Source organism: Camellia sinensis, chromosome 14 (genome assembly GCF_055761805.1).
Source record: "Camellia sinensis isolate YWXY chromosome 14, ASM5576180v1, whole genome shotgun sequence".
Lineage (NCBI taxonomy): Eukaryota > Viridiplantae > Streptophyta > Magnoliopsida > Ericales > Theaceae > Camellia > Camellia sinensis.
Window position 1 is genome coordinate 123134140 of NC_138974.1, and position 72089 is coordinate 123206228.

The window sequence follows — 72089 nt, forward strand, 5'->3', positions numbered from 1 at the left end:
CTATACGGATTCTTCTGCACAGTGGCAGATATGTAAATACGGGGTTTACATACCATTTCTTGCGCATTACGGTTCGAACACTCGAACACCTATACGGATTCTCCCGCACAGTGGCAGATATGTAAATACGGGGTTTACTTACCATTTCTTGCGCATTACGGTTCGAACACTGGAACACCTATACGGATTCTCCTGCACAGTGGCAGATATGTAAATACGGGGTTTACATACCATTTCTTGCGCATTACGGTTCGAACACTTGAACACCTATACGGATTCTCCTGCACAGTGGCAGATATGTAAATACGGGGTTTACATACCATTTCTTGCGCATTACGGTTCGAACACTCGAACACCTATACGGATTCTCCTGCACAGTGGCAGATGTGTAAATACGGGGTTTACATACCATTTCTTGCGCATTACGGTTTGAACACTCGAACACCTATACGGATTCTCCTGCACAGTGGCAGATATGCAAATACGGGGTTTACATACCATTTCTTGCGCATTACGGTTCGAAAACTTGAACACCTATACGGATTCTCCTGCACAGTGGCAGATATGTAAATACGGGGTTTACATACCATTTCTTGCGCATTACGGATCGAACACTCGAACACCTATACGGATTCCCCTGCACAGTGGCAGATATGTAAATACGGGGTTTACATACCATTTATAGCGCATTACGGTTCGAACACCCGAAAACCTATACGGATTCTCCTGCACAGTGGCAGATATGTAAATACGGGGTTTACATACCATTTCTTGCGCATTACGGTTCGAACACTCGAACACCTATACGGATTCTCTTGCACAGTGGCAGATATGTAAATACGGGGTTTACATACCATTTCTTGCGCATTACGGTTCGAACACTCGAACACCTATACGGATTCTCCTGCACAGTGGCAGATATGTAAATACGGCGTTTGCTTACCATTTCTCACGCATTAGGGTTCGAACACTCGAACACCTATACGGATTCTTCTGCACAGTGGCAGATATGTAAATACGGGGTTTACATATCATTTCTTGCGCATTACGGTTCGAACACTCGAACACCTATACGGATTCTCCCGCACAGTGGCAGATATGTAAATACGGGGTTTACAAACCATTTCATGCGCATTACGGTTCGAACACACGAACACCTATACGGATTCTCCCGCACAGTGGCAGATATGTAAATACGGGGTTTACTTACCATTTCTTGCGCATTACGGTTCGAACACTGGAACACCTATACGGATTCTCCTGCACAGTGGCAGATTTGTAAATACGGGGTTTACATACCATTTCTTGCGCATTACGGTTCGAACACTCGAACACCTATACGGATTCTCCTGCACAGTGGCAGATATGTAAATACGGGGTTTACATATCATTTCTTGCGCATTACGGATCGAACACTCGAACATCTATACGGATTCTCCTGCACAGTGGCAGATATGTAAATACGGGGTTTACATACCATTTCTTGCGCATTACGGTTCGAACACTCGAACACCTATACGGATTCTCCTGCACAGTGGCAGATATGTAAATACGGGGTTTACATACCATTTCTTGCGCGTTACGGTTCGAACACTCGAACACCTATACGGATTCTCCTGCACAGTGGCAGATATGTAAATACGGCGTTTACTTACCATTTCTCACGCATTAGGGTTCGAACACTCGAACACCTATACGGATTCTCCTGCACAGTGGCAGATATGTAAATACGGGGTTTACATACCATTTCTTGCGCATTACGGTTCGAACACTCGTACACCTATACGGATTCTCCCGTACAGTGGCAGATATATAAATACGGGGTTTACTTACCATTTCTCACGCATTAGGGTTTGAACACTCGAACACCTATACGGATTCTTCTGCACAGTGGCAGATATGTAAATACGGGGTTTACATACCATTTCTTGCGCATTACGGTTCGAACACTCGAACACCTATACGGATTCTCCCGCACAGTGGCAGATATGTAAATACGGGGTTTACTTACCATTTCTTGCGCATTACGGTTCGAACACTGGAACACCTATACGGATTCTCCTGCACAGTGGCAGATATGTAAATACGGGGTTTACATACCATTTCTTGCGCATTACGGTTCGAACACTTTAACACCTATACGGATTCTCCTGCACAGTGGCAGATATGTAAATACGGGGTTTACATACCATTTCTTGCGCATTACGGTTCGAACACTCGAACACCTATACGGATTCTCCTGCACAGTGGCAGATGTGTAAATACGGGGTTTACATACCATTTCTTGCGCATTACGGTTTGAACACTCGAACACCTATACGGATTCTCCTGCACAGTGGCAGATATGTAAATACGGGGTTTACATACCATTTCTTGCGCATTACGGTTCGAAAACTTGAACACCTATACGGATTCTCCTGCACAGTGGCAGATATGTAAATACGGGGTTTACATACCATTTCTTGCGCATTACGGATCGAACACTCGAACACCTATACGGATTCCCCTGCACAGTGGCAGATATGTAAATACGGGGTTTACATACCATTTATTGCGCATTACGGTTCGAACACCCGAAAACCTATACGGATTCTCCTGCACAGTGGCAGATATGTAAATACGGGGTTTACATACCATTTCTTGCGCATTACGGTTCGAACACTCGAACACCTATACGGATTCTCCTGCACAGTGGCAGATATGTAAATACGGCGTTTGCTTACCATTTCTCACGCATTAGGGTTCGAACACTCGAACACCTATACGGATTCTTCTGCACAGTGGCAGATATGTAAATACGGGGTTTACATATCATTTCTTGTGCATTACGGTTCGAACACTCGAACACCTATACGGATTCTCCCGCACAGTGGCAGATATGTAAATACGGGGTTTACAAACCATTTCTTGCGCATTACGGTTCGAACACTCGAACACCTATACGGATTCTCCCGCACAGTGGCAGATATGTAAATACGGGGTTTACTTACCATTTCTTGCGCATTACGGTTCGAACTCTTGAACACCTATACGGATTCTCCTGCACAGTGGCAGATATGTAAATACGGGGTTTACATACCATTTCTTGCGCATTACGGTTCGAACACTCGAACACCTATACGGATTCTCCTGCACAGTGGCAGATATGTAAGTACGGGGTTTACATACCATTTCTTGCGCATTACGGTTCGAACACTCGAACACCTATACGGATTCTCCTGCACAGTGGCAGATATGTAAATACGGGGTTTACATACCATTTCTTGCGCATTACGGTTCGAAAACTTTAACACCTATACGGATTCTCCTGCACAGTGGCAGATATGTAAATACGGGGTTTACATACCATTTCTTGCGCATTACGGATCGAACACTCGAACACCTAAACGGATTCCCCTGCACAGTGGCAGATATGTAAATACGGGGTTTACATACCATTTATTGCGCATTACGGTTCGAACACCCGAAAACCTATACGGATTCTCCTACACAGTGGCAGATATGTAAATACGGGGTTTACATACCATTTCTTGCGCATTACGGTTCGAACACTCGAACACCTATACGGATTCTCCTGCACAGTGGCAGATATGTAAATACGGGGTTTACATACCATTTCTTGCGCATTACGGTTCGAACACTCGAACACCTATACGGATTCTCCTGCACAGTGGCAGATATGTAAATACGGCGTTTGCTTACCATTTCTCACGCATTAGGGTTCGAACACTCGAACACCTATACGGATTCTCCCGCACAGTGGCAGATATGTAAATACGGGGTTTACATATCATTTCTTGCGCATTACGGTTCGAACACTCGAATCCGTAATGCGGTTCGAACACTCGAACACCTATACGGATTCTCCTGCACAGTGGCAGATATGTAAATACGGGGTTTACATACCATTTCTTGCGCATTACGGTTCGAACACTCGAACACCTATACGGATTCTCCTGCACAGTGGCAGATATGTAAATACGGGATTTACATACCATTTCTTGCGCATTACGGTTCGAACACTCGAACACCTATACGGATTCTCCTGCACAGTGGCAGATATGTAAATACGGGGTTTACATACCATTTCTTGCGCATTACGGTTCGAACACTCGAACACCTATACGGATTCTCCTGCACAGTGGCAGATATGTAAATACGGGGTTTACATGCCATTTCTTGCGCATTACGGTTCGAACACTCGAACACCTATACGGATTCTCCAGCTCAGTGGCAGATATGTAAATACGGCGTTTACTTACCATTTCTCACGCATTAGGGTTCGAACACTCGAACACCTATACGGATTCTTCTGCACAGTGGCAGATATGTAAATACGGGGTTTACATACCATTTCTTGCGCATTACGGTTCGAATACTCGAACACCTATACGGATTCTCCCGCACAGGGGCAGATATGTAAATATGGGGTTTACAAACCATTTCTTGCGCATTACGGTTCGAACACTCGAACACCTATACGGATTCTCCCGCACAGTGGTAGATATGTAAATACGGGGTTTACATACCATTTCTTGCGCATTACGGTTCGAACACTTGAACACCTATACGGATTCACCTGCACAGTGGCAGATATGTAAATACGGGGTTTACATACCATTTCTTGCGCATTACGGTTCGAACACTCGAACACCTATACGGATTCTCCCGCACAGTGGCAGATATGCAAATACGGGGTTTACTTACCATTTCTCACGCATTATGGTTTGAACACTCGAACACCTATACGGATTCTTCTGCACAGTGGCAGATATGTAAATACGGGGTTTACATACCATTTCTTGCGCATTACGGTTCGAACACTCGAACACCTATACGGATTCTCCTGCACAGTGGCAGATATGTAAATACGGGGTTTACATACCATTTCTTGCGCATTACGGATCGAACACTCGAACACCTATACGGATTCTCCAGCACAGTGGCAGATATGTAAATACGGGGTTTACATACCATTTCTTGCGCATTACGGTTCGAACACTCGAACACCTATACGGATTCTCCAGCACAGTGGCAGATATGTAAATACGGGGTTTACATACCATTTTTTGCGCATTATGGTTTGAACACACGAACACCTATGCAGATTCTCCTGCACAGTGGCAGATATGTAAATACGGGGTTTACATACCATTTCTTGCGCGTTACGGTTCGAACACTCGAACACCTATACGGATTCTCCTGCACAGTGGCAGATATGTAAATACGGCGTTTACTTACCATTTCTCACGCATTAGGGTTCGAACACTCGAACACCTATACGGATTCTTCCTCACAGTGGCTGATATGTAAATACGGGGTTTACATACCATTTCTTGCGCTTTACGGTTCGAACACTCGAACACCTATACGGATTCTCCCGCACAGTGGCAGATATGTAAATACGGGGTTTACAAACCATTTCTTGCGCATTACGGTTCGAACACTCGAACACCTATACGGATTCTCCCGCACAGTGGCTGATATGTAAATACGGGGTTTACTTACCATTTCTCACGCATTAGGGTTTGAACACTCGAACACATATACGGATTCTTCTGCACAGTGGCAGATATGTAAATACGGGGTTTACATACCATTTCTTGCGCATTACGGTTCGAACACTCGAACACCTATACGGATTCTCCCGCACAGTGGCAGATATGTAAATACGGGGTTTACTTACCATTTCTTGCGCATTACGGTTCAAACACTGGAACACCTATACGGATTCTCCTGCACAGTGGCAGATATGTAAATACGGGGTTTACATACCATTTCTTGCGCATTACGGTTCGAACACTCGAACACCTATACGGATTCTCCTGCACAGTGGCAGATATGTAAATACGGCGTTTGCTTACCATTTCTCACGCATTAGGGTTCGAACACTCGAACACCTATACGGATTCTTCTGCACAGTGGCAGATATGTAAATACGGGGTTTACATATCATTTCTTGCGCATTACGGTTCGAACACTCGAACACCTATACGGATTCTCCCGCACAGGGGCAGATATGTAAATACGGGGTTTACATACCATTTCTTGCGCATTACGGTTCGAACACTCGAACACCTATACGGATTCTCCCGCACAGTGGCAGATATGTAAATACGGGGTTTACTTACCATTTCTCACGCATTAGGGTTTGAACACTCGAACACCTATACGGATTCTTCTGCACAGTGGCAGATATGTAAATACGGGGTTTACATACCATTTCTTGCGCATTACGGTTCGAACACTTGAACACCTATACGGATTCTCCTGCACAGTGGCAGATATGTAAATACGGGGTTTACATACCATTTCTTGCGGATTACGGTTCGAACACTCGAACACCTATACGGATTCTCCCGCACAGTGGCAGATATGTAAATACGGGGTTTACTTACCATTTCTCACGCATTAGGGTTTGAACACTCGAACACCTATACGGATTCTTCCGCACAGTGGCAGATATGTAAATACGGGGTTTACATACCATTTCTTGCGCATTATGGTTCGAACACTCGAACACCTATACGGATTCTCCTGCACAGTGGCAGATATGTAAATACGGGGTTTACATACCATTTCTTGCGCATTACGGATCGAACACTCGAACACCTATACGGATTCTCCAGCACAGTGGCAGATATGTAAATACGGGGTTTACATACCATTTCTTGCGCATTACGGTTCGAACACTCGAACACCTATACGGATTCTCCAGCACAGTGGCAGATATGTAAATACGGGGTTTACATACCATTTTTTGCGCATTATGGTTCGAACACACGAACACCTTTGCAGATTCTCCTGCACAGTGGCAGATATGTAAATACGGGGTTTACATACCATTTCTTGCGCGTTACGGTTCGAACACTCGAACACCTATACGGATTCTCCTGCACAGTGGCAGATATGTAAATACGGCGTTTACTTACCATTTCTCACGCATTAGGGTTCGAACACTCGAACACCTATACGGATTCTTCCTCACAGTGGCTGATATGTAAATACGGGATTTACATACCATTTCTTGCGCTTTACGGGTCGAACACTCGAACACCTATACGGATTCTCCCGCACAGTGGCAGATATGTAAATACGGGGTTTACAAGCCATTTCTTGCGCATTACGGTTCGAACACTCGAACACCTATACAGATTCTCCCGCACAGTGGCAGATATGTAAATACGGGGTTTACTTACCATTTCTCACGCATTAGGGTTTGAACACTCGAACACATATACGGATTCTTCTGCACAGTGGCAGATATGTAAATACGGGGTTTACATACCATTTCTTGCGCATTACGGTTCGAACACTCGAACACCTATACGGATTCTCCCGCACAGTGGCAGATATGTAAATACGGGGTTTACTTACCATTTCATGCGCATTACGGTTCGAACACAGGAACACCTATACGGATTCTCCTGCACAGTGGCAGATTTGTAAATACGGGGTTTACATACCATTTCTTGCGCATTACGGTTCGAACACTCAAACACCTATACGGATTCTCCTGCACAGTGGCAGATATGTAAATACGGGGTTTACATACCATTTCTTGCGCATTACGGTTCGAACACTCGAACACCTATACGGATTCTCCTAGACAGTGGCAGATATGTAAATACGGGGTTTACAGACCATTTCTTGCGCATTACGGTTCGAACACTCGAACACCTATACGGATTCTCCTGCACAGTGGCAGATATGTAAATACGGGGTTTACATACCATTTCTTGCGCATTACGGTTCGAACACTCGAACACCTATACGGATTCTCCAGCTCAGTGGCAGATATGTAAATACGGCGTTTACTTACCATTTCTCACGCATTAGGGTTCGAACACTCGAACACCTATACGGATTCTTCTGCACAGTGGCAGATATGTAAATACGGGGTTTACATACCATTTCTTGCGCATTACGGTTCGAACACTCGAACACCTATACGGATTCTCCCGCACAGGGGCAGATATGTAAATATGGGGTTTACAAACCATTTCTTGCGCATTACGGTTCGAACACTCGAACACCTATACGGATTCTTCCGCACAGTGGTAGATATGTAAATACGGGGTTTACATACCATTTCTTGCGCATTACGGTTCGAACACTTGAACACCTATACGGATTCTCCTGCACAGTGGCAGATATGTAAATACGGGGTTTACATACCATTTCTTGCGCATTACGGTTCGAACACTCGAACACCTATACGGATTCTCCCGCACAGGGGCAGATATGTAAATACGGGGTTTACTTACCATTTCTCACGCATTAGGGTTTGAACACTCGAACACCTATACGGATTCTCCTGCACAGTGGCAGATATGTAAATACGGGGTTTACATACCATTTCTTGCGCATTACGGATCGAACACTCGAACACCTATACGGATTCTCCAGCACAGTGGCAGATATGTAAATACGGGGTTTACATACCATTTCTTGCGCATTACGGTTCGAACACTCGAACACCTATACGGATTCTCCAGCACAGTGGCAGATATGTAAATACGGGTTTACATACCATTTTTTGCGCATTATGGTTCGAACACACGAACACCTTTGCAGATTCTCCTGCACAGTGGCAGATATGTAAATACGGGGTTTACATACCATTTCTTGCGCGTTACGGTTCGAACACTCGAACACCTATACGGATTCTCCTGCACAGTGGCAGATATGTAAATACGGCGTTTACTTACCATTTCTCACGCATTAGGGTTCGAACACTCGAACACCTATACGGATTCTTCCTCACAGTGGCTGATATGTAAATACGGGATTTACATACCATTTCTTGCGCTTTACGGTTCGAACACTCGAACACCTATACGGATTCTCCCGCACAGTGGCAGATATGTAAATACGGGGTTTACAAGCCATTTCTTGCGCATTACGGTTCGAACACTCGAACACCTATACGGATTCTCCCGCACAGTGGCAGATATGTAAATACGGGGTTTACTTACCATTTCTCACGCATTAGGGTTTGAACACTCGAACACATATACGGATTCTTCTGCACAGTGGCAGATATGTAAATACGGGGTTTACATACCATTTCTTGCGCATTACGGTTCGAACACTCGAACACCTATACGGATTCTCCCGCACAGTGGCAGATATGTAAATACGGGGTTTACTTACCATTTCATGCGCATTACGGTTCGAACACAGGAACACCTATACGGATTCTCCTGCACAGTGGCAGATATGTAAATACGGGGTTTACATACCATTTCTTGCGCATTACGGTTCGAACACTCGAACACCTATACGGATTCTCCTGCACAGTGGCAGATATGTAAATACGGGGTTTACATACCATTTCTTGCGCATTACGGTTCGAACACTCGAACACCTACACGGATTCTCCTGCACAGTGGCAGATATGTAAATACGGGGTTTACATACCATTTCTTGCGCATTACGGTTCGAACACTCGAACACCAATACGGATTCTCCTGCACAGTGGCAGATATGTAAATACGGGGTTTACATACCATTTCTTGCGCATTACGGATCGAACACTCGAACACCTATACGGATTCTCCTGCACAGTGGCAGATATGTAAATACGGGGTTTACATACCATTTCTTGCGCATTACGGTTCGAACACTCGAACACCTATACGGATTCTCCTGCACAGTGGCAGATATGTAAATACGGGGTTTACATACCATTTCTTGCGCATTACGGTTCAAACACTCGAGCACCTATACGGATTCTCCAGCTCAGTGGCAGATATGTAAATACGGCGTTTACTTACCATTTCTCACGCATTAGAGTTCGAACACTCAAACACCTATACGGATTCTTCTGCACAGTGGCAGATATGTAAATACGGGGTTTACATATCATTTCTTGCGCATTACGGTTCGAACACTCGAACACCTATACGGATTCTCCCGCACAGGGGCAGATATGTAAATATGGGGTTTACAAACCATTTCTTGCGCATTACGGTTCGAACACTCGAACACCTATACGGATTCTCCCGCACAGTGGTAGATATGTAAATACGGGGTTTACATACCATTTCTTGCGCATTACGGTTCGAACACTTGAACACCTATACAGATTCTCCTGCACAGTGGCAGATATGTAAATACGGGGTTTACATACCATTTCTTGCGCATTGCGGTTCGAACACTCGAACACCTATACGGATTCTCCCGCACAGTGGCAGATATGTAAATACGGGGTTTACTTACCATTTCTCACGCATTAGGGTTTGAACACTCGAACACCTATACGGATTCTTCTGCACAGTGGCAGATATGTAAATACGGGGTTTACATACCATTTCTTGCGCATTACGGTTCGAACACTCGAACACCTATACGGATTCTCCTGCACAGTGGCAGATATGTAAATACGGGGTTTACATACCATTTCTTGCACATTACGGATCGAACACTCGAACACCTATACGGATTCTCCAGCACAGTGGCAGATATGTAAATACGGGGTTTACATACCATTTCTTGCGCATTACGGTTCGAACACTCGAACACCTATACGGATTCTCCAGCACAGTGGCAGATATGTAAATACGGGGTTTACATACCATTTTTTGCGCATTATGGTTCGAACACACGAACACCTATGCAGATTCTCCTGCACAGTGGCAGATATGTAAATACGGGGTTTACATACCATTTCTTGCGCGTTACGGTTCGAACACTCGAACACCTATACGGATTCTCCTGCACAGTGGCAGATATGTAAATACGGCATTTACTTACCATTTCTCACGCATTAGGGTTCGAACACTCGAACACCTATACGGATTCTTCCTCACAGTGGCTGATATGTAAATACGGGGTTTACATACCATTTGTTGCGCATTACGGTTCGAACACTCGAACACCTATACGGATTCTCCCGCACAGTGGCAGATATGTAAATACGGGGTTTACAAACCATTTCTTGTGCATTACGGTTCGAACACTCGAACACCTATACGGATTCTCCCGCACAGTGGCAGATATGTAAATACGGGGTTTACTTACCATTTCTCACGCATTAGGGTTTGAACACTCGAACACCTATACGGATTCTTCTGCACAGTGGCAGATATGTAAATACGGGGTTTAAATACCATTTCTTGCGCATTACGGTTCGAACACTCGAACACCTCTACGGATTCTTCTGCACAGTGGCAGATATGTAAATACGGGGTTTACATACCATTTCTTGCGCATTACGGTTCGAACACTCGAACACCTATACGGATTCTCCCGCACTGTGGCAGATATGTAAATACGGGGTTTACTTACCATTTCTTGCGCATTACGGTTCGAACACTGGAACACCTATACGGATTCTCCTGCACAGTGGCAGATATGTAAATACGGGGTTTACATACCATTTCTTGCGCATTACGGTTCGAACACTCGAACACCTATACGGATTCTCCTGCACAGTGGCAGATATGTAAATACGGGGTTTACATACCATTTCTTGCGCATTACGGTTCGAACACTCGAACACCTACACGGATTCTCCTGCACAGTGGCAGATATGTAAATACGGGGTTTACATACCATTTCTTGCGCATTACGGTTCGAACACTCGAACACCTATACGGATTCTCCTGCACAGTGGCAGATATGTAAATACGGGGTTTACATACCATTTCTTGCGCATTACGGATCGAACACTCGAACACCTATACGGATTCTCCAGCACAGTGGCAGATATGTAAATACGGGGTTTACATACCATTTCTTGCGCATTACGGTTCGAACACTCGAACACCTATACGGATTCTCCAGCACAGTGGCAGATATGTAAATACGGGGTTTACATACCATTTTTTGCGCATTATGGTTCGAACACACGAACACCTATGCAGATTCTCCTGCACAGTGGCAGATATGTAAATACGGGGTTTACATACCATTTCTTGCGCGTTACGGTTCGAACACTCGAACACCTATACGGATTCTCCTGCACAGTGGCAGATATGTAAATACGGCATTTACTTACCATTTCTCACGCATTAGGGTTCGAACACTCGAACACCTATACGGATTCTTCCTCACAGTGGCTGATATGTAAATACGGGGTTTACATACCATTTCTTGCGCATTACGGTTCGAACACTCGAACACCTATACGGATTCTCCCGCACAGTGGCAGATATGTAAATACGGGGTTTACAAACCATTTCTTGTGCATTACGGTTCGAACACTCGAACACCTATACGGATTCTCCCGCACAGTGGCAGATATGTAAATACGGGGTTTACTTACCATTTCTCACGCATTAGGGTTTGAACACTCGAACACCTATACGGATTCTTCTGCACAGTGGCAGATATGTAAATACGGGGTTTAAATACCATTTCTTGCGCATTACGGTTCGAACACTCGAACACCTCTACGGATTCTTCTGCACAGTGGCAGATATGTAAATACGGGGTTTACATACCATTTCTTGCGCATTACGGTTCGAACACTCGAACACCTATACGGATTCTCCCGCACTGTGGCAGATATGTAAATACGGGGTTTACTTACCATTTCTTGCGCATTACGGTTCGAACACTGGAACACCTATACGGATTCTCCTGCACAGTGGCAGATATGTAAATACGGGGTTTACATACCATTTCTTGCGCATTACGGTTCGAACACTCGAACACCTATACGGATTCTCCTGCACAGTGGCAGATATGTAAATTCGGGGTTTACATACCATTTCTTGCGCATTACGGTTCGAACACTCGAACACCTACACGGATTCTCCTGCACAGTGGCAGATATGTAAATACGGGGTTTACATACCATTTCTTGCGCATTACGGTTCGAACACTCGAACACCAATACGGATTCTCCTGCACAGTGGCAGATATGTAAATACGGGGTTTACATACCATTTCTTGCGCATTACGGATCGAACACTCGAACACCTATACGGATTCTCCTGCACAGTGGCAGATATGTAAATACGGGGTTTACATACCATTTCTTGCGCATTACGGTTCGAACACTCGAACACCTATACGGATTCTCCTGCACAGTGGCAGATATGTAAATACGGGGTTTACATACCATTTCTTGCGCATTACGGTTCAAACACTCGAGCACCTATACGGATTCTCCAGCTCAGTGGCAGATATGTAAATACGGCGTTTACTTACCATTTCTCACGCATTAGAGTTCGAACACTCAAACACCTATACGGATTCTTCTGCACAGTGGCAGATATGTAAATACGGGGTTTACATATCATTTCTTGCGCATTACGGTTCGAACACTCGAACACCTATACGGATTCTCCCGCACAGGGGCAGATATGTAAATACGGGGTTTACAAACCATTTCTTGCGCATTACGGTTCGAACACTCGAACACCTATACGGATTCTTCTGCACAGTGGCAGATATGTAAATACGGGGTTTACATATCATTTCTTGCGCATTACGGTTCGAACACTCGAACACCTATACGGATTCTCCCGCACAGTGGTAGATATGTAAATACGGGGTTTACATACCATTTCTTGCGCATTACGGTTCGAACACTTGAACACCTATACAGATTCTCCTGCACAGTGGCAGATATGTAAATACGGGGTTTACATACCATTTCTTGCGCATTACGGTTCGAACACTCGAACACCTATACGGATTCTCCCGCACAGTGGCAGATATGTAAATACGGGGTTTACTTACCATTTCTCACGCATTAGGGTTTGAACACTCGAACACCTATACGGATTCTTCTGCACAGTGGCAGATATGTAAATACGGGGTTTACATACCATTTCTTGCGCATTACGGTTCGAACACTCGAACACCTATACGGATTCTCCTGCACAGTGGCAGATATGTAAATACGGGGTTTACATACCATTTCTTGCACATTACGGATCGAACACTCGAACACCTATACGGATTCTCCAGCACAGTGGCAGATATGTAAATACGGGGTTTACATACCATTTCTTGCGCATTACGGTTCGAACACTCGAACACCTATACGGATTCTCCAGCACAGTGGCAGATATGTAAATACGGGGTTTACATACCATTTTTTGCGCGTTACGGTTCGAACACTCGAACACCTATGCAGATTCTCCTGCACAGTGGCAGATATGTAAATACGGGGTTTACATACCATTTCTTGCGCGTTACGGTTCGAACACTCGAACACCTATACGGATTCTCCTGCACAGTGGCAGATATGTAAATACGGCATTTACTTACCATTTCTTGCGCATTACGGTTCGAACACTCGAACACCTATACGGATTCTTCCTCACAGTGGCTGATATGTAAATACGGGGTTTACATACCATTTCTTGCGCATTACGGTTCGAACACTCGAACACCTATACGGATTCTCCCGCACAGTGGCAGATATGTAAATACGGGGTTTACAAACCATTTCTTGTGCATTACGGTTCGAACACTCGAACACCTATACGGATTCTCCCGCACAGTGGCAGATATGTAAATACGGGGTTTACTTACCATTTCTTGCGCATTACGGTTCGAACACTCGAACACCTATACGGATTCTTCTGCACAGTGGCAGATATGTAAATACGGGGTTTACATACCATTTCTTGCGCATTACGGTTCGAACACTCGAACACCTATACGGATTCTCCTGCACAGTGGCAGATATGTAAATACGGGGTTTACATACCATTTCTTGCGCATTACGGTTCGAACACTCGAACACCTATACGGATTCTCCCGCACTGTGGCAGATATGTAAATACGGGGTTTACTTACCATTTCTTGCGCATTACGGTTCGAACACTCGAACACCTATACGGATTCTCCAGCACAGTGGCAGATATGTAAATACAGGGTTTACATACCATTTCTTGCGCATTACGGTTCGAACACACGAACACCTATACGGATTCTCCTGCACAGTGGCAGATATGTAAATACGGGGTTTACATACCATTTCTTGCGCGTTACGGTTCGAACACTCGAACACCTATACGGATTCTCCGGCACAGTGGCAGATATGTATATACGGGGTTTACATACCATTTCTTGCGCATTACGGTTCGAACACTCGAACACCAATACGGATTCTCCTGCACAGTGGCAGATATGTAAATACGGGGTTTACATACAATTTCTTGCGCATTACGGATCGAACACTCGAACACCTATACGGATTCTCCTGCACAGTGGCAGATATGTAAATACGGGGTTTACATACCATTTCTTGCGCATTACGGTTCGAACACTCGAACACCTATACGGATTCTCCTGCACAGTGGCAGATATGTAAATACGGGGTTTACTTACCATTTCTCACGCATTAGGGTCTGAACACTCGAACACCTATACGGATTCTTCTGCACAGTGGCAGATATGTAAATACGGGGTTTACATACCATTTCTTGCGCATTACGGTTCGAACACTCGAACACCTATACGGATTCTCCTGCACAGTGGCAGATATGTAAATACGGGGTTTACATACCATTTCTTGCGCATTACGGATCGAACACTCGAACACCTATACGGATTCTCCAGCACTGTGGCAGATATGTAAATACGGGGTTTACATACCATTTCTTGCGCATTACGGTTCGAACACTCGAACACCTATACGGATTCTCCAGCACAGTGGCAGATATGTAAATACAGGGTTTACATACCATTTTTTGCGCATTATGGTTCGAACACACGAACACCTATGCAGATTCTCCTGCACAGTGGCAGATATGTAAATACGGGGTTTACATACCATTTCTTGCGCGTTACGGTTCGAACACTCGAACACCTATACGGATTCTCCGGCACAGTGGCAGATATGTAAATACGGCGTTTACTTACCATTTCTCACGCATTAGGGTTCGAACACTCGAACACCTATGCGGATTCTTCTGCACAGTGGCTGATATGTAAATACGGGGTTTACATACCATTTCTTGCGCATTACGGTTCGAACACTCGAACACCTATACGGATTCTCCCGCACAGTGGCAGATATGTAAATACGGGGTTTACAAACCATTTCTTGCGCATTACGGTTCGAACACTCGAACACCTATACGGATTCTCCCGCACAGTGGCAGATATGTAAATACGGGGTTTACATATCATTTCTTGCGCATTACGGTTCGAACACTCGAACACCTATACGGATTCTCCCGCACAGTGGCAGATATGTAAATACAGGGTTTACATACCATTTTTTGCGCATTATGGTTCGAACACACGAACACCTATGCAGATTCTCCTGCACAGTGGCAGATATGTAAATACGGGGTTTACATACCATTTCTTGCGCGTTACGGTTCGAACACTCGAACACCTATACGGATTCTCCGGCACAGTGGCAGATATGTAAATACGGGGTTTACATACCATTTCTTGCGCATTACGGTTCGAACACTCGAACACCAATACGGATTCTCCTGCACAGTGGCAGATATGTAAATACGGGGTTTACATACCATTTCTTGCGCATTACGGATCGAACACTCGAACACCTATACGGATTCTCCTGCACAGTGGCAGATATGTAAATACGGGGTTTACATACCATTTCTTGCGCATTACGGTTCGAACACTCGAACACCTATACGGATTCTCCTGCACAGTGGCAGATATGTAAATACGGGGTTTACATACCATTTCTTGCGCATTACGGTTCAAACACTCGAGCACCTATACGGATTCTCCAGCTCAGTGGCAGATATGTAAATACGGCGTTTACTTACCATTTCTCACGCATTAGAGTTCGAACACTCAAACACCTATACGGATTCTTCTGCACAGTGGCAGATATGTAAATACGGGGTTTACATATCATTTCTTGCGCATTACGGTTCGAACACTCGAACACCTATACGGATTCTCCCGCACAGGGGCAGATATGTAAATACGGGGTTTACAAACCATTTCTTGCGCATTACGGTTCGAACACTCGAACACCTATACGGATTCTTCTGCACAGTGGCAGATATGTAAATACGGGGTTTACATATCATTTCTTGCGCATTACGGTTCGAACACTCGAACACCTATACGGATTCTCCCGCACAGTGGTAGATATGTAAATACGGGGTTTACATACCATTTCTTGCGCATTACGGTTCGAACACTTGAACACCTATACAGATTCTCCTGCACAGTGGCAGATATGTAAATACGGGGTTTACATACCATTTCTTGCGCATTACGGTTCGAACACTCGAACACCTATACGGATTCTCCCGCACAGTGGCAGATATGTAAATACGGGGTTTACTTACCATTTCTCACGCATTAGGGTTTGAACACTCGAACACCTATACGGATTCTTCTGCACAGTGGCAGATATGTAAATACGGGGTTTACATACCATTTCTTGCGCATTACGGTTCGAACACTCGAACACCTATACGGATTCTCCTGCACAGTGGCAGATATGTAAATACGGGGTTTACATACCATTTCTTGCACATTACGGATCGAACACTCGAACACCTATACGGATTCTCCAGCACAGTGGCAGATATGTAAATACGGGGTTTACATACCATTTCTTGCGCATTACGGTTCGAACACTCGAACACCTATACGGATTCTCCAGCACAGTGGCAGATATGTAAATACGGGGTTTACATACCATTTTTTGCGCGTTACGGTTCGAACACTCGAACACCTATGCAGATTCTCCTGCACAGTGGCAGATATGTAAATACGGGGTTTACATACCATTTCTTGCGCGTTACGGTTCGAACACTCGAACACCTATACGGATTCTCCTGCACAGTGGCAGATATGTAAATACGGCATTTACTTACCATTTCTTGCGCATTACGGTTCGAACACTCGAACACCTATACGGATTCTTCCTCACAGTGGCTGATATGTAAATACGGGGTTTACATACCATTTCTTGCGCATTACGGTTCGAACACTCGAACACCTATACGGATTCTCCCGCACAGTGGCAGATATGTAAATACGGGGTTTACAAACCATTTCTTGTGCATTACGGTTCGAACACTCGAACACCTATACGGATTCTCCCGCACAGTGGCAGATATGTAAATACGGGGTTTACTTACCATTTCTTGCGCATTACGGTTCGAACACTCGAACACCTATACGGATTCTTCTGCACAGTGGCAGATATGTAAATACGGGGTTTACATACCATTTCTTGCGCATTACGGTTCGAACACTCGAACACCTATACGGATTCTCCTGCACAGTGGCAGATATGTAAATACGGGGTTTACATACCATTTCTTGCGCATTACGGTTCGAACACTCGAACACCTATACGGATTCTCCCGCACTGTGGCAGATATGTAAATACGGGGTTTACTTACCATTTCTTGCGCATTACGGTTCGAACACTCGAACACCTATACGGATTCTCCAGCACAGTGGCAGATATGTAAATACAGGGTTTACATACCATTTCTTGCGCATTACGGTTCGAACACACGAACACCTATACGGATTCTCCTGCACAGTGGCAGATATGTAAATACGGGGTTTACATACCATTTCTTGCGCGTTACGGTTCGAACACTCGAACACCTATACGGATTCTCCGGCACAGTGGCAGATATGTATATACGGGGTTTACATACCATTTCTTGCGCATTACGGTTCGAACACTCGAACACCAATACGGATTCTCCTGCACAGTGGCAGATATGTAAATACGGGGTTTACATACAATTTCTTGCGCATTACGGATCGAACACTCGAACACCTATACGGATTCTCCTGCACAGTGGCAGATATGTAAATACGGGGTTTACATACCATTTCTTGCGCATTACGGTTCGAACACTCGAACACCTATACGGATTCTCCTGCACAGTGGCAGATATGTAAATACGGGGTTTACTTACCATTTCTCACGCATTAGGGTCTGAACACTCGAACACCTATACGGATTCTTCTGCACAGTGGCAGATATGTAAATACGGGGTTTACATACCATTTCTTGCGCATTACGGTTCGAACACTCGAACACCTATACGGATTCTCCTGCACAGTGGCAGATATGTAAATACGGGGTTTACATACCATTTCTTGCGCATTACGGATCGAACACTCGAACACCTATACGGATTCTCCAGCACTGTGGCAGATATGTAAATACGGGGTTTACATACCATTTCTTGCGCATTACGGTTCGAACACTCGAACACCTATACGGATTCTCCAGCACAGTGGCAGATATGTAAATACAGGGTTTACATACCATTTTTTGCGCATTATGGTTCGAACACACGAACACCTATGCAGATTCTCCTGCACAGTGGCAGATATGTAAATACGGGGTTTACATACCATTTCTTGCGCGTTACGGTTCGAACACTCGAACACCTATACGGATTCTCCGGCACAGTGGCAGATATGTAAATACGGCGTTTACTTACCATTTCTCACGCATTAGGGTTCGAACACTCGAACACCTATGCGGATTCTTCTGCACAGTGGCTGATATGTAAATACGGGGTTTACATACCATTTCTTGCGCATTACGGTTCGAACACTCGAACACCTATACGGATTCTCCCGCACAGTGGCAGATATGTAAATACGGGGTTTACAAACCATTTCTTGCGCATTACGGTTCGAACACTCGAACACCTATACGGATTCTCCCGCACAGTGGCAGATATGTAAATACGGGGTTTACTTACCATTTCTCACGCATTAGGGTTTGAACACTCGAACACCTATACGGATTCTTCTGCACAGTGGCAGATATGTAAATACGGGGTTTACATACCATTTCTTGCGCATTACGGTTCGAACACTCGAACACCTATACGGATTCTCCCGCACAGTGGCAGATATGTAAATACGGGGTTTACATACCATTTCTTGCGCATTACGGTTCGAACACTCGAACACCTATACGGATTCTCCTGCACAGTGGCAGATATGTAAATACGGGGTTTACATACCATTTCTTGCGCATTACGGTTCGAACACTCGAACACCTATACGGATTCTCCCGCACTGTGGCAGATATGTAAATACGGGGTTTACTTACCATTTCTTGCGCATTACGGTTCGAACACTCGAACACCTATACGGATTCTCCAGCACAGTGGCAGATATGTAAATACAGGGTTTACATACCATTTCTTGCGCATTACGGTTCGAACACACGAACACCTATACGGATTCTCCTGCACAGTGGCAGATATGTAAATACGGGGTTTACATACCATTTCTTGCGCGTTACGGTTCGAACACTCGAACACCTATACGGATTCTCCGGCACAGTGGCAGATATGTATATACGGGGTTTACATACCATTTCTTGCGCATTACGGTTCGAACACTCGAACACCAATACGGATTCTCCTGCACAGTGGCAGATATGTAAATACGGGGTTTACATACAATTTCTTGCGCATTACGGATCGAACACTCGAACACCTATACGGATTCTCCTGCACAGTGGCAGATATGTAAATACGGGGTTTACATACCATTTCTTGCGCATTACGGTTCAAACACTCGAACACCTATACGGATTCTCCTGCACAGTGGCAGATATGTAAATACGGGGTTTACTTACCATTTCTCACGCATTAGGGTCTGAACACTCGAACACCTATACGGATTCTTCTGCACAGTGGCAGATATGTAAATACGGGGTTTACATACCATTTCTTGCGCATTACGGTTCGAACACTCGAACACCTATACGGATTCTCCTGCACAGTGGCAGATATGTAAATACGGGGTTTACATACCATTTCTTGCGCATTACGGATCGAACACTCGAACACCTATACGGATTCTCCAGCACTGTGGCAGATATGTAAATACGGGGTTTACATACCATTTCTTGCGCATTACGGTTCGAACACTCGAACACCTATACGGATTCTCCAGCACAGTGGCAGATATGTAAATACAGGGTTTACATACCATTTTTTGCGCATTATGGTTCGAACACACGAACACCTATGCAGATTCTCCTGCACAGTGGCAGATATGTAAATACGGGGTTTACATACCATTTCTTGCGCGTTACGGTTCGAACACTCGAACACCTATACGGATTCTCCGGCACAGTGGCAGATATGTAAATACGGCGTTTACTTACCATTTCTCACGCATTAGGGTTCGAACACTCGAACACCTATGCGGATTCTTCTGCACAGTGGCTGATATGTAAATACGGGGTTTACATACCATTTCTTGCGCATTACGGTTCGAACACTCGAACACCTATACGGATTCTCCCGCACAGTGGCAGATATGTAAATACGGGGTTTACAAACCATTTCTTGCGCATTACGGTTCGAACACTCGAACACCTATACGGATTCTCCCGCACAGTGGCAGATATGTAAATACGGGGTTTACTTACCATTTCTCACGCATTAGGGTTTGAACACTCGAACACCTATACGGATTCTTCTGCACAGTGGCAGATATGTAAATACGGGGTTTACATACCATTTCTTGCGCATTACGGTTCGAACACTCGAACACCTATACGGATTCTCCCGCACAGTGGCAGATATGTAAATACGGGGTTTACTTACCATTTCTTGCGCATTACGGTTCGAACACTTGAACACCTATACGGATTCTCCTGCACAGTGGCAGATATGTAAATACGGGGTTTACATACCATTTCTTGCGCATTACGGTTCGAACACTCGAACACCTATACGGATTCTCCAGCACAGTGGCAGATATGTAAATACGGGGTTTACATACCATTTCTTGCGCATTACGGTTCGAACACTCGAACACCTATACGGATTCTCCTGCACAGTGGCAGATATGTAAATACAGGGTTTACATACCCTTTCTTGCGCATTACGGATCGAACACTCGAACACCTATACGGATTCTCCTGCACAGTGGCAGATATGTAAATACGGGGTTTACATATCATTTCTTGCGCTTTACGGTTCGAACACTCGAACACCTATACGGATTCTCTTGCAGTGTGGCAGATATGTAAATACGGCGTTTACTTACCATTTCTCACGCATTAGGGTTCGAACACTCGAACACCTATACGGATTCTTCTGCACAGTGGCAGATATGTAAATACGGGGTTTACATACCATTTCTTGCGCATTACGGTTCGAACACTCGAACACCTATACGGATTCTCCCGCACAGTGGCAGATATGTAAATACGGGGTTTACATATCATTTCTTGCGCATTACGGTTCGAACACTCGAACACCTATACGGATTCTCCTGCACAGTGGCAGATATGTAAATACGGGGTTTACATACCATTTCTTGCGCATTACGGTTCGGACACTCGAACACCTATACGGATTCTCCTGCACAGTGGCAGATATGTAAATACGGGGTTTACATACCATTTCTTGCGCATTACGGATCGAACACTCGAACACCTATACGGATTCTCCAGCACAGTGGTAGATATGTAAATACAGGGTTTACATACCATTTCTTGCGCATTACGGTTCGAACACTCGAACACCTATACGGATTCTCCAGCACAGTGGCAGATATGTAATTACGGGGTTTACATACCATTTTTTGCGCATTATGGTTCGAACACACGAACACCTAGGCAGATTCTCCTGCACAGTGGCAGATATGTAAATACGGGGTTTACATACCATTTCTTGCGCGTTACGGTTCGAACACTCGAACACCTATACGGATTCTCCTGCACAGTGGCAGATATGTAAATACGGCGTTTACTTACCATTTCTCACGCATTAGGGTTCGAACACTCGAACACCTATGCGGATTCTTCTGCACAGTGGCTGATATGTAAATACGGGGTTTACATACCATTTCTTGCGCATTACGGTTCGAACACTCGAACACCTATACGGATTCTCCCGCACAGTGGCAGATATGTAAATACGGGGTTTACAAACCATTTCTTGCGCATTACGGTTCGAACACTCGAACACCTATACGGATTCTCCCGCACAGTGGCAGATATGTAAATACGGGGTTTACTTACCATTTCTCACGCATTAGGGTTTGAACACTCGAACACCTATACGGATTCTTCTGCACAGTGGCAGATATGTAAATACGGGGTTTACATACCATTTCTTGCGCATTACGGTTCGAACACTCGAACACCTATACGGATTCTCCCGCACAGTGGCAGATATGTAAATACGGGGTTTACTTACCATTTCTTGCGCATTACGGTTCGAACACTCGAACACCTATACGGATTCTCCTGCACAGTGGCAGATATGTAAATACGGGGTTTACATACCATTTCTTGCGCATTACGGTTCGAACACTCGAACACCTATACGGATTCTCCTGCACAGTGGCAGATATGTAAATACGGGGTTTACATACCATTTCTTGCGCATTACGGATCGAACACTCGAACACCTATACGGATTCTCCAGCACTGTGGCAGATATGTAAATACGGGGTTTACATACCATTTCTTGCGCATTACGGTTCGAACACTCGAACACCTATACGGATTCTCCAGCACAGTGGCAGATATGTAAATACAGGGTTTACATACCATTTTTTGCGCATTATGGTTCGAACACACGAACACCTATGCAGATTCTCCTGCACAGTGGCAGATATGTAAATACGGGGTTTACATACCATTTCTTGCGCGTTACGGTTCGAACACTCGAACACCTATACGGATTCTCCGGCACAGTGGCAGATATGTAAATACGGCGTTTACTTACCATTTCTCACGCATTAGGGTTCGAACACTCGAACACCTATGCGGATTCTTCTGCACAGTGGCTGATATGTAAATACGGGGTTTACATACCATTTCTTGCGCATTACGGTTCGAACACTCGAACACCTATACGGATTCTCCCGCACAGTGGCAGATATGTAAATACGGGGTTTACAAACCATTTCTTGCGCATTACGGTTCGAACACTCGAACACCTATACGGATTCTCCCGCACAGTGGCAGATATGTAAATACGGGGTTTACTTACCATTTCTCACGCATTAGGGTTTGAACACTCGAACACCTATACGGATTCTTCTGCACAGTGGCAGATATGTAAATACGGGGTTTACATACCATTTCTTGCGCATTACGGTTCGAACACTCGAACACCTATACGGATTCTCCCGCACAGTGGCAGATATGTAAATACGGGGTTTACTTACCATTTCTTGCGCATTACGGTTCGAACACTTGAACACCTATACGGATTCTCCTGCACAGTGGCAGATATGTAAATACGGGGTTTACATACCATTTCTTGCGCATTACGGTTCGAACACTCGAACACCTATACGGATTCTCCAGCACAGTGGCAGATATGTAAATACGGGGTTTACATACCATTTCTTGCGCATTACGGTTCGAACACTCGAACACCTATACGGATTCTCCAGCACAGTGGCAGATATGTAAATACAGGGTTTACATACCCTTTCTTGCGCATTACGGATCGAACACTCGAACACCTATACGGATTCTCCTGCACAGTGGCAGATATGTAAATACGGGGTTTACATATCATTTCTTGCGCATTACGGTTCGAACACTCGAACACCTATACGGATTCTCTTGCAGTGTGGCAGATATGTAAATACGGCGTTTACTTACCATTTCTCACGCATTAGGGTTCGAACACTCGAACACCTATACGGATTCTTCTGCACAGTGGCAGATATGTAAATACGGGGTTTACATACCATTTCTTGCGCATTACGGTTCGAACACTCGAACACCTATACGGATTCTCCCGCACAGTGGCAGATATGTAAATACGGGGTTTACATACCATTTCTTGCGCATTACGGTTCGAACACTCGAACACCTATACGGATTCTCCTGCACAGTGGCAGATATGTAAATACGGGGTTTACATACCATTTCTTGCGCGGTTCGAACACTCGAACACCTATACGGATTCTCCTGCACAGTGGCAGATATGTAAATACGGGGTTTACATACCATTTCTTGCGCATTACGGTTCGAACACTCGAACACCTATACGGATTCTCCTGCACAGTGGCAGATATGTAAATACGGGGTTTACATACCATTTCTTGCGCATTACGGATCGAACACTCGAACACCTATACGGATTCTCCAGCACAGTGCCAGATATGTAAATACGGGGTTTACATACCATTTCTTGCGCATTACGGTTCGAACACTTGAACACCTATACGGATTCTCCAGCACAGTGGCAGATATGTAATTACGGGGTTTACATACCATTTTTTGCGCATTATGGTTCGAACACACGAACACCTAGGCAGATTCTCCTGCACAGTGGCAGATATGTAAATACGGGGTTTACATACCATTTCTTGCGCGTTACGGTTCGAACACTCGAACACCTATACGGATTCTCCTGCACAGTGGCAGATATGTAAATACGGCGTTTACTTACCATTTCTCACGCATTAGGGTTCGAACACTCGAACACCTATGCGGATTCTTCTGCACAGTGGCTGATATGTAAATACGGGGTTTACATACCATTTCTTGCGCATTACGGTTCGAACACTCGAACACCTATACGGATTCTCCCGCACAGTGGCAGATATGTAAATACGGGGTTTACAAACCATTTCTTGCGCATTACGGTTCGAACACTCGAACACCTATACGGATTCTCCCGCACAGTGGCAGATATGTAAATACGGGGTTTACTTACCATTTCTCACGCATTAGGGTTTGAACACTCGAACACCTATACGGATTCTTCTGCACAGTGGCAGATATGTAAATACGGGGTTTACATACCATTTCTTGCGCATTACGGTTCGAACACTCGAACACCTATACGGATTCTCCCGCACAGTGGCAGATATGTAAATACGGGGTTTACTTACCATTTCTTGCGCATTACGGTTCGAACACTCGAACACCTATACGGATTCTCCTGCACAGTGGCAGATATGTAAATACGGGGTTTACATACCATTTCTTGCGTATTACGGTTCGAACACTCGAACACCTATACGGATTCTCCCGCACAGTGGCAGATATGTAAATACGGGGTTTACAAACCATTTCTTGCGCATTACGGTTCGAACACTCGAACACCTATACGGATTCTCCCGCACAGTGGCAGATATGTAAATACGGGGTTTACTTACCATTTCTCACGCATTAGGGTTTGAACACTCGAACACCTATACGGATTCTTCTGCACAGTGGCAGATATGTAAATACGGGGTTTACATACCATTTCTTGCGCATTACGGTTCGAACACTCGAACACCTATACGGATTCTCCCGCACAGTGGCAGATATGTAAATACGGGGTTTACTTACCATTTCTTGCGCATTACGGTTCGAACACTTGAACACCTATACGGATTCTCCTGCACAGTGGCAGATATGTAAATACGGGGTTTACATACCATTTCTTGCGCATTACGGTTCGAACACTCGAACACCTATACGGATTCTCCCGCACAGTGGCAGATATGTAAATACGGGGTTTACATACCATTTCTTGCGCATTACGGTTCGAACACTCGAACACCTATACGGATTCTCCCGCACAGTGGCAGATATGTAAATACGGGGTTTACTTACCATTTTTGCGCATTACGGTTCGAACACTTGAACACCTATACGGATTCTCCTGCACAGTGGCAGATATGTAAATACGGGGTTTACATACCATTTCTTGCGCATTACGGTTCGAACACTCGAACACCTATACGGATTCTCCAGCACAGTGGCAGATATGTAAATACGGGGTTTACATACCATTTCTTGCGCATTACGGTTCGAACACTCGAACACCTATACGGATTCTCCTGCACAGTGGCAGATATGTAAATACAGGGTTTACATACCCTTTCTTGCGCATTACGGATCGAACACTCGAACACCTATACGGATTCTCCTGCACAGTGGCAGATATGTAAATACGGGGTTTACATATCATTTCTTGCGCATTACGGTTCGAACACTCGAACACCTATACGGATTCTCTTGCAGTGTGGCAGATATGTAAATACGGCGTTTACTTACCATTTCTCACGCATTAGGGTTCGAACACTCGAACACCTATACGGATTCTTCTGCACAGTGGCAGATATGTAAATACGGGGTTTACATACCATTTCTTGCGCATTACGGTTCGAACACTCGAACACCTATACGGATTCTCCCGCACAGTGGCAGATATGTAAATACGGGGTTTACATACCATTTCTTGCGCATTACGGTTCGAACACTCGAACACCTATACGGATTCTCCTGCACAGTGGCAGATATGTAAATACGGGGTTTACATACCATTTCTTGCGCATTACGGTTCGAACACTCGAACACCTATACGGATTCTCCTGCACAGTGGCAGATATGTAAATACGGGGTTTACATACCATTTCTTGCGCATTACGGATCGAACACTCGAACACCTATACGGATTCTCCAGCACAGTGGTAGATATGTAAATACGGGGTTTACATACCATTTCTTGCGCATTACGGTTCGAACACTCGAACACCTATACGGATTCTCCAGCACAGTGGCAGATATGTAATTACGGGGTTTACATACCATTTTTTGCGCATTATGGTTCGAACACACGAACACCTAGGCAGATTCTCCTGCACAGTGGCAGATATGTAAATACGGGGTTTACATACCATTTCTTGCGCGTTACGGTTCGAACAGTCGAACACCTATACGGATTCTCCTGCACAGTGGCAGATATGTAAATACGGCGTTTACTTACCATTTCTCACGCATTAGGGTTCGAACACTCGAACACCTATGCGGATTCTTCTGCACAGTGGCTGATATGTAAATACGGGGTTTACATACCATTTCTTGCGCATTACGGTTCGAACACTCGAACACCTATACGGATTCTCCCGCACAGTGGCAGATATGTAAATACGGGGTTTACAAACCATTTCTTGCGCATTACGGTTCGAACACTCGAACACCTATACGGATTCTCCCGCACAGTGGCAGATATGTAAATACGGGGTTTACTTACCATTTCTCACGCATTAGGGTTTGAACACTCGAACACCTATACGGATCCTTCTGCACAGTGGCAGATATGTAAATACGGGGTTTACATACCATTTCTTGCGCATTACGGTTCGAACACTCGAACACCTATACGGATTCTCCCGCACAGTGGCAGATATGTAAATACGGGGTTTACTTACCATTTCTTGCGCATTACGGTTCGAACACTCGAACACCTATACGGATTCTCCTGCACAGTGGCAGATATGTAAATACGGGGTTTACATACCATTTCTTGCGCATTACGGTTCGAACACTCGAACACCTATACGGATTCTCCTGCATAGTGGCAGATATGTAAATACGGGGTTTACATACCATTTCTTGCGCATTACGGATCGAACACTCGAACACCTATACGGATTCTCCAGCACTGTGGCAGATATGTAAATACGGGGTTTACATACCATTTCTTGCGCATTACGGTTCGAACACTCGAACACCTATACGGATTCTCCAGCACAGTGGCAGATATGTAAATACAGGGTTTACATACCATTTTTTGCGCATTATGGTTCGAACACACGAACACCTATGCAGATTCTCCTGCACAGTGGCAGATATGTAAATACGGGGTTTACATACCATTTCTTGCGCGTTACGGTTCGAACACTCGAACACCTATACGGATTCTCCGGCACAGTGGCAGATATGTAAATACGGCGTTTACTTACCATTTCTCACGCATTAGGGTTCGAACACTCGAACACCTATGCGGATTCTTCTGCACAGTGGCTGATATGTAAATACGGGGTTTACATACCATTTCTTGCGCATTACGGTTCGAACACTCGAACACCTATACGGATTCTCCCGCACAGTGGCAGATATGTAAATACGGGGTTTACAAACCATTTCTTGCGCATTACGGTTCGAACACTCGAACACCTATACGGATTCTCCCGCACAGTGGCAGATATGTAAATACGGGGTTTACTTACCATTTCTCACGCATTAGGGTTTGAACACTCGAACACCTATACGGATTCTTCTGCACAGTGGCAGATATGTAAATACGGGGTTTACATACCATTTCTTGCGCATTACGGTTCGAACACTCGAACACCTATACGGATTCTCCCGCACAGTGGCAGATATGTAAATACGGGGTTTACTTACCATTTCTTGCGCATTACGGTTCGAACACTTGAACACCTATACGGATTCTCCTGCACAGTGGCAGATATGTAAATACGGGGTTTACATACCATTTCTTGCGCATTACGGTTCGAACACTCGAACACCTATACGGATTCTCCAGCACAGTGGCAGATATGTAAATACGGGGTTTACATACCATTTCTTGCGCATTACGGTTCGAACACTCGAACACCTATACGGATTCTCCTGCACAGTGGCAGATATGTAAATACAGGGTTTACATACCCTTTCTTGCGCATTACGGATCGAACCCTCGAACACCTATACGGATTCTCCTGCACAGTGGCAGATATGTAAATACGGGGTTTACATATCATTTCTTGCGCATTACGGTTCGAACACTCGAACACCTATACGGATTCTCTTGCAGTGTGGCAGATATGTAAATACGGCGTTTACTTACCATTTCTCACGCATTAGGGTTCGAACACTCGAACACCTATACGGATTCTTCTGCACAGTGGCAGATATGTAAATACGGGGTTTACATACCATTTCTTGCGCATTACGGTTCGAACACTCGAACACCTATACGGATTCTCCCGCACAGTGGCAGATATGTAAATACGGGGTTTACATACCATTTCTTGCGCATTACGGTTCGAACACTCGAACACCTATACGGATTCTCCTGCACAGTGGCAGATATGTAAATACGGGGTTTACATACCATTTCTTGCGCATTACGGTTCGAACACTCGAACACCTATACGGATTCTCCTGCACAGTGGCAGATATGTAAATACGGGGTTTACATACCATTTCTTGCGCATTACGGATCGAACACTCGAACACCTATACGGATTCTCCAGCACAGTGGCAGATATGTAAATACGGGGTTTACATACCATTTCTTGCGCATTACGGTTCGAACACTCGAACACCTATACGGATTCTCCAGCACAGTGGCAGATATGTAATTACGGGGTTTACATACCATTTTTTGCGCATTATGGTTCGAACACACAAACACCTAGGCAGATTCTCCTGCACAGTGGCAGATATGTAAATACGGGGTTTACATACCATTTCTTGCGCGTTACGGTTCGAACACTCGAACACCTATACGGATTCTCCTGCACAGTGGCAGATATGTAAATACGGCGTTTACGTACCATTTCTCACGCATTAGGGTTCGAACACTCGAACACCTATGCGGATTCTTCTGCACAGTGGCTGATATGTAAATACGGGGTTTACATACCATTTCTTGCGCATTACGGTTCGAACACTCGAACACCTATACGGATTCTCCCGCACAGTGGCAGATATGTAAATACGGGGTTTACAAACCATTTCTTGCGCATTACGGTTCGAACACTCGAACACCTATACGGATTCTCCCGCACAGTGGCAGATATGTAAATACGGGGTTTACTTACCATTTCTCACGCATTAGGGTTTGAACACTCGAACACCTATACGGATTCTTCTGCACAGTGGCAGATATGTAAATACGGGGTTTACATACCATTTCTTGCGCATTACGGTTCGAACACTCGAACACCTATACGGATTCTCCCGCACAGTGGCAGATATGTAAATACGGGGTTTACTTACCATTTCTTGCGCATTACGGTTCGAACACTCGAACACCTATACGGATTCTCCTGCACAGTGGCAGATATGTAAATACGGGGTTTACATACCATTTCTTGCGTATTACGGTTCGAACACTCGAACACCTATACGGATTCTCCCGCACAGTGGCAGATATGTAAATACGGGGTTTACAAACCATTTCTTGCGCATTACGGTTCGAACACTCGAACACCTATACGGATTCTCCCGCACAGTGGCAGATATGTAAATACGGGGTTTACTTACCATTTCTCACGCATTAGGGTTTGAACACTCGAACACCTATACGGATTCTTCTGCACAGTGGCAGATATGTAAATACGGGGTTTACATACCATTTCTTGCGCATTACGGTTCGAACACTCGAACACCTATACGGATTCTCCCGCACAGTGGCAGATATGTAAATACGGGGTTTACTTACCATTTCTTGCGCATTACGGTTCGAACACTTGAACACCTATACGGATTCTCCTTCACAGTGGCAGATATGTAAATACGGGGTTTACATACCATTTCTTGCGCATTACGGTTCGAACACTCGAACACCTATACGGATTCTCCAGCACAGTGGCAGATATGTAAATACGGGGTTTACATACCATTTCTTGCGCATTACGGTTCGAACACTCGAACACCTATACGGATTCTCCCGCACAGTGGCAGATATGTAAATACGGGGTTTACAAACCATTTCTTGCGCATTACGGTTCGAACACTCGAACACCTATACGGATTCTCCCGCACAGTGGCAGATATGTAAATACGGGGTTTACTTACCATTTCTCACGCATTAGGGTTTGAACACTCGAACACCTATACGGATTCTTCTGCACAGTGGCAGATATGTAAATACGGGGTTTACATACCATTTCTTGCGCATTACGGTTCGAACACTCGAACACCTATACGGATTCTCCCGCACAGTGGCAGATATGTAAATACGGGGTTTACTTACCATTTCTTGCGCATTACGGTTCGAACACTTGAACACCTATACGGATTCTCCTGCACAGTGGCAGATATGTAAATACGGGGTTTACATACCATTTCTTGCGCATTACGGTTCGAACACTCGAACACCTATACGGATTCTCCAGCACAGTGGCAGATATGTAAATACGGGGTTTACATACAATTTCTTGCGCATTACGGTTCGAACACTCGAACACCTATACGGATTCTCCTGCACAGTGGCAGATATGTAAATACAGGGTTTACATACCCTTTCTTGCGCATTACGGATCGAACACTCGAACACCTATACGGATTCTCCTGCACAGTGGCAGATATGTAAATACGGGGTTTACATATCATTTCTTGCGCATTACGGTTCGAACACTCGAACACCTATACGGATTCTCCTGCACAGTGGCAGATATGTAAATACGGGGTTTACTTACCATTTCTCACGCATTAGGGTCTGAACACTCGAACACCTATACGGATTCTTCTGCACAGTGGCAGATATGTAAATACGGGGTTTACATACCATTTCTTGCGCATTACGGTTCGAACACTCGAACACCTATACGGATTCTCCTGCACAGTGGCAGATATGTAAATACGGGGCTTACGTACCATTTCTTGCGCATTACGGATCGAACACTCGAACACCTATACGGATTCTCCAGCACAGTGGCAGATATGTAAATACGGGGTTTACATACCATTTCTTGCGCATTACGGTTCGAACACTCGAACACCTATACGGATTCTCCAGCACAGTGGCAGATATGTAATTACGGGGTTTACATACCATTTTTTGCGCATTATGGTTCGAACACACGAACACCTGGGCAGATTCTCCTGCACAGTGGCAGATATGTAAATACGGGGTTTACATACCATTTCTTGCGCGTTACGGTTCGAACACTCGAACACCTATACGGATTCTCCTGCACAGTGGCAGATATGTAAATACGGCGTTTACTTACCATTTCTCACGCATTAGGGTTCGAACACTCGAACACCTATGCGGATTCTTCTGCACAGTGGCTGATATGTAAATACGGGGTTTACATACCATTTCTTGCGCATTACGGTTCGAACACTCGAACACCTATACGGATTCTCCCGCACAGTGGCAGATATGTAAATACGGGGTTTACAAACCATTTCTTGCGCATTACGGTTCGAACACTCGAACACCTATACGGATTCTCCCGCACAGTGGCAGATATGTAAATACGGGGTTTACTTACCATTTCTCACGCATTAGGGTTTGAACACTCGAACACCTATACGGATTCTTCTGCACAGTGGCAGATATGTAAATACGGGGTTTACATACCATTTCTTGCGCATTACGGTTCGAACACTCGAACACCTATACGGATTCTCCCGCACAGTGGCAGATATGTAAATACGGGGTTTACTTACCATTTCTTGCGCATTACGGTTCGAACACTCGAACACCTATACGGATTCTCCTGCACAGTGGCAGATATGTAAATACGGGGTTTACATACCATTTCTTGCGCATTACGGTTCGAACACTCGAACACCTATACGGATTCTCCTGCACAGTGGCAGATATGTAAATACGGGGTTTACATACCATTTCTTGCGCATTACGGTTCGAACACTCGAACACCTATACGGATTCTCCTGCACAGTGGCAGATATGTAAATACGGGGTTTACATACCATTTCTTGCGCATTACGGATCGAACACTCGAACACCTATACGGATTCTCCTGCACAGTGGCAGATATGTAAATACGGGGTTTACATACCATTTCTTGCGCATTACGGTTCGAACACTCGAACACCTATACGGATTCTCTTGCAGTGTGGCAGATATGTAAATACGGCGTTTACTTACCATTTCTCACGCATTAGGGTTCGAACACTCGAACACCTATACGGATTCTTCTGCACAGTGGCTGATATGTAAATACGGGGTTTACATACCATTTCTTGCCCATTACGGTTCGAACACTCCAACACCTATACGGATTCTCCCGCACAGTGGCAGATATGTAAATACGGGGTTTACAAACCATTTCTTGCGCATTACGGTTCGAACACTCGAACACCTATACGGATTCTCCCGCACAGTGGCAGATATGTAAATACGGGGTTTACTTACCATTTCTCACGCATTAGGGTTTGAACACTCGAACACCTATACGGATTTTTCTGCACAGTGGCAGATATGTAAATACGGGGTTTACATACCATTTCTTGCGCATTACGGTTCGAACACTCGAACACCTATACGGATTCTCCTGCACAGTGGCAGATATGTAAATACGGGGTTTACATACCATTTCTTGCGCATTACGGATCGAACACTCGAACACCTATACGGATTCGAAAGCACAGTGGCAGATATGTAAATACGGGGTTTACATCCCATTTCTTGCGCATTACGGTTCGAACACTGGAACACCTATATGGATTCTTCAGCACAGTGGCAGATATGTAAATACGGGGTTTACATACCATTTTTTGCGCATTATGGTTCGAACACACGAACACCTATGCAGATTCTCCTGCACAGTGGCAGATATGTAAATACGGGGTTTACATACCATTTCTTGCGCGTTAGGGTTCGAACACTCGAACACCTATACGAATTCTCCTGCACAGTGGCAGATATGTAAATACGGAGTTTACATACCATTTCTTGCGCATTACGGATCGAACACTCGAACACCTATACGGATTCGAAAGCACAGTGGCAGATATGTAAATACGGGGTTTACATCCCATTTCTTGCGCATTACGGTTCGAACACTGGAACACCTATACGGATTCTCCAGCACAGTGGCAGATATGTAAATACGGGGTTTACATACCATTTTTTGCGCATTATGGTTCGAACACACGAACACCTATGCAGATTCTCCTGCACAGTGGCAGATATGTAAATACGGCGTTTACTTACCATTTCTCACGCATTAGGGTTCGAACACTCGAACACCTATACGGATTCTTCTGCACAGTGGCTGATATGTAAATACGGGGTTTACATACCATTTCTTGCGCATTACGGTTCGAACACTCGAACACCTATACGGATTCTCCCGCACAGTGGCAGATATGTAAATACGGGGTTTACAAACCATTTCTTGCGCATTACGGTTCGAACACTCGAACACCTATACGGATTCGAACGCACAGTGGCAGATATGTAAATACGGGGTTTACTTACCATTTCTCACGCATTAGGGTTTGAACACTCGAACACCTATACGGATTCTTCTGCACAGTGGCAGATATGTAAATACGGGGTTTACATACCATTTCTTGCGCATTACGGTTCGAACACTCGAACACCTATACGGATTCTCCCGCACAGTGGCAGATATGTAAATACGGGGTTTACTTACCATTTCTTGCGCATTACGGTTCGAACACTTCAATACCTATACGGATTCTCCTCCACAGTGGCAGATATGTAAATACGGGGTTTACATACCATTTCTTGCGCATTACGGTTCGAGCACTCGAACACCTATACGGATTCTCCTGCACAGTGGCAGATATGTAAATACGGGGTTTACATACCATTTCTTGCGCATTACGGTTCGAACACTCGAACACATATGCGGATTCTCCTGCACAGTGGCAGATATGTAAATACGGGGTTTACATACCATTTCTTGCGCATTACGGATCGAACACTCGAACACCTATACGGATTCTCCTGCACAGTGGCAGATATGTAAATACGGGGTTTACATACCATTTCTTGCGCATTACGGTTCGAACACTCGAACACCTATACGGATTCTCCTGCACAGTGGCAGATATGTAAATACGGCGTTTACTTACCATTTCTCACCCATTAGGGTTCGAACACTCGAACACCTATACGGATTTTTCTGCACAGTGGCTGATATGTAAATACGGGGTTTACATACCATTTCTTGCGCATTACGGTTCGAACACTCGAACACCTATACGGATTCTCCCGCACAGTGGCAGATATGTAAATACGGGGTTTACAAACCATTTCTTGCGCATTACGGTTCGAACACTCGAACACCTATACGGATTCTCCCGCACAGTGGCAGATATGTAAATACGGGGTTTACTTACCATTTCTCACGCATTAGGGTTTGAACACTCGAACACCTATACGGATTCTTCTGCACAGTGGCAGATATGTAAATACGGGGTTTACATACCATTTCTTGCGCATTACGGTTCGAACACTCGAACACCTATACGGATTCTCCCGCACAGTGGCAGATATGTAAATACGGGGTTTACTTACCATTTCTCACGCATTAGGGTTTGAACACTCGAACACCTATACGGATTCTTCTGCACAGTGGCAGATATGTAAATACGGGGTTTACATACCATTTCTTGCGCATTACGGTTCGAACACTCGAACACCTATACGGATTCTCCCGCACAGTGGCAGATATGTAAATACGGGGTTTACTTACCATTTCTTGCGCATTACGGTTCGAACACTCGAACACCTATACGGATTCTCCTGCACAGTGGCAGATATGTAAATACGGGGTTTACATACCATTTCTTGCGCATTACGGTTCGAACACTCGAACACCTATACGGATTCTCCTGCACAGTGGCAGATATGTAAATACGGGGTTTACATACCATTTCTTGCGCATTACGGTTCGAACACTCGAACACCTATACGGATTCTCCTGCACAGTGGCAGATATGTAAATACGGGGTTTACATACCATTTCTTGCGCATTACGGATCGAACACTCGAACACCTATACGGATTCTCCTGCACAGTGGCAGATATGTAAATACGGGGTTTACATACCATTTCTTGCGCATTACGGTTCGAACACTCGAACACCTATACGGATTCTCTTGCAGTGTGGCAGATATGTAAATACGGCGTTTACTTACCATTTCTCACGCATTAGGGTTCGAACACTCCAACACCTATACGGATTCTCCCGCACAGTGGCAGATATGTAAATACGGGGTTTACAAACCATTTCTTGCGCATTACGGTTCGAACACTCGAACACCTATACGGATTCTCCCGCACAGTGGCAGATATGTAAATACGGGGTTTACTTACCATTTCTCACGCATTAGTGTTTGAACACTCGAACACCTATACGGATTTTTCTGCACAGTGGCAGATATGTAAATACGGGGTTTACATACCATTTCTTGCGCATTACGGTTCGAACACTCGAACACCTATACGGATTCTCCTGCACAGTGGCAGATATGTAAATACGGGGTTTACATACCATTTCTGGCGCATTACGGATCGAACACTCGAACACCTATACGGATTCGAAAGCACAGTGGCAGATATGTAAATACGGGGTTTACATCCCATTTCTTGCGCATTACGGTTCGAACACTGGAACACCTATATGGATTCTCCAGCACAGTGGCAGATATGTAAATACGGGGTTTACATACCATTTTTTGCGCATTATGGTTCGAACACACGAACACCTATGCAGATTCTCCTGCACAGTGGCAGATATGTAAATACGGGGTTTACATACCATTTCTTGCGCGTTAGGGTTCGAACACCGAACACCTATACGGATTCTCCTGCACAGTGGCAGATATGTAAATACGGAGTTTACATACCATTTCTTGCGCATTACGGATCGAACACTCGAACACCTATACGGATTCGAAAGCACAGTGGCAGATATGTAAATACGGGGTTTACATCCCATTTCTTGCGCATTACGGTTCGAACACTGGAACACCTATACGGATTCTCCAGCACAGTGGCAGATATGTAAATACGGGGTTTACATACCATTTTTTGCGCATTATGGTTCGAACACACGAATACCTATGCAGATTCTCCTGCACAGTGGCAGATATGTAAATACGGCGTTTACTTACCATTTCTCACGCATTAGGGTTCGAACACTCGAACACCTATACGGATTCTTCTGCACAGTGGCTGATATGTAAATACGGGGTTTACATACCATTTCTTGCGCATTACGGTTCGAACACTCGAACACCTATACGGATTCTCCCGCACAGTGGCAGATATGTAAATACGGGGTTTACAAACCATTTCTTGCGCATTACGGTTCGAACACTCGAACACCTATACGGATTCGAACGCACAGTGGCAGATATGTAAATACGGGGTTTACTTACCATTTCTCACGCATTAGGGTTTGAACACTCGAACACCTATACGGATTCTTCTGCACAGTGGCAGATATGTAAATACGGGGTTTACATACCATTTCTTGCGCATTACGGTTCGAACACTCGAACACCTATACGGATTCTCCCGCACAGTGGCAGATATGTAAATACGGGGTTTACTTACCATTTCTTGCGCATTACGGTTCGAACACTTCAATACCTATACGGATTCTCCTCCACAGTGGCAGATATGTAAATACGGGGTTTACATACCATTTCTTGCGCATTACGGTTCGAGCACTCGAACACCTATACGGATTCTCCTGCACAGTGGCAGATATGTAAATACGGGGTTTACATACCATTTCTTGCGCATTACGGATCGAACACTCGAACACCTATACGGATTCTCCTGCACAGTGGCAGATATGTAAATACGGGGTTTACATACCATTTCTTGCGCATTACGGATCGAACACTCGAACACCTATACGGATTCTCCTGCACAGTGGCAGATATGTAAATACGGGGTTTACATACCATTTCTTGCGCATTACGGTTCGAACACTCGAACACCTATACGGATTCTCCTGCACAGTGGCAGATATGTAAATACGGGGTTTACATACCATTTCTTGCGCATTACGGATCGAACACTCGAACACCTATACGGATTCTCCTGCACAGTGGCAGATATGTAAATACGGGGTTTACATACCATTTCTTGCGCATTACGGTTCGAACACTCGAACACCTATACGGATTCTCCTGCACAGTGGCAGATATGTAAATACGGCGTTTACTTACCATTTCTCACCCATTAGGGTTCGAACACTCGAACACCTATACGGATTTTTCTGCACAGTGGCTGATATGTAAATACGGGGTTTACATACCATTTCTTGCGCATTACGGTTCGAACACTCGAACACCTATACGGATTCTCCCGCACAGTGGCAGATATGTAAATACGGGGTTTACAAACCATTTCTTGCGCATTACGGTTCGAACACTCGAACACCTATACGGATTCTCCCGCACAGTGGCAGATATGTAAATACGGGGTTTACTTACCATTTCTCACGCATTAGGGTTTGAACACTCGAACACCTATACGGATTCTTCTGCACAGTGGCAGATATGTAAATACGGGGTTTACATACCATTTCTTGCGCATTACGGTTCGAACACTCGAACACCTATACGGATTCTTCTGCACAGTGGCAGATATGTAAATATGGGGTTTACATACCATTTCTTGCGCATTACGGTTCGAACACTCGAACACCTATACGGATTCTCCTGCACAGTGGCAGATATGTAAACACGGGGTTTACATACCGTTTCTTGCGCATTACGGTTCGAACACTCGAACACCTATACGGATTCTCCTGCACAGTGGCAGATATGTAAATACGGGGTTTACATACCATTTCTTGCGCATTACGGTTCGAACACTCGAACACCTATACGGATTCTCCTGCACAGTGGCAGATATGTAAATACGGGGTTTACATACCATTTCTTGCGCATTACGGTTCGAACACTCGAACACCTATACGGATTCTCCTGCACAGTGGCAGATATGTAAATACGGGGTTTACATACCATTTCTTGCGCATTACGGTTCGAACACTCGAACACCTATATGGATTCTCCTGCACAGTGGCAGATATGTAAATACGGGGTTTACATACCATTTCTTGCGCATTACGGATCGAACACTCGAACACCTATACGGATTCTCCTGCACAGTGGCAGATATGTAAATACGGGGTTTACATACCATTTCTTGCGCATTACGGTTCGAACACTCGAACACCTATACGGATTCTCTTGCAGTGTGGCAGATATGTAAATACGGCGTTTACTTACCATTTCTCACGCATTAGGGTTCGAACACTCGAACACCTATACGGATTCTTCTGCACAGTGGCTGATATGTAAATACGGGGTTTACATACCATTTCTTGCCCATTACGGTTCGAACACTCCAACACCTATACGGATTCTCCCGCACAGTGGCAGATATGTAAATACGGGGTTTACAAACCATTTCTTGCGCATTACGGTTCGAACACTCGAACACCTATACGGATTCTCCCGCACAGTGGCAGATATGTAAATACGGGGTTTACTTACCATTTCTCACGCATTAGTGTTTGAACACTCGAACACCTATACGGATTTTTCTGCACAGTGGCAGATATGTAAATACGGGGTTTACATACCATTTCTTGCGCATTACCGTTCGAACACTCGAACACCTATACGGATTCTCCTGCACAGTGGCAGATATGTAAATACGGGGTTTACATACCATTTCTTGCGCATTACGGATCGAACACTCGAACACCTATACGGATTCTCCTGCACAGTGGCAGATATGTAAATACGGGGTTTACATACCATTTCTGGCGCATTACGGATCGAACACTCGAACACCTATACGGATTCGAAAGCACAGTGGCAGATATGTAAATACGGGGTTTACATCCCATTTCTTGCGCATTACGGTTCGAACACTGGAACACCTATATGGATTCTCCAGCACAGTGGCAGATATGTAAATACGGGGTTTACATACCATTTTTTGCGCATTATGGTTCGAACACACGAACACCTATGCAGATTCTCCTGCACAGTGGCAGATATGTAAATACGGGGTTTACATACCATTTCTTGCGCGTTAGGGTTCGAACACTCGAACACCTATACGGATTCTCCTGCACAGTGGCAGATATGTAAATACGGAGTTTACATACCATTTCTTGCGCATTACGGATCGAACACTCGAACACCTATACGGATTCGAAAGCACAGTGGCAGATATGTAAATACGGGGTTTACATCCCATTTCTTGCGCATTACGGTTCGAACACTGGAACACCTATACGGATTCTCCAGCACAGTGGCAGATATGTAAATACGGGGTTTACATACCATTTTTTGCGCATTATGGTTCGAACACACGAATACCTATGCAGATTCTCCTGCACAGTGGCAGATATGTAAATACGGCGTTTACTTACCATTTCTCACGCATTAGGGTTCGAACACTCGAACACCTATACGGATTCTTCTGCACAGTGGCTGATATGTAAATACGGGGTTTACATACCATTTCTTGCGCATTACGGTTCGAACACTCGAACACCTATACGGATTCTCCCGCACAGTGGCAGATATGTAAATACGGGGTTTACAAACCATTTCTTGCGCATTACGGTTCGAACACTCGAACACCTATACGGATTCGAACGCACAGTGGCAGATATGTAAATACGGGGTTTACTTACCATTTCTCACGCATTAGGGTTTGAACACTCGAACACCTATACGGATTCTTCTGCACAGTGGCAGATATGTAAATACGGGGTTTACATACCATTTCTTGCGCATTACGGTTCGAACACTCGAACACCTATACGGATTCTCCCGCACAGTGGCAGATATGTAAATACGGGGTTTACTTACCATTTCTTGCGCATTACGGTTCGAACACTTCAATACCTATACGGATTCTCCTCCACAGTGGCAGATATGTAAATACGGGGTTTACATACCATTTCTTGCGCATTACGGTTCGAGCACTCGAACACCTATACGGATTCTCCTGCACAGTGGCAGATATGTAAATACGGGGTTTACATACCATTTCTTGCGCATTACGGATCGAACACTCGAACACCTATACGGATTCTCCTGCACAGTGGCAGATATGTAAATACGGGGTTTACATACCATTTCTTGCGCATTACGGATCGAACACTCGAACACCTATACGGATTCTCCTGCACAGTGGCAGATATGTAAATACGGGGTTTACATACCATTTCTTGCGCATTACGGTTCGAACACTCGAACACCTATACGGATTCTCCTGCACAGTGGCAGATATGTAAATACGGGGTTTACATACCATTTCTTGCGCATTACGGATCGAACACTCGAACACCTATACGGATTCTCCTGCACAGTGGCAGATATGTAAATACGGGGTTTACATACCATTTCTTGCGCATTACGGTTCGAACACTCGAACACCTATACGGATTCTCCTGCACAGTGGCAGATATGTAAATACGGCGTTTACTTACCATTTCTCACCCATTAGGGTTCGAACACTCGAACACCTATACGGATTTTTCTGCACAGTGGCTGATATGTAAATACGGGGTTTACATACCATTTCTTGCGCATTACGGTTCGAACACTCGAACACCTATACGGATTCTCCCGCACAGTGGCAGATATGTAAATACGGGGTTTACAAACCATTTCTTGCGCATTACGGTTCGAACACTCGAACACCTATACGGATTCTCCCGCACAGTGGCAGATATGTAAATACGGGGTTTACTTACCATTTCTCACGCATTAGGGTTTGAACACTCGAACACCTATACGGATTCTTCTGCACAGTGGCAGATATGTAAATACGGGGTTTACATACCATTTCTTGCGCATTACGGTTCGAACACTCGAACACCTATACGGATTCTTCTGCACAGTGGCAGATATGTAAATATGGGGTTTACATACCATTTCTTGCGCATTACGGTTCGAACACTCGAACACCTATACGGATTCTCCTGCACAGTGGCAGATATGTAAACACGGGGTTTACATACCGTTTCTTGCGCATTACGGTTCGAACACTCGAACACCTATACGGATTCTCCTGCACAGTGGCAGATATGTAAATACGGGGTTTACATACCATTTCTTGCGCATTACGGTTCGAACACTCGAACACCTATACGGATTCTCCTGCACAGTGGCAGATATGTAAATACGGGGTTTACATACCATTTCTTGCGCATTACGGTTCGAACACTCGAACACCTATACGGATTCTCCTGCACAGTGGCAGATATGTAAATACGGGGTTTACATACCATTTCTTGCGCATTACGGTTCGAACACTCGAACACCTATATGGATTCTCCTGCACAGTGGCAGATATGTAAATACGGGGTTTACATACCATTTCTTGCGCATTACGGATCGAACACTCGAACACCTATACGGATTCTCCTGCACAGTGGCAGATATGTAAATACGGGGTTTACATACCATTTCTTGCGCATTACGGTTCGAACACTCGAACACCTATACGGATTCTCTTGCAGTGTGGCAGATATGTAAATACGGCGTTTACTTACCATTTCTCACGCATTAGGGTTCGAACACTCGAACACCTATACGGATTCTTCTGCACAGTGGCTGATATGTAAATACGGGGTTTACATACCATTTCTTGCCCATTACGGTTCGAACACTCCAACACCTATACGGATTCTCCCGCACAGTGGCAGATATGTAAATACGGGGTTTACAAACCATTTCTTGCGCATTACGGTTCGAACACTCGAACACCTATACGGATTCTCCCGCACAGTGGCAGATATGTAAATACGGGGTTTACTTACCATTTCTCACGCATTAGTGTTTGAACACTCGAACACCTATACGGATTTTTCTGCACAGTGGCAGATATGTAAATACGGGGTTTACATACCATTTCTTGCGCATTACCGTTCGAACACTCGAACACCTATACGGATTCTCCTGCACAGTGGCAGATATGTAAATACGGGGTTTACATACCATTTCTTGCGCATTACGGATCGAACACTCGAACACCTATACGGATTCGAAAGCACAGTGGCAGATATGTAAATACGGGGTTTACATCCCATTTCTTGCGCATTACGGTTCGAACACTGGAACACCTATATGGATTCTCCCGCAAAGTGGCAGATATGTAAATACGGGGTTTACATACCATTTTTTGCGCATTATGGTTCGAACACACGAACACCTATGCAGATTCTCCTGCACAGTGGCAGATATGTAAATACGGGGTTTACATACCATTTCTTGCGCGTTAGGGTTCGAACACTCGAACACCTATACGGATTCTCCTGCACAGTGGCAGATATGTAAATACGGAGTTTACATACCATTTCTTGCGCATTACGGATCGAACACTCGAACACCTATACGGATTCGAAAGCACAGTGGCAGATATGTAAATACGGGGTTTACATCCCATTTCTTGCGCATTACGGTTCGAACACTGGAACACCTATACGGATTCTCCAGCACAGTGGCAGATATGTAAATACGGGGTTTACATACCATTTTTTGCGCATTATGGTTCGAACACACGAACACCTATGCAGATTCTCCTGCACAGTGGCAGATATGTAAATACGGCGTTTACTTACCATTTCTCACGCATTAGGGTTCGAACACTCGAACACCTATACGGATTCTTCTGCACAGTGGCTGATATGTAAATACGGGGTTTACATACCATTTCTTGCGCATTACGGTTCGAACACTCGAACACCTATACGGATTCTCCCGCACAGTGGCAGATATGTAAATACGGGGTTTACAAACCATTTCTTGCGCATTACGGTTCGAACACTCGAACACCTATACGGATTCGAACGCACAGTGGCAGATATGTAAATACGGGGTTTACTTACCATTTCTCACGCATTAGGGTTTGAACACTCGAACACCTATACGGATTCTTCTGCACAGTGGCAGATATGTAAATACGGGGTTTACATACCATTTCTTGCGCATTACGGTTCGAACACTCGAACACCTATACGGATTCTCCCGCACAGTGGCAGATATGTAAATACGGGGTTTACATACCATTTCTTGCGCATTACGGTTCGAACACTCGAACACCTATACGGATTCTCCTGCACAGTGGCAGATATGTAAATACGGGGTTTACATACCATTTCTTGCGCATTACGGATCGAACACTCGAACACCTATACGGATTCTCCTGCACAGTGGCAGATATGTAAATACGGGGTTTACATACCATTTCTTGCGCATTACGGTTCGAACACTCGAACACCTATACGGATTCTCCTGCACAGTGGCAGATATGTAAATACGGCGTTTACTTACCATTTCTCACCCATTAGGGTTCGAACACTCGAACACCTATACGGATTTTTCTGCACAGTGGCTGATATGTAAATACGGGGTTTACATACCATTTCTTGCGCATTACGGTTCGAACACTCGAACACCTATACGGATTCTCCCGCACAGTGGCAGATATGTAAATACGGGGTTTACAAACCATTTCTTGCGCATTACGGTTCGAACACTCGAACACCTATACGGATTCTCCCGCACAGTGGCAGATATGTAAATACGGGGTTTACTTACCATTTCTCACGCATTAGGGTTTGAACACTCGAACACCTATACGGATTCTTCTGCACAGTGGCAGATATGTAAATACGGGGTTTACATACCATTTCTTGCGCATTACGGTTCGAACACTCGAACACCTATACGGATTCTTCTGCACAGTGGCAGATATGTAAATATGGGGTTTACATACCATTTCTTGCGCATTACGGTTCGAACACTCGAACACCTATACGGATTCTCCTGCACAGTGGCAGATATGTAAACACGGGGTTTACATACCGTTTCTTGCGCATTACGGTTCGAACACTCGAACACCTATACGGATTCTCCTGCACAGTGGCAGATATGTAAATACGGGGTTTACATACCATTTCTTGCGCATTACGGTTCGAACACTCGAACACCTATACGGATTCTCCTGCACAGTGGCAGATATGTAAATACGGGGTTTACATACCATTTCTTGCGCATTACGGTTCGAACACTCGAACACCTATACGGATTCTCCTGCACAGTGGCAGATATGTAAATACGGGGTTTACATACCATTTCTTGCGCATTACGGTTCGAACACTCGAACACCTATACGGATTCTCCTGCACAGTGGCAGATATGTAAATACGGGGTTTACATACCATTTCTTGCGCATTACGGATCGAACACTCGAACACCTATACGGATTCTCCTGCACAGTGGCAGATATGTAAATACGGGGTTTACATACCATTTCTTGCGCATTACGGTTCGAACACTCGAACACCTATACGGATTCTCTTGCAGTGTGGCAGATATGTAAATACGGCGTTTACTTACCATTTCTCACGCATTAGGGTTCGAACACTCGAACACCTATACGGATTCTTCTGCACAGTGGCTGATATGTAAATACGGGGTTTACATACCATTTCTTGCCCATTACGGTTCGAACACTCCAACACCTATACGGATTCTCCCGCACAGTGGCAGATATGTAAATACGGGGTTTACAAACCATTTCTTGCGCATTACGGTTCGAACACTCGAACACCTATACGGATTCTCCCGCACAGTGGCAGATATGTAAATACGGGGTTTACTTACCATTTCTCACGCATTAGTGTTTGAACACTCGAACACCTATACGGATTTTTCTGCACAGTGGCAGATATGTAAATACGGGGTTTACATACCATTTCTTGCGCATTACCGTTCGAACACTCGAACACCTATACGGATTCTCCTGCACAGTGGCAGATATGTAAATACGGGGTTTACATACCATTTCTTGCGCATTACGGATCGAACACTCGAACACCTATACGGATTCGAAAGCACAGTGGCAGATATGTAAATACGGGGTTTACATCCCATTTCTTGCGCATTACGGTTCGAACACTGGAACACCTATATGGATTCTCCCGCAAAGTGGCAGATATGTAAATACGGGGTTTACATACCATTTTTTGCGCATTATGGTTCGAACACACGAACACCTATGCAGATTCTCCTGCACAGTGGCAGATATGTAAATACGGGGTTTACATACCATTTCTTGCGCGTTAGGGTTCGAACACTCGAACACCTATACGGATTCTCCTGCACAGTGGCAGATATGTAAATACGGAGTTTACATACCATTTCTTGCGCATTACGGATCGAACACTCGAACACCTATACGGATTCGAAAGCACAGTGGCAGATATGTAAATACGGGGTTTACATCCCATTTCTTGCGCATTACGGTTCGAACACTGGAACACCTATACGGATTCTCCAGCACAGTGGCAGATATGTAAATACGGGGTTTACATACCATTTTTTGCGCATTATGGTTCGAACACACGAACACCTATGCAGATTCTCCTGCACAGTGGCAGATATGTAAATACGGCGTTTACTTACCATTTCTCACGCATTAGGGTTCGAACACTCGAACACCTATACGGATTCTTCTGCACAGTGGCTGATATGTAAATACGGGGTTTACATACCATTTCTTGCGCATTACGGTTCGAACACTCGAACACCTATACGGATTCTCCCGCACAGTGGCAGATATGTAAATACGGGGTTTACAAACCATTTCTTGCGCATTACGGTTCGAACACTCGAACACCTATACGGATTCGAACGCACAGTGGCAGATATGTAAATACGGGGTTTACTTACCATTTCTCACGCATTAGGGTTTGAACACTCGAACACCTATACGGATTCTTCTGCACAGTGGCAGATATGTAAATACGGGGTTTACATACCATTTCTTGCGCATTACGGTTCGAACACTCGAACACCTATACGGATTCTCCCGCACAGTGGCAGATATGTAAATACGGGGTTTACTTACCATTTCTTGCGCATTACGGTTCGAACACTTCAATACCTATACGGATTCTCCTCCACAGTGGCAGATATGTAAATACGGGGTTTACATACCATTTCTTGCGCATTACGGTTCGAGCACTCGAACACCTATACGGATTCTCCTGCACAGTGGCAGATATGTAAATACGGGGTTTACATACCATTTCTTGCGCATTACGGTTCGAACACTCGAACACATATGCGGATTCTCCTGCACAGTGGCAGATATGTAAATACGGGGTTTACATACCATTTCTTGCGCATTACGGATCGAACACTCGAACACCTATACGGATTCTCCTGCACAGTGGCAGATATGTAAATACGGGGTTTACATACCATTTCTTGCGCATTACGGTTCGAACACTCGAACACCTATACGGATTCTCCTGCACAGTGGCAGATATGTAAATACGGCGTTTACTTACCATTTCTCACCCATTAGGGTTCGAACACTCGAACACCTATACGGATTTTTCTGCACAGTGGCTGATATGTAAATACGGGGTTTACATACCATTTCTTGCGCATTACGGTTCGAACACTCGAACACCTATACGGATTCTCCCGCACAGTGGCAGATATGTAAATACGGGGTTTACAAACCATTTCTTGCGCATTACGGTTCGAACACTCGAACACCTATACGGATTCTCCCGCACAGTGGCAGATATGTAAATACGGGGTTTACTTACCATTTCTCACGCATTAGGGTTTGAACACTCGAACACCTATACGGATTCTTCTGCACAGTGGCAGATATGTAAATACGGGGTTTACATACCATTTCTTGCGCATTACGGTTCGAACACTCGAACACCTATACGGATTCTTCTGCACAGTGGCAGATATGTAAATACGGGGTTTACATACTATTTCTTGCGCATTACGGTTCGAACACTCGAACACCTATACGGATTCTCCTGCACAGTGGCAGATATGTAAACACGGGGTTTACATACCGTTTCTTGCGCATTACGGTTCGAACACTCGAACACCTATACGGATTCTCCTGCACAGTGGCAGATATGTAAATACGGGGTTTACATACCATTTCTTGCGCATTACGGTTCGAACACTCGAACACCTATACGGATTCTCCTGCACAGTGGCAGATATGTAAATACGGGGTTTACATACCATTTCTTGCGCATTACGGTTCGAACACTCGAACACCTATACGGATTCTCCTGCACAGTGGCAGATATGTAAATACGGGGTTTACATACCATTTCTTGCGCATTACGGTTCGAACACTCGAACACCTATACGGATTCTCCTGCACAGTGGCAGATATGTAAATACGGGGTTTACATACCATTTCTTGCGCATTACGGATCGAACACTCGAACACCTATACGGATTCTCCTGCACAGTGGCAGATATGTAAATACGGGGTTTACATACCATTTCTTGCGCATTACGGTTCGAACACTCGAACACCTATACGGATTCTCTTGCAGTGTGGCAGATATGTAAATACGGCGTTTACTTACCATTTCTCACGCATTAGGGTTCGAACACTCGAACACCTATACGGATTCTTCTGCACAGTGGCTGATATGTAAATACGGGGTTTACATACCATTTCTTGCCCATTACGGTTCGAACACTCCAACACCTATACGGATTCTCCCGCACAGTGGCAGATATGTAAATACGGGGTTTACAAACCATTTCTTGCGCATTACGGTTCGAACACTCGAACACCTATACGGATTCTCCCGCACAGTGGCAGATATGTAAATACGGGGTTTACTTACCATTTCTCACGCATTAGTGTTTGAACACTCGAACACCTATACGGATTTTTCTGCACAGTGGCAGATATGTAAATACGGGGTTTACATACCATTTCTTGCGCATTACGGTTCGAACACTCGAACACCTATACGGATTCTCCTGCACAGTGGCAGATATGTAAATACGGGGTTTACATACCATTTCTTGCGCATTACGGATCGAACACTCGAACACCTATACGGATTCGAAAGCACAGTGGCAGATATGTAAATACGGGGTTTACATCCCATTTTTTGCGCATTACGGTTCGAACACTGGAACACCTATATGGATTCTCCCGCAAAGTGGCAGATATGTAAATACGGGGTTTACATACCATTTTTTGCGCATTATGGTTCGAACACACGAACACCTATGCAGATTCTCCTGCACAGTGGCAGATATGTAAATACGGGGTTTACATACCATTTCTTGCGCGTTAGGGTTCGAACACTCGAACACCTATACGGATTCTCCTGCACAGTGGCAGATATGTAAATACGGAGTTTACATACCATTTCTTGCGCATTACGGATCGAACACTCGAACACCTATACGGATTCGAAAGCACAGTGGCAGATATGTAAATACGGGGTTTACATCCCATTTCTTGCGCATTACGGTTCGAACACTGGAACACCTATACGGATTCTCCAGCACAGTGGCAGATATGTAAATACGGGGTTTACATACCATTTTTTGCGCATTATGGTTCGAACACACGAACACCTATGCAGATTCTCCTGCACAGTGGCAGATATGTAAATACGGCGTTTACTTACCATTTCTCACGCATTAGGGTTCGAACACTCGAACACCTATACGGATTCTTCTGCACAGTGGCTGATATGTAAATACGGGGTTTACATACCATTTCTTGCGCATTACGGTTCGAACACTCGAACACCTATACGGATTCTCCCGCACAGTGGCAGATATGTAAATACGGGGTTTACAAACCATTTCTTGCGCATTACGGTTCGAACACTCGAACACCTATACGGATTCGAACGCACAGTGGCAGATATGTAAATACGGGGTTTACTTACCATTTCTCACGCATTAGGGTTTGAACACTCGAACACCTATACGGATTCTTCTGCACAGTGGCAGATATGTAAATACGGGGTTTACATACCATTTCTTGCGCATTACGGTTCGAACACTCGAACACCTATACGGATTCTCCCGCACAGTGGCAGATATGTAAATACGGGGTTTACTTACCATTTCTTGCGCATTACGGTTCGAACACTTCAATACCTATACGGATTCTCCTCCACAGTGGCAGATATGTAAATACGGGGTTTACATACCATTTCTTGCGCATTACGGTTCGAGCACTCGAACACCTATACGGATTCTCCTGCACAGTGGCAGATATGTAAATACGGGGTTTACATACCATTTCTTGCGCATTACGGTTCGAACACTCGAACACATATGCGGATTCTCCTGCACAGTGGCAGATATGTAAATACGGGGTTTACATACCATTTCTTGCGCATTACGGATCGAACACTCGAACACCTATACGGATTCTCCTGCACAGTGGCAGATATGTAAATACGGGGTTTACATACCATTTCTTGCGCATTACGGTTCGAACACTCGAACACCTATACGGATTCTCCTGCACAGTGGCAGATATGTAAATACGGCGTTTACTTACCATTTCTCACCCATTAGGGTTCGAACACTCGAACACCTATACGGATTTTTCTGCACAGTGGCTGATATGTAAATACGGGGTTTACATACCATTTCTTGCGCATTACGGTTCGAACACTCGAACACCTATACGGATTCTCCCGCACAGTGGCAGATATGTAAATACGGGGTTTACAAACCATTTCTTGCGCATTACGGTTCGAACACTCGAACACCTATACGGATTCTCCCGCACAGTGGCAGATATGTAAATACGGGGTTTACTTACCATTTCTTGCGCATTACGGTTCGAACACTTCAACACCTATACGGATTCTCCTGCACAGTGGCAGATATGTAAATACGGGGTTTACATACCATTTTTTGCGCATTATGGTTCGAACACACGAACACCTATGCAGATTCTCCTGCACAGTGGCAGATATGTAAATACGGCGTTTACTTACCATTTCTCACGCATTAGGGTTCGAACACTCGAACACCTATACGGATTCTTCTGCACAGTGGCTGATATGTAAATACGGGGTTTACATACCATTTCTTGCGCATTACGGTTCGAACACTCGAACACCTATACGGATTCTCCCGCACAGTGGCAGATATGTAAATACGGGGTTTACAAACCATTTCTTGCGCATTACGGTTCGAACACTCGAACACCTATACGGATTCGAACGCACAGTGGCAGATATGTAAATACGGGGTTTACTTACCATTTCTCACGCATTAGGGTTTGAACACTCGAACACCTATACGGATTCTTCTGCACAGTGGCAGATATGTAAATACGGGGTTTACATACCATTTCTTGCGCATTACGGTTCGAACACTCGAACACCTATACGGATTCTCCCGCACAGTGGCAGATATGTAAATACGGGGTTTACTTACCATTTCTTGCGCATTACGGTTCGAACACTTCAATACCTATACGGATTCTCCTCCACAGTGGCAGATATGTAAATACGGGGTTTACATACCATTTCTTGCGCATTACGGTTCGAGCACTCGAACACCTATACGGATTCTCCTGCACAGTGGCAGATATGTAAATACGGGGTTTACATACCATTTCTTGCGCATTACGGTTCGAACACTCGAACACATATGCGGATTCTCCTGCACAGTGGCAGATATGTAAATACGGGGTTTACATACCATTTCTTGCGCATTACGGATCGAACACTCGAACACCTATACGGATTCTCCTGCACAGTGGCAGATATGTAAATACGGGGTTTACATACCATTTCTTGCGCATTACGGTTCGAACACTCGAACACCTATACGGATTCTCCTGCACAGTGGCAGATATGTAAATACGGCGTTTACTTACCATTTCTCACCCATTAGGGTTCGAACACTCGAACACCTATACGGATTTTTCTGCACAGTGGCTGATATGTAAATACGGGGTTTACATACCATTTCTTGCGCATTACGGTTCGAACACTCGAACACCTATACGGATTCTCCTGCACAGTGGCAGATATGTAAATACGGCGTTTACTTACCATTTCTCACCCATTAGGGTTCGAACACTCGAACACCTATACGGATTTTTCTGCACAGTGGCTGATATGTAAATACGGGGTTTACATACCATTTCTTGCGCATTACGGTTCGAACACTCGAACACCTATACGGATTCTCCCGCACAGTGGCAGATATGTAAATACGGGGTTTACAAACCATTTCTTGCGCATTACGGTTCGAACACTCGAACACCTATACGGATTCTCCCGCACAGTGGCAGATATGTAAATACGGGGTTTACTTACCATTTCTCACGCATTAGGGTTTGAACACTCGAACACCTATACGGATTCTTCTGCACAGTGGCAGATATGTAAATACGGGGTTTACATACCATTTCTTGCGCATTACGGTTCGAACACTCGAACACCTATACGGATTCTTCTGCACAGTGGCAGATATGTAAATATGGGGTTTACATACCATTTCTTGCGCATTACGGTTCGAACACTCGAACACCTATACGGATTCTCCTGCACAGTGGCAGATATGTAAACACGGGGTTTACATACCGTTTCTTGCGCATTACGGTTCGAACACTCGAACACCTATACGGATTCTCCTGCACAGTGGCAGATATGTAAATACGGGGTTTACATACCATTTCTTGCGCATTACGGTTCGAACACTCGAACACCTATACGGATTCTCCTGCACAGTGGCAGATATGTAAATACGGGGTTTACATACCATTTCTTGCGCATTACGGTTCGAACACTCGAACACCTATACGGATTCTCCTGCACAGTGGCAGATATGTAAATACGGGGTTTACATACCATTTCTTGCGCATTACGGTTCGAACACTCGAACACCTATACGGATTCTCCTGCACAGTGGCAGATATGTAAATACGGGGTTTACATACCATTTCTTGCGCATTACGGATCGAACACTCGAACACCTATACGGATTCTCCTGCACAGTGGCAGATATGTAAATACGGGGTTTACATACCATTTCTTGCGCATTACGGTTCGAACACTCGAACACCTATACGGATTCTCTTGCAGTGTGGCAGATATGTAAATACGGCGTTTACTTACCATTTCTCACGCATTAGGGTTCGAACACTCGAACACCTATACGGATTCTTCTGCACAGTGGCTGATATGTAAATACGGGGTTTACATACCATTTCTTGCCCATTACGGTTCGAACACTCCAACACCTATACGGATTCTCCCGCACAGTGGCAGATATGTAAATACGGGGTTTACAAACCATTTCTTGCGCATTACGGTTCGAACACTCGAACACCTATACGGATTCTCCCGCACAGTGGCAGATATGTAAATACGGGGTTTACTTACCATTTCTCACGCATTAGTGTTTGAACACTCGAACACCTATACGGATTTTTCTGCACAGTGGCAGATATGTAAATACGGGGTTTACATACCATTTCTTGCGCATTACGGTTCGAACACTCGAACACCTATACGGATTCTCCTGCACAGTGGCAGATATGTAAATACGGGGTTTACATACCATTTCTTGCGCATTACGGATCGAACACTCGAACACCTATACGGATTCGAAAGCACAGTGGCAGATATGTAAATACGGGGTTTACATCCCATTTTTTGCGCATTACGGTTCGAACACTGGAACACCTATATGGATTCTCCCGCAAAGTGGCAGATATGTAAATACGGGGTTTACATACCATTTTTTGCGCATTATGGTTCGAACACACGAACACCTATGCAGATTCTCCTGCACAGTGGCAGATATGTAAATACGGGGTTTACATACCATTTCTTGCGCGTTAGGGTTCGAACACTCGAACACCTATACGGATTCTCCTGCACAGTGGCAGATATGTAAATACGGAGTTTACATACCATTTCTTGCGCATTACGGATCGAACACTCGAACACCTATACGGATTCGAAAGCACAGTGGCAGATATGTAAATACGGGGTTTACATCCCATTTCTTGCGCATTACGGTTCGAACACTGGAACACCTATACGGATTCTCCAGCACAGTGGCAGATATGTAAATACGGGGTTTACATACCATTTTTTGCGCATTATGGTTCGAACACACGAACACCTATGCAGATTCTCCTGCACAGTGGCAGATATGTAAATACGGCGTTTACTTACCATTTCTCACGCATTAGGGTTCGAACACTCGAACACCTATACGGATTCTTCTGCACAGTGGCTGATATGTAAATACGGGGTTTACATACCATTTCTTGCGCATTACGGTTCGAACACTCGAACACCTATACGGATTCTCCCGCACAGTGGCAGATATGTAAATACGGGGTTTACAAACCATTTCTTGCGCATTACGGTTCGAACACTCGAACACCTATACGGATTCGAACGCACAGTGGCAGATATGTAAATACGGGGTTTACTTACCATTTCTCACGCATTAGGGTTTGAACACTCGAACACCTATACGGATTCTTCTGCACAGTGGCAGATATGTAAATACGGGGTTTACATACCATTTCTTGCGCATTACGGTTCGAACACTCGAACACCTATACGGATTCTCCCGCACAGTGGCAGATATGTAAATACGGGGTTTACTTACCATTTCTTGCGCATTACGGTTCGAACACTTCAATACCTATACGGATTCTCCTCCACAGTGGCAGATATGTAAATACGGGGTTTACATACCATTTCTTGCGCATTACGGTTCGAGCACTCGAACACCTATACGGATTCTCCTGCACAGTGGCAGATATGTAAATACGGGGTTTACATACCATTTCTTGCGCATTACGGTTCGAACACTCGAACACATATGCGGATTCTCCTGCACAGTGGCAGATATGTAAATACGGGGTTTACATACCATTTCTTGCGCATTACGGATCGAACACTCGAACACCTATACGGATTCTCCTGCACAGTGGCAGATATGTAAATACGGGGTTTACATACCATTTCTTGCGCATTACGGTTCGAACACTCGAACACCTATACGGATTCTCCTGCACAGTGGCAGATATGTAAATACGGCGTTTACTTACCATTTCTCACCCATTAGGGTTCGAACACTCGAACACCTATACGGATTTTTCTGCACAGTGGCTGATATGTAAATACGGGGTTTACATACCATTTCTTGCGCATTACGGTTCGAACACTCGAACACCTATACGGATTCTCCCGCACAGTGGCAGATATGTAAATACGGGGTTTACAAACCATTTCTTGCGCATTACGGTTCGAACACTCGAACACCTATACGGATTCTCCCGCACAGTGGCAGATATGTAAATACGGGGTTTACTTACCATTTCTTGCGCATTACGGTTCGAACACTTCAACACCTATACGGATTCTCCTGCACAGTGGCAGATATGTAAATACGGGGTTTACATACCATTTTTTGCGCATTATGGTTCGAACACACGAACACCTATGCAGATTCTCCTGCACAGTGGCAGATATGTAAATACGGCGTTTACTTACCATTTCTCACGCATTAGGGTTCGAACACTCGAACACCTATACGGATTCTTCTGCACAGTGGCTGATATGTAAATACGGGGTTTACATACCATTTCTTGCGCATTACGGTTCGAACACTCGAACACCTATACGGATTCTCCCGCACAGTGGCAGATATGTAAATACGGGGTTTACAAACCATTTCTTGCGCATTACGGTTCGAACACTCGAACACCTATACGGATTCGAACGCACAGTGGCAGATATGTAAATACGGGGTTTACTTACCATTTCTCACGCATTAGGGTTTGAACACTCGAACACCTATACGGATTCTTCTGCACAGTGGCAGATATGTAAATACGGGGTTTACATACCATTTCTTGCGCATTACGGTTCGAACACTCGAACACCTATACGGATTCTCCCGCACAGTGGCAGATATGTAAATACGGGGTTTACTTACCATTTCTTGCGCATTACGGTTCGAACACTTCAATACCTATACGGATTCTCCTCCACAGTGGCAGATATGTAAATACGGGGTTTACATACCATTTCTTGCGCATTACGGTTCGAGCACTCGAACACCTATACGGATTCTCCTGCACAGTGGCAGATATGTAAATACGGGGTTTACATACCATTTCTTGCGCATTACGGTTCGAACACTCGAACACATATGCGGATTCTCCTGCACAGTGGCAGATATGTAAATACGGGGTTTACATACCATTTCTTGCGCATTACGGATCGAACACTCGAACACCTATACGGATTCTCCTGCACAGTGGCAGATATGTAAATACGGGGTTTACATACCATTTCTTGCGCATTACGGTTCGAACACTCGAACACCTATACGGATTCTCCTGCACAGTGGCAGATATGTAAATACGGCGTTTACTTACCATTTCTCACCCATTAGGGTTCGAACACTCGAACACCTATACGGATTTTTCTGCACAGTGGCTGATATGTAAATACGGGGTTTACATACCATTTCTTGCGCATTACGGTTCGAACACTCGAACACCTATACGGATTCTCCTGCACAGTGGCAGATATGTAAATACGGCGTTTACTTACCATTTCTCACCCATTAGGGTTCGAACACTCGAACACCTATACGGATTTTTCTGCACAGTGGCTGATATGTAAATACGGGGTTTACATACCATTTCTTGCGCATTACGGTTCGAACACTCGAACACCTATACGGATTCTCCCGCACAGTGGCAGATATGTAAATACGGGGTTTACAAACCATTTCTTGCGCATTACGGTTCGAACACTCGAACACCTATACGGATTCTCCCGCACAGTGGCAGATATGTAAATACGGGGTTTACTTACCATTTCTCACGCATTAGGGTTTGAACACTCGAACACCTATACGGATTCTTCTGCACAGTGGCAGATATGTAAATACGGGGTTTACATACCATTTCTTGCGCATTACGGTTCGAACACTCGAACACCTATACGGATTCTTCTGCACAGTGGCAGATATGTAAATATGGGGTTTACATACCATTTCTTGCGCATTACGGTTCGAACACTCGAACACCTATACGGATTCTCCTGCACAGTGGCAGATATGTAAACACGGGGTTTACATACCGTTTCTTGCGCATTACGGTTCGAACACTCGAACACCTATACGGATTCTCCTGCACAGTGGCAGATATGTAAATACGGGGTTTACATACCATTTCTTGCGCATTACGGTTCGAACACTCGAACACCTATACGGATTCTCCTGCACAGTGGCAGATATGTAAATACGGGGTTTACATACCATTTCTTGCGCATTACGGTTCGAACACTCGAACACCTATACGGATTCTCCTGCACAGTGGCAGATATGTAAATACGGGGTTTACATACCATTTCTTGCGCATTACGGTTCGAACACTCGAACACCTATACGGATTCTCCTGCACAGTGGCAGATATGTAAATACGGGGTTTACATACCATTTCTTGCGCATTACGGATCGAACACTCGAACACCTATACGGATTCTCCTGCACAGTGGCAGATATGTAAATACGGGGTTTACATACCATTTCTTGCGCATTACGGTTCGAACACTCGAACACCTATACGGATTCTCTTGCAGTGTGGCAGATATGTAAATACGGCGTTTACTTACCATTTCTCACGCATTAGGGTTCGAACACTCGAACACCTATACGGATTCTTCTGCACAGTGGCTGATATGTAAATACGGGGTTTACATACCATTTCTTGCCCATTACGGTTCGAACACTCCAACACCTATACGGATTCTCCCGCACAGTGGCAGATATGTAAATACGGGGTTTACAAACCATTTCTTGCGCATTACGGTTCGAACACTCGAACACCTATACGGATTCTCCCGCACAGTGGCAGATATGTAAATACGGGGTTTACTTACCATTTCTCACGCATTAGTGTTTGAACACTCGAACACCTATACGGATTTTTCTGCACAGTGGCAGATATGTAAATACGGGGTTTACATACCATTTCTTGCGCATTACGGTTCGAACACTCGAACACCTATACGGATTCTCCTGCACAGTGGCAGATATGTAAATACGGGGTTTACATACCATTTCTTGCGCATTACGGATCGAACACTCGAACACCTATACGGATTCGAAAGCACAGTGGCAGATATGTAAATACGGGGTTTACATCCCATTTTTTGCGCATTACGGTTCGAACACTGGAACACCTATATGGATTCTCCCGCAAAGTGGCAGATATGTAAATACGGGGTTTACATACCATTTTTTGCGCATTATGGTTCGAACACACGAACACCTATGCAGATTCTCCTGCACAGTGGCAGATATGTAAATACGGGGTTTACATACCATTTCTTGCGCGTTAGGGTTCGAACACTCGAACACCTATACGGATTCTCCTGCACAGTGGCAGATATGTAAATACGGAGTTTACATACCATTTCTTGCGCATTACGGATCGAACACTCGAACACCTATACGGATTCGAAAGCACAGTGGCAGATATGTAAATACGGGGTTTACATCCCATTTCTTGCGCATTACGGTTCGAACACTGGAACACCTATACGGATTCTCCAGCACAGTGGCAGATATGTAAATACGGGGTTTACATACCATTTTTTGCGCATTATGGTTCGAACACACGAACACCTATGCAGATTCTCCTGCACAGTGGCAGATATGTAAATACGGCGTTTACTTACCATTTCTCACGCATTAGGGTTCGAACACTCGAACACCTATACGGATTCTTCTGCACAGTGGCTGATATGTAAATACGGGGTTTACATACCATTTCTTGCGCATTACGGTTCGAACACTCGAACACCTATACGGATTCTCCCGCACAGTGGCAGATATGTAAATACGGGGTTTACAAACCATTTCTTGCGCATTACGGTTCGAACACTCGAACACCTATACGGATTCGAACGCACAGTGGCAGATATGTAAATACGGGGTTTACTTACCATTTCTCACGCATTAGGGTTTGAACACTCGAACACCTATACGGATTCTTCTGCACAGTGGCAGATATGTAAATACGGGGTTTACATACCATTTCTTGCGCATTACGGTTCGAACACTCGAACACCTATACGGATTCTCCCGCACAGTGGCAGATATGTAAATACGGGGTTTACTTACCATTTCTTGCGCATTACGGTTCGAACACTTCAATACCTATACGGATTCTCCTCCACAGTGGCAGATATGTAAATACGGGGTTTACATACCATTTCTTGCGCATTACGGTTCGAGCACTCGAACACCTATACGGATTCTCCTGCACAGTGGCAGATATGTAAATACGGGGTTTACATACCATTTCTTGCGCATTACGGTTCGAACACTCGAACACATATGCGGATTCTCCTGCACAGTGGCAGATATGTAAATACGGGGTTTACATACCATTTCTTGCGCATTACGGATCGAACACTCGAACACCTATACGGATTCTCCTGCACAGTGGCAGATATGTAAATACGGGGTTTACATACCATTTCTTGCGCATTACGGTTCGAACACTCGAACACCTATACGGATTCTCCTGCACAGTGGCAGATATGTAAATACGGCGTTTACTTACCATTTCTCACCCATTAGGGTTCGAACACTCGAACACCTATACGGATTTTTCTGCACAGTGGCTGATATGTAAATACGGGGTTTACATACCATTTCTTGCGCATTACGGTTCGAACACTCGAACACCTATACGGATTCTCCCGCACAGTGGCAGATATGTAAATACGGGGTTTACAAACCATTTCTTGCGCATTACGGTTCGAACACTCGAACACCTATACGGATTCTCCCGCACAGTGGCAGATATGTAAATACGGGGTTTACTTACCATTTCTCACGCATTAGGGTTTGAACACTCGAACACCTATACGGATTCTTCTGCACAGTGGCAGATATGTAAATACGGGGTTTACATACCATTTCTTGCGCATTACGGTTCGAACACTCGAACACCTATACGGATTCTTCTGCACAGTGGCAGATATGTAAATACGGGGTTTACATACTATTTCTTGCGCATTACGGTTCGAACACTCGAACACCTATACGGATTCTCCTGCACAGTGGCAGATATGTAAACACGGGGTTTACATACCGTTTCTTGCGCATTACGGTTCGAACACTCGAACACCTATACGGATTCTCCTGCACAGTGGCAGATATGTAAATACGGGGTTTACATACCATTTCTTGCGCATTACGGATCGAACACTCGAACACCTATACGGATTCTCCTGCACAGTGGCAGATATGTAAATACGGGGTTTACATACCATTTCTTGCGCATTACGGTTCGAACACTCGAACACCTATACGGATTCTCTTGCAGTGTGGCAGATATGTAAATACGGCGTTTACTTACCATTTCTCACGTATTAGGGTTCGAACACTCGAACACCTATACGGATTCTTCTGCACAGTGGCTGATATGTTAATACGGGGTTTACATACCATTTCTTGAGCATTACGGTTCGAACACTCGAACACCTATACGGATTCTCCCGCATAGTGGCAGATATGTAAATACGGGGTTTACTTACCATTTCTTGCGCATTACGGTTCGAACACTTGAACACCTATACGGATTCTCCTGCACAGTGGCAGATATGTAAATACGGGGTTTACATACCATTTCTTGCGCATTACGGTTCGAACACTCGAACACCTATACGGATTCTCCTGCACAGTGGCAGATATGTAAACACGGGGTTTACATACCGTTTCTTGCGCATTACGGTTCGAACACTCGAACACCGATACGGATTCTCCTGCACAGTGGCAGATATGTAAATACGGGGCTTACATACCATTTCTTGCGCATTACGGATCGAACACTCGAACACCTATACGGATTCTCCTGCACAGTGGCAGATATGTAAATACGGGGTTTACATACCATTTCTTGCGCATTACGGATCGAACACTCGAACACCTATACGGATTCGAAAGCACAGTGGCAGATATGTAAATACGGGGTTTACATCCCATTTTTTGCGCATTACGGTTCGAACACTGGAACACCTATATGGATTCTCCCGCAAAGTAGCAGATATGTAAATACGGGGTTTACATACCATTTTTTGCGCATTATGGTTCGAACACACGAACACCTATGCAGATTCTCCTGCACAGTGGCAGATATGTAAATACGGGGTTTACATACCATTTCTTGCGCGTTAGGGTTCGAACACTCGAACACCTATACGGATTCTCCTGCACAGTGGCAGATATGTAAATACGGAGTTTACATACCATTTCTTGCGCATTACGGATCGAACACTCGAACACCTATACGGATTCGAAAGCACAGTGGCAGATATGTAAATACGGGGTTTACATCCCATTTCTTGCGCATTACGGTTCGAACACTGGAACACCTATACGGATTCTCCAGCACAGTGGCAGATATGTAAATACGGGGTTTACATACCATTTTTTGCGCATTATGGTTCGAACACACGAACACCTATGCAGATTCTCCTGCACAGTGGCAGATATGTAAATACGGCGTTTACTTACCATTTCTCACGCATTAGGGTTCGAACACTCGAACACCTATACGGATTCTTCTGCACAGTGGCTGATATGTAAATACGGGGTTTACATACCATTTCTTGCGCATTACGGTTCGAACACTCGAACACCTATACGGATTCTCCCGCACAGTGGCAGATATGTAAATACGGGGTTTACAAACCATTTCTTGCGCATTACGGTTCGAACACTCGAACACCTATACGGATTCGAACGCACAGTGGCAGATATGTAAATACGGGGTTTACTTACCATTTCTCACGCATTAGGGTTTGAACACTCGAACACCTATACGGATTCTTCTGCACAGTGGCAGATATGTAAATACGGGGTTTACATACCATTTCTTGCGCATTACGGTTCGAACACTCGAACACCTATACGGATTCTCCCGCACAGTGGCAGATATGTAAATACGGGGTTTACTTACCATTTCTTGCGCATTACGGTTCGAACACTTCAATACCTATACGGATTCTCCTCCACAGTGGCAGATATGTAAATACGGGGTTTACATACCATTTCTTGCGCATTACGGTTCGAGCACTCGAACACCTATACGGATTCTCCTGCACAGTGGCAGATATGTAAATACGGGGTTTACATACCATTTCTTGCGCATTACGGTTCGAACACTCGAACACATATGCGGATTCTCCTGCACAGTGGCAGATATGTAAATACGGGGTTTACATACCATTTCTTGCGCATTACGGATCGAACACTCGAACACCTATACGGATTCTCCTGCACAGTGGCAGATATGTAAATACGGGGTTTACATACCATTTCTTGCGCATTACGGTTCGAACACTCGAACACCTATACGGATTCTCCTGCACAGTGGCAGATATGTAAATACGGCGTTTACTTACCATTTCTCACCCATTAGGGTTCGAACACTCGAACACCTATACGGATTTTTCTGCACAGTGGCTGATATGTAAATACGGGGTTTACATACCATTTCTTGCGCATTACGGTTCGAACACTCGAACACCTATACGGATTCTCCCGCACAGTGGCAGATATGTAAATACGGGGTTTACAAACCATTTCTTGCGCATTACGGTTCGAACACTCGAACACCTATACGGATTCTCCCGCACAGTGGCAGATATGTAAATACGGGGTTTACTTACCATTTCTCACGCATTAGGGTTTGAACACTCGAACACCTATACGGATTCTTCTGCACAGTGGCAGATATGTAAATACGGGGTTTACATACCATTTCTTGCGCATTACGGTTCGAACACTCGAACACCTATACGGATTCTTCTGCACAGTGGCAGATATGTAAATACGGGGTTTACATACTATTTCTTGCGCATTACGGTTCGAACACTCGAACACCTATACGGATTCTCCTGCACAGTGGCAGATATGTAAACACGGGGTTTACATACCGTTTCTTGCGCATTACGGTTCGAACACTCGAACACCTATACGGATTCTCCTGCACAGTGGCAGATATGTAAATACGGGGTTTACATACCATTTCTTGCGCATTACGGATCGAACACTCGAACACCTATACGGATTCTCCTGCACAGTGGCAGATATGTAAATACGGGGTTTACATACCATTTCTTGCGCATTACGGTTCGAACACTCGAACACCTATACGGATTCTCTTGCAGTGTGGCAGATATGTAAATACGGCGTTTACTTACCATTTCTCACGCATTAGGGTTCGAACACTCGAACACCTATACGGATTCTTCTGCACAGTGGCTGATATGTTAATACGGGGTTTACATACCATTTCTTGAGCATTACGGTTCGAACACTCGAACACCTATACGGATTCTCCCGCATAGTGGCAGATATGTAAATACGGGGTTTACTTACCATTTCTTGCGCATTACGGTTCGAACACTTGAACACCAATACGGATTCTCCTGCACAGTGGCAGATATGTAAATACGGGGTTTACATACCATTTCTTGCGCATTACGGTTCGAACACTCGAACACCTATACGGATTCTCCTGCACAGTGGCAGATATGTAAACACGGGGTTTACATACCGTTTCTTGCGCATTACGGTTCGAACACTCGAACACCTATACGGATTCTCCTGCACAGTGGCAGATATGTAAATACGGGGTTTACATACCATTTCTTGCGCATTACGGATCGAACACTCGAACACCTATACGGATTCTCCTGCACAGTGGCAGATATGTAAATACGGGGTTTACATACCATTTCTTGCACATTACGGTTCGAACACTCGAACACCTATACGGATTCTCTTGCAGTGTGGCAGATATTTAAATACGGCGTTTACTTACCATTTCTCACGCATTAGGGTTCGAACACTCGAACACCTATACGGATTCTTCTGCACAGTGGCTGATATGTTAATACGGGGTTTACATACCATTTCTTGAGCATTACGGTTCGAACACTCGAACACCTATACGGATTCTCCCGCACAGTGGCAGATATGTAAATACGGGGTTTACAAACCATTTCTTGCGCATTACGGTTCGAACACTCGAACACCTATACGGATTCTCCCGCAAAGTGGCAGATATGTAAATACGGGGTTTACTTAACATTTCTCACGCATTAGGGTTTGAACACTCGAACACCTATTCGGATTCTTCTGCACAGTGGCAGATATGTAAATACGGGGTTTACATACCATTTCTTGCGCATTACGGTTCGAACACTCGAACACCTATACGGATTCTCCTGCACAGTGGCAGATATGTAAATACGGGGTTTACATACCATTTTTTGCGCATTATGGTTCGAACACACGAACACCTATGCAGATTCTCCTGCACAGTGGCAGATATGTAAATACGGGGTTTACATACCATTTCTTGCGCGTTACGGTTCGAACACTCGAACACCTATACGGATTCTCCTGCACAGTGGCAGATATGTAAATACGGCGTTTACTTACCATTTCTCACGCATTAGGGTTCGAACACTCGAACACCTATACGGATTTTTCTGCACAGTGGCTGATATGTAAATACGGGGTTTACATACCATTTCTTACGCATTACGGTTCGAACACTCGAACACCTATACGGATTCTCCCGCACAGTGGCAGATATGTAAATACGGGGTTTACAAACCATTTCTTGCGCATTACGGTTCGAACACTCGAACACCTATACGGATTCTCCCGCACAGTGGCAGATATGTAAATACGGGGTTTACTTACCATTTCTCACGCATTAGGGTTTGAACACTCGAACACCTATACGGATTCTTCTGCACAGTGGCAGATATGTAAATACGGGGTTTACATACCATTTCTTGCGCATTACGGTTCGAACACTCGAACACCTATACGGATTCTCCCGCACAGTGGCAGATATGTAAATACGGGGTTTACTTACCATTTCTTGCGGATTACGGTTCGAACACTTCAACACCTATACGGATTCTCCTGCACAGTGGCAGATATGTAAATACGGGGTTTACATACCATTTCTTGCGCATTACGGTTCGAGCACTCGAACACCTATACGGATTCTACTGCACAGTGGCAGATATGTAAATACGGGGTTTACATACCATTTGTTGCGCATTACGGTTCGAACACTCGAACACATATACGGATTCTCCTGCACAGTGGCAGATATGTAAATACGGGGTTTACATACCATTTCTTGCGCATTACGGATCGAACACTCGAACACCTATACGGATTCTCCTGCATAGTGGCAGATATGTAAATACGGGGTTTACATACCATTTCTTGCGCATTACGGTTCGAACACTCGAACACCTATACGGATTCTCCTGCACAGTGGCAGATATGTAAATACGGCGTTTACTTACCATTTCTCACGCATTAGGGTTCGAACACTCGAACACCTATACGGATTCTTCTGCACAGTGGCTGATATGTAAATACGGGGTTTACATACCATTTCTTGCGCATTACGGTTCGAACACTCGAACACCTATACGGATTCTCCCGCACAGTGGCAGATATGTAAATACGGGGTTTACAAACCATTTCTTGCGCATTACGGTTCGAACACTCGAACACCTATACGGATTCTCCCGCACAGTGGCAGATATGTAAATACGGGGTTTACTTACCATTTCTCACGCATTAGGGTTTGAACACTCGAACACCTATACGGATTCTTCTGCACAGTGGCAGATATGTAAATACGGGGTTTACATACCATTTCTTGCGCATTATGGTTCGAACACTCGAACACCTATACGGATTCTTCTGCACAGTGGCAGATATGTAAATACGGGGTTTACAAACCATTTCTTGCGCATTACGGTTCAAACACTCGAACACCTATACGGATTCTCCCGCACAGTGGCAGATATGTAAATACGGGGTTTACTTACCATTTCTTGCGCATTACGGTTCGAACACTGGAACACCTATACGGATTCTCCTGCACAGTGGCAGATATGTAAATACGGGATTTACATACCATTTCTTGCGCATTACGGTTCGAACACTCGAACACCTATACGGATTCTTCTGCACAGTGGCAGATATGTAAATACGGGGTTTACATACCATTTCTTGCGCATTACGGTTCGAACACTCGAACACCTATACGGATTCTCCTGCACAGTGGCAGATATGTAAATACGGGGTTTACATACCATTTCTTGCGCATTACGGTTCGAACACTCGAACACCAATACGGATTCTCCTGCACAGTGGCAGATATGTAAATACGGGGTTTACATACCATTTCTTGCGCATTACGGATCGAACACTCGAACACCTATACGGATTCTCCTGCACAGTGGCAGATATGTAAATACGGGGTTTACATACCATTTCTTGCGCATTACGGTTAGACCACTCGAACACCTATACGGATTCTCCTGCACAGTGGCAGATATGTAAATACGGGGTTTACTTACCATTTCTCACGCATTAGGGTTTGAACACTCGAACACCTAGACGGATTCTTCTGCACAGTGGCAGATATGTAAATACGGGGTTTACATACCATTTCTTGTGCATTACGGTTCGAACACTCGAACACCTATACGGATTCTCCTGCACAGTGGCAGATATGTAAATACGGGGTTTACATACCATTTCTTGTGCATTACGGATCGAACACTCGAACACCTATACGGAATCTCCAGCACTGTGGCAGATATGTAAATACGGGGTTTACATACCATTTCTTGCGCATTACGGTTCGAACACTCGAACACCTATACGGATTCTCCAGCACTGTGGCAGATATGTAAATACGGGGTTTACATACCATTTTTTGCGCATTATGGTTCGAACACACGAACACCTATGCAGATTCTCCTGCACAGTGGCCGATATGTAAATACGGGGTTTACATACCATTTCTTGCGCATTACGGTTCGAACACTCGAACACCTATACGGATTCTCCCGCATAGTGGCAGATATGTAAATATGGGGTTTACAAACCATTTCTTGCGCATTACGGTTCGAACACTCGAACACCTATACGGATTCTCCCGCATAGTGGCAGATATGTAAATATGGGGTTTACAAACCATTTCTTGCGCATTACGGTTCGAACACTCGAACACCTATACGGATTCTCCCGCACAGTGGCAGATATGTAAATACGGGGTTTACTTACCATTTCTCACGCATTAGGGTTTGAACACTCGAACACCTATACGGATTCTTCTGCACAGTGGCAGATATGTAAATACGGGGTTTACATACCATTTCTTGCGCATTACGGTTCGAACACTCGAACACCTATACGGATTCTCCCGCACAGTGGCAGATATGTAAATACGGGGTTTACTTACCATTTCTTGCGCATTACGGTTCGAACACTTCAACACCTATACGGATTCTCCTGCACAGTGGCAGATATGTAAATACGGGGTTTACATACCATTTCTTGCGCATTACGGTTCGAACACTCGAACACCTATACGGATTCTCCTGCACAGTGGCAGATATGTAAATACGGGGTTTACATACCATTTGTTGCGCATTACGGTTCGAACACTCGAACGCCTATACGGATTCTCCTGCACTGTGGCAGATATGTAAATACGGGGTTTACATACCATTTCTTGCGCATTACGGATCGAACACTCGAACACCTATACGGATTCTCCTGCACAGTGGCAGATATGTAAATACGGGGTTTACATACCATTTCTTGCGCATTACGGTTCGAACACTCGAACACCTATACGGATTCTCCTGCAGAGTGGCAGATATGTAAATACGGGGTTTACATACCATTTCTTGCGCATTACGGTTCGAACACTCGAACACCTATACGGATTCTCCTGCACAGTGGCAGATATGTAAATACGGCGTTTACTTACCATTTCTCACGCATTAGGGTTCGAACACTTGAACACCTATACGGATTCTCCTGCACAGTGGCAGATATGTAAATACGGGGTTTACATACCATTTCTTGCGCATTACGGATCGAACACTCGAACACCTATACGGATTCTCCTGCACAGTGGCAGATATGTAAATACGGGGTTTACATACCATTTCTTGCGCATTACGGTTCGAACACTCGAACACCTATACGGATTCTTCTGCACAGTGGCAGATATGTAAATACGGGGTTTACATACCATTTCTTGCGCATTACGGTTCGAACACTCGAACACCTATACGGATTCTCCCGCACAGTGGCAGATATGTAAATACGGGGTTTACTTACCATTTCTTGCGCATTACGGTTCGAACACTGGAACACCTATACGGATTCTCCTGCACAGTGGCAGATATGTAAATACGGGGCTTACATACCATTTCTTGCGCATTACGGTTCGAACACTCAAACACCTATACGGATTCTCCTGCACAGTGGCAGATATGTAAATACGGGGTTTACATACCATTTCTTGCGCATTACGGTTCGAACACTCGAACACCTATACGAATTCTCCTGCACAGTGGCAGATATGTAAATACGGGGTTTACATACCATTTCTTGCGCATTACGGTTCGAACACTCGAACACCAATACGGATTCTCCTGCACAGTGGCAGATATGTAAATACGGGGTTTACATACCATTTCTTGCGCATTACGGATCGAACACTCGAACACCTATACGGATTCTCCTGCACAGTGGCAGATATGTAAATACGGGGTTTACATACCATTTCTTGCGCATTACGGTTCGAACACTCGAACACCTATACGGATTCTCCTGCACAGTGGCAGATATGTAAATACGGGGTTTACTTACCATTTCTCACGCATTAGGGTTTGAACACTCGAACACCTATACGGATTCTTCTGCACAGTGGCAGATATGTAAATACGGGGTTTACATACCATTTCTTGCGCATTACGGTTCGAACACTCGAACACCTATACGGATTCTCCTGCACAGTGGCAGATATGTAAATACGGGATTTACATACCATTTCTTGCGCATTACGGATCGAACACTCGAACACCTATACGGATTCTCCAGCACTGTGGCAGATATGTAAATACGGGGTTTACATACCATTTCTTGCGCATTACGGTTCGAACACTCGAACACCTATACGGATTCTCCAGCACAGTGGCAGATATGTAAATACGGGGTTTACATACTATTTTTTGCGCATTATGGTTCGAACACACGAACACCTATGCAGATTCTCCTGCACAGTGGCAGATATGTAAATACGGGGTTTACATACCATTTCTTGCGCGTTATGGTTCGAACACTCGAACACCTATACGGAGTCTCCTGCACAGTGGCAGATATGTAAATACGGCGTTTACTTACCATTTCTCACGCATTAGGGTTCGAACACTCGAACACCTATGCGGATTCTTCTGCACAGTGGCTGATATGTAAATACGGGGTTTACATACCATTTCTTGCGCATTACGGTTCGAACACTCGAACACCTATACGGATTCTCCCGCACAGTGGCAGATATGTAAATACGGGGTTTACAAACCATTTCTTGCGCATTACGGTTCGAACACTCGAACACCTATACGGATTCTCCCGCACAGTGGCAGATATGAAAATACGGGGTTTACTTACCATTTCTCACGCATTAGGGTTTGAACACTCGAACACCTATATGGATTCTTCTGCACAGTGGCAGATATGTAAATACGGGGTTTACATACCATTTCTTGCGCATTACGGATCGAACACTCGAACACCTATACGGATTCTCCTGCACAGTGGCAGATATGTAAATACGGGGTTTACATACCATTTCTTGCGCATTACGGTTCGACCACTCGAACACCTATACGGATTCTCCAGCACTGTGGCAGATATGTAAATACGGGGTTTACATACCATTTCTTGCGCATTACGGTTCGAACACTCGAACACCTATACGGATTCTCCAGCACTGTGGCAGATATGTAAATACGGGGTTTACATACCATTTTTTGCGCATTATGGTTCGAACACACGAACACCTATGCAGATTCTCCTGCACAGTGGCAGATATGTAAATACGGGGTTTACATACCATTTCTTGCGCGTTACGGTTCGAACACTAGAACACCTATACGGATTCTCCTGCACAGTGGCAGATATGTAAATACGGCGTTTACTTACCATTTCTCATGCATTAGGGTTAGAACACTCAAACACCTATGCGGATTCTTCTGCACAGTGGCTGATATGTAAATACGGGGTTTACATACCATTTCTTGCGCATTACGGTTCGAACACTCGAACACCTATACGGATTCTCCCGCACAGTGGCAGATATGTAAATACGGGGTTTACAAACCATTTCTTGCGCATTACGGTTCGAACACTCGAACACCTATACGGATTCTCCCGTACAGTGGCAGATATGTAAATACGAGGTTTACTTACCATTTCTCACGCATTAGGGTTTGAACACTCGAACACCTATACGGATTCTTCTGCACAGTGGCAGATATGTAAATACGGGGTTTACATACCATTTCTTGCGCATTACGGTTCGAACACTCGAACACCTATACGGATTCTCCAGCACAGTGGCAGATATGTAAATACGGGGTTTACTTACCATTTCTTGCGCATTACGATTCGAACACTTGAACACCTATACGGATTCTCCTGCACAGTGGCAGATATGTAAATACGGGGTTTACATACCATTTCTTGCGCATTACGGTTCGAACACTCGAACGCCTATACGGATTCTCCTGCACAGTGGCAGATATGTAAATACGGGGTTTACATACCATTTCTTGCGCATTACGGATCGAACACTCGAACACCTATACGGATTCTCCTGCACAGTGGCAGATATGTAAATACGGGGTTTACATACCATTTCTTGCGCATTACGGTTCGAACACTCGAACACCTATACGGATTCTCTTGCAGTGTGGCAGATATGTAAATACGGCGTTTACTTACCATTTCTCACGCATTAGGGTTCGAACACTCGAACACCTATACGCATTCTTCTGCATAGTGGCTGGTATGTAAATACGGGGTTTACATACCATTTCTTGCGCATTACGGTTCGAACACTCGAACACCTATACGGATTCTCCCGCACAGTGGCAGATATGTAAATACGGGGTTTACAAACCATTTCTTGCGCATTACGGTTCGAACACTCGAACACCTATACGGATTCTCCCGCACAGTGGCAGATATGTAAATACGGGGTTTACTTACCATTTTTCGCGCATTATGGTTCGAACACACGAACACCTATGCAGATTCTCCTGCACAGTGGCAGATATGTAAATACGGGGTTTACATACCATTTCTTGCGCGTTACGGTTCGAACACTCGAACACCTATACGGATTCTCCTGCACAGTGGCAGATATGTAAATACGGCGTTTACTTACCATTTCTCACGCATTAGGGTTCGAACACTCGAACACCTATACGGATTCTTCTGCACAGTGGCTGATATGTAAATACGGGGTTTACATACCATTTCTTGCGCATTACGGCTCGAACACTCGAACACCTATACGGATTCTCCCGCACAGTGGCAGATATGTAAATACGGGGTTTACAAACCATTTCTTGCGCATTACGGTTCGAACACTCGAACACCTATACGGATTCTCCCGCACAGTGGCAGATATGTAAATACGGGGTTTACTTACCATTTCTCACGCATTAGGGTTTGAACACTCGAACACCTATACGGATTCTTCTGCACAATGGCAGATATGTAAATACGGGGTTTACATACCATTTCTTTCGCATTACGGTTCGAACACTCGAACACCTATACGGATTCTCCCGCACAGTGGCAGATATGTAAATACGGGGTTTACTTACCATTTCTTACGCATTAC